Consider the following 72,089-nt stretch of genomic DNA (forward strand, 5'->3'; position numbering starts at 1 on the left):
TCCTTCCGTGTGGACACAGCAGGGGAAAAAAAAGAAGACTGAAACATATGTCTCACCCACCTTCCTCCATGCCTGACACGCCCCACCCTGGTCAGAGACCCACACGGGTATGCATCCCTCTCACCTATGTAAACAACATTAAATTTTCAAAATACAGCCTTCATGCAAAATATAAAATAGATAGATACACAGGTAAACATGCATATAAATATATTCATCAAAAGAAACTAGCATATTAAGAAAGGAAGATACAGTGCAGTATGCATTTCCACTCTTGAATAAAAGATGGATCGCCAATGAAATGGTTAAATGTATCTTGACAGTAGGGTGCTGGACTTTCTACCATTGTCTATACCTACAACCTCACACTTAAATAGCAGAATTATGGACTTACGACTGTTGCTGAAAGACTGTGCTATTGCAATAATGTGGAGGAAAACAGTGGGGGCATGTGTGGAGGTGGAAGGGGAAGTTCCTGTGCCTATGGAACTGTATCATGAAAAGCAAAAAAAAAAAAAAAATACTTGAAGATGAATGAAAATAAAGACAATGCATCACAATTCAGGTAGCTTCAAATGATTAAAATGACACATATTCTTATATTTTACCATAATAAGAAAATGGGTTAGACTGGCTAGAAAAACCTATTACCATTATCATCTTTTGCTGGACATCAGGCCCTTAATACCTAGTAAATCTGGATTGTGGAGGTTCATCTTCCCTCTTCTCAGCCTGCAAGCCTGCACGCTCCACTCTCTCCAAGAAGTCTGAACACAAGAAGACACCGTCTTTGCAGCAGGGATAACCAGGGCTTATTCAGTAGCTGTTCAGTATTACGTGTCACCCTTGCAGGACCCAAAAATGAATGGAGTGACCTGAATCTAAAACACAGAAGTGAGTGGTTGGGAAACAGGGTCAAGGGCTGCAATGATGACTTGGGTTCCTCTTCTTTTGACTTCCATTGCTGGAACGATAGGTATGAGCCATTAACTCACTGAGAGAGCAGTGGTCACGGGAACTGGAAAATAAGAAAAAAAAAATCAGCAAGAGACAGCTGAGCTGAATTCACGTGATTCCTGAGTGTGGCTAGGGGCTCTAAGAAGTTAGATATTCCTGGTTGCTACCTTGTGGCAGGTAACCGGCACCTTCTATCCAAACAGAATTCAAGCATCATATTAATAGCATGTTGGCTGAACCAAGGGCCCCATGATGGTTCTTGGGGATGGATTGATGCAGTGAGGCTGAAGTCATGAGAGTTACTTTGGTGTTCACTGCACTGGGAGACCTGAGCTGGGCTCAGAACAGACTGAAGCTGTGTCCCACACTTACTTAGGGCTGCTGGAATGGACCTGTGTAGTCTGGGAGGGGAGGGGCTGGCCAGCATCCACCTTCTCTCCCCCCAAACACCCCAATTCCCGTGCTTGGAATGATCTCAGATTGGCACACAGTCTACTACAGACATCATAACAAAGGGCCCTGCAGTGACCCACTCAAGGGATTGGCAACCATCACAACTGGGCCACGGCATGGTCCCTTCCTGGGGTTGAGGTCTTATGCAGACTTGAGCAGAAGGACAGTCATTTAAAACTAAAAGTAGGACTTTGCTCCTTTCCAGTAGTGTGTCCTGAGCAAGTCATTCTTGCTAATTGACTTTGCCCTTGGTCTGCTTTCTGTCTTCTTCACTAAGTTCAGTTTTTTTCTGACAAATCTAGACATTCATGGAATTTTTTTCTATAAATTTTTAAAAATATTAATTTATCTTTATTGAAAGGTAGACTTATACAAGGAAGGAGAGATAAAGATTTTTTGTCCACTGGCTAACTCCCCAAATGGCCGCAGTGGCTGGAGATGAGCCAATCAGAAGCCAGGAGCAAGGAGCTTCTTCCAGGGTTCCTGTGCAGGTGCAGGGCCCCAAGGCTTTGGGCCATCATCTACTGCTTTCCCAGCCCGTAAGCAGGGAGCTGAATGGGAAATGGATCAGCTGAAACATGAACCAATACCCATATTGGATCCTGGCTCATGCAGGCAGGCAAGGATTTAGCCACCTGGCCATCGTGCTGGGCCGGTTCATGGAATTCTTTCAGTAAATTTCTTCATGTTACTTTGCCTAGGTTTTAATATATATATATATATATATATATATATATATATATATATATATATATATATTGCAAATTCAGATATACAGAGAGGAGAGATAGAGAGTAAGATCTTCCATTCATTGATTCACTCCCCAAGTGGCTGCAATGGCTGGAGCTGCACCAATCTGAAACCAGGAGCCCGGAGCCTCCTCTGGGTCTCCCATGCCGATTCAGGGTCCCAAGAGTTTGGGTCATCCTCTACTGCTCTCCCAGGCCACAAGCAAGGAGCTGGACAGGAAGTAGGGCCACTGGGATATGAACTGGCATCCATATGGGATCCCACCACGTGCAAGGTGAGGACTTTAGCCACTAGGCTACTGCACCAGGCCCTAGGTTTGAATTCTATTATGTATGGTTAAACAACCCTAACTCCCCTAGCTTTGCACAAAGAGTTTCCATGGGAGGCTCAGCTTTCGGAACTGATCTGATTGAATTATTCCTTACTAATCAAATTCACTCAATTCAAATCCAGTAATTATTGGTCCTTGGTGGGGGGAGTAGTGAATTTCACTCATTTCTGAAAAAAATAAAAACTGCTTTTTAAAAAATACTAAAGGCAAAGAGACACAGGAAGACATGCAGAGACAGATATTTTTTCTACTGATTCATTCCTTGACTACCCACAGCAGCCAGGAATGCAGCTCTGTCCATTCAAATAAATAAGTAACTCTTAAAAAAAAAGAATGTGACTGCTGAGTACTCAGTCCTCCATTTGGACAGGCACAGGCATCTGTCCAAGAGGCACAGCATCTTTTAAAAAAAATTTTAAATGTATTTGAAAGAGGGAGAGAGATTGAATGAGAGAGAGAGAGAGAGAGAGAATGAGATCTTTTATCCATGGTTCACCCCCAAGTGACTGTAGCTGCCAGGGCTGAGCCAAGTTGAAACCAGGAGCCAGGAGCTTCATCTGGGTCTCCCATATGAATATCAGGGGCCCAGCACTCGGGCCATCCTCTGTAATTTTTCCCAATGTACATTAGTAGGAAGTTGAATCAGAAGTAAGACAGTGAGAGAGAGAAAGAGAGAGAGAGAGAGAATCCTCCACCACTGATTCACTCCCCAACTGGCCACAATGGCTGGAGCTAGATCAGTCTGAAGCCAGTATCTAGGAGCTTCCTCCTAGTCTCCTATGGGGGGGTGGCAAGGCAGGGTGCAGTAGGGGTGGCAGGGGTCCAAACCTTTGGATCATTTTCTGTACTTTCCCAGGGAGCTGGATCAGAAGTGGAGCAGGTCTTGAACCAGCATCCTCATGGTAAACAAATGTTGCAGATAGAAGTTTAGCCTACTACGCCACAAACCTGGCCCCCAGATGCCCAGTTCTGTTACTTGGAAAATAGCGCTGATGGATACTGTGCACAAGGTGCAGTCATAGGAGACTGTAGGTATGAACCCCTGCTCCTGACCCTCGGTATTCAACCTACACACTTAGTAGAGATCCTCAACTGTTCACTAGTTAAAATGACGCAAAGGGGAGAGACTTGGGGCGGAGGGTTTTTGCTGATGTTTCGTTACTCTGCTATACAGGGAGATTCAGTGCACTCCTAAGGACATTTCAAACCACCAATGCCCCTCCATCTATTGTAAATGCTTTTGAGCAGGCGTGGTGTGCAGTTTGATGCCTTCGTTCATGTAATCAACCTCTTGTTCTTTTTCCTGAATGAGGTTGAAACCAGGGGGACCCTGGAACCTCAGAAGCCATAGAGAGATTGGTGAAACTGCCTAAAACATAAGTGCCAGGAGTTGCACTGTTAGCTGTCTATAAAAATTCCCAGGCTGTAATTGTCTCTCTTGTTGTGTCATTTCTGATCACAGAACGGAGTTTACTAAAAAGGATTGTGCAACTGGATACAGATAAGAAAGGGAAGCAGAGTCCTGACATAGAGTTTGTAAGAGCTAGGTGGAAGGAAGCTGAAGTAATTGCATTTCCGGAAACTCACTCCCAGTATTGTAGATTGTATCAACTTGCTTCCCCAGGCAGGGGAAGCAACAGTTACATTCTAGTAGCTACCATTGAGCAAGCATGATTAGGCATTTATACAGGCATGATTTAGCATTTACACATTTATTCCTCCATAGCAGTCCACATTATGGTTCTTTCTTTTTTACAGGTTGAAAAAACTTAGACCCAGGGTTACCAAAAGGCACACATTCAAGGTCAAACAAGTAGGTATATCTGATCTCCAAGTTCTGAAAGCCACTGAACATTAAGAATGGCAGCTTCAATTATAAAAATAATCCACAAGGGCATTTTTAAAAGTTGCTGACAAAAGAAATTAAAAGGTAAGTTTATTTGGGGGCAAAGAAAATGTCTGAAACCCATCCATAGTTTTTTCATACTATAAATTTTCCACAAATGTTTTAAAGATTCCCCATATGTACGAGAGGGTTTCCGCTTGAGACAATGGGTTGAATCCTCCTTTGCAAGAAACACAAAGACCAGGGAGAGAGTGAATCCACAGCCTGACCATGGATTTTGTGACTTATCTTCAGGCTACGAAACATACGGGCTCCGCATTTGTGCAGTCAGTCAGCCCGGACTGAAATTTAAAAAAAAAAAAAGTTTTAACAATTGCATTGATCCTAAATACACACAGACTCCTTTGGCCATTATTCTCTAAATAGTGTAATATTTACTTAACATTTATATGGGATTAGTTGTTGTAAGCAGGCTAAGCTTGATTTTTCAAAATACAGGCGCATATGTACAAGTGGTGTGCAAATATGACACCCTTTTAAAAGAGGATGTTGAGCATCGAAGGGTATGTGTGGATATCCTGGAGCCAATCCTTCAAGGAGCCTGGAGAAGAACAGCCTAACAGCATAGTTCCAGACCTTCCTGTTTCAGGAACAACCACTTCGAACCTCTCCCAGATATTCCCCCATGGTTCCATGATAAGGTGTTTGTACTGTCATTTTAGATTTACTGATTCTGCAACATAGAACTTCCTATATGGAAGATGAGGCTGTAGCTTTCTTCTTTCCCTTTTCTCACAATCCTACTCTCCCAAAGTTAACTAATTATTTGTTAAATCTATAATCAACATTTAAATATCAATGCCAACGTACAACTAAGTCAAGTCATCCACTGTAATTGCCTTTCCTTTCTTGTCTGATGTTTTTTGTGGAATGAACACTGGGCTTTATTTTTCTCTTTGGCTCAATTTTTAATGACTCCACCTTAGCCTTTTCCAAATTGTCCATCAAATCTGTTTAATTTAAAAAAATGTCTTCAAGCAAACATATGAAATACTCTAATAATTCTGTTTTCCTCAAAGAACTGTCTGTTGAGTTTTCAATTAAGTAATAATGTGTACTGGAATTTTTTCCATGAGCATGCCTTAAAAATAAATAAGGGATTAAAGCAACTGTATTGCGATATAGCTGGCACCAGTAAGCTGTGTTTGTGTAAAGTGTACAGTTTGACCTACATGTACACCTGTCAAGCTGTCACAATCAAAATATCCATCTCCCAAAAAAAGGTTCTCTTAGACCCTTTTATAGTGGCTGCATTTTGTCTGTCTCCATAATCCCCTACCCAAACAACCACTGATTGAGTTGTATTTTCTAAATATATGTGTGCGTTATATTTTCCAGAGTTTCTATAAATGAAGTCATGCAATCTGTGTGTCTTCTTTCATTTAACACAAGTATTTTAAGACTCAGTTCGACTGCTGTGCAATCCGGATGAACACATCACAGTTTCGCCATGCTCCTCTCGTTTGTTTTCAGTTTGGGGCTATTACAAATGAAGCTGTTAGGAGTGAACAATTGTTTGAGAACCCATGTCTGTACACATATCACTTCCTTTTCTCTTGGGAAACTATCTAAGGATGTCATGGCTAGATCACAAGGCAGACACACCTTTAACCTTTTTTTCAACTCTTAGTTTTCCCAATAGCTATTTTACATGTATCAGCATGAGTTCCAGTTTTTTTACATCTTTACCTATATATTTGTCACATTTGCTCTTTTCAGTTTTACCTGTTCTAATGGTATTTTGCAGTTTAAGTTTGCATTCCCCTAGGGATGAACACATTGATTTTTTTTATGTATCATCCAAACAACTTCTTTGGGTAAGTAGCTCAAATTTACTTCAAAAGATTTTTTTTATCAATTTTTAAGTTAGGTGGTTTGTTTACATGTAATCGAGTTTTGAGTTAATTACTCCCGGTCCTTTATCAGGCACACAGTTTATTACCAGTCCTTCACAGTATTTGTGAAAATAGGCCTTCAGAGTTGCTTTATTTTTACACTCTCTCAAGAGTCTTAAAAAAGGGAAAATCATGAAAGGGAGGCAGGTATTTGTTCCAATGCAGAAAAAAAGCACTTGACACAGTAAAATATGAATTGCTAACATGACTATCAGCAAAAGTTTGAATTTACATTATTTCACCTGACCAAAGAAATCTGTGAAAATCATAAATCAAATACCATATTTCATGATCAAAGATGGAATATTTTCCTTCTAATATAAGGAAGAAAGTGGCACATCTGTTTTTGTCCCCTCCCACCATTGCAAACATACCATACAGGAAGGCAAGAAAAATAAACAGATGGAATCTCAATTGAAAAGAAAAAGTAATACTTTATTCACATACAACATGATTGTCGCTGTAGAAACAACAACAGTATCTATAAAATTGCAAACTAGAACTAAGAAGCAAGTTTCATAAGAATCCAGACAGAATAGAAGGTCAACAGAGAAGGGTCTGGCTTAATAGTGTAGCTGGCTGAGCCTCCACCTGGAGCGCCAGCATCCAACACGGGTGTCGGTTCATGTCCCAGATACTTCATTTCCAACCCAGCTCCTTGCTCATGACCTGGGAAGGCAGCAGAAGATGGCCCAAGTGCTCAGGCTCCTGTACTCACGTGAGAGACCCGGGAGAAGCTCCTGGCTCCCGTGTTGTAGCCACTTGGGGATTGAACCGTTAATTGAAAAATCCTGCTGCGGTACTCCTTTCTCTGTAACTCTGCCTTTCCAATTTAAAATACAAATACACCATTTAAGAAAAAAGAAATACAGAAATTTCAAATGGGGTTTTGTATGTTAACAGTAAATAATTCTTAGCTAAAATTTTAAGCTTGTACAATAGCATCCTAGGTGCAAAAATTCACAGGCAAGTCTGAAAATGATACACAGTCCCTATAGACTAAAACTGATAACATGTTTTTTGAGAGAAGAATCTAAATTAGGAAAGAGATATTGAATATGGGCATACCCAGATCATGGGCTAGAATAGTCAACATAGTTAAGATGTTATTTTTCTTCAAGTTGATCTACGGTGTCTTCTACAGCATCTTCTTATCAAAATTGATGAACTGTCTCTAAAATTGACAGGGAAAAACAGAACCTTAGGAGAGCCAAAATACACTTGAGAAGTATGAAGTTGGCGAACTTAAGCTATCTGACTTCAAGACTCATTTTAAAGCTGCAGTATTTGCAGTTGGCAAAGTGTTTATTCAAATCTTTTACTCATTGTAAATTGAGTTTTCACCCTATCACTGCTGAGTTTTGTGACTTGTTAATAGAATCTGGATACACTTTCTTTATCAGACATTCAATGCCCAGACTCTCTTTCAGCTATAGGTTATGTTTTCATTCTTTTAAGAGTATATCTTGATAAGCACATGTTCCTGATTTTGATGAAATCCAATTTTCTTTATTGGATGGAATATGCTTTTGATGTTGTATCTCAGAAATCTTTTAAACCCAGAGTCACACAGATTTTCTCCTATGAGTTCTTTCAGAAGTTTTACAGCTTTGGATTTTAACTTAAAATCTGTGACTGCTTTGTAGAGAATGAGAATCCCAAGTTCTTTTTCAGCAATCCTGATGTCACACCCAGGAGATCCTTTAAGGTCATTGAGCCCAAGTGGTTGTTAATGATGGTATGCAGTATGTTCTCTTGCAAGTATCGGAACAATCAACTTACACTGGCTTAAACCATAAGAGAATCATTGGCCCATTAACTGCAAGGTCGAAGTGACAGTGAGCTATTAGTGAGCTTCTTCTGCAGCTCAATCATATCATCAAACATCACTCTCTCTTTAATCAACTGTATTCTAATTTAGATTTTTCTTGGGATTATACCACCTCATAACCCAGAGAGGGAGGGACTTAATTCTTGAAGTCCAGTGACACCCCAAAGTGGACCACATACCTAAATCTGAGGGCAAGACCATGACCAGGGTGGGTGTAGGATCATCATGGCATGTGTAGGGGTCAGCTACTTGCCCAGAGGAGACAAGGGACCTCAGATTCCACCAGTGCACATGGACTGCACAGGAAAGGCAGAGATGCTGAAGTATAAACTGGGGTGGGAGTGGGTTGCTGTTGTGGGAGAGCAAGTTAAGCTGCCCCGTGCAACACTGGCATCCCATGTCAAAGCACTGATTCAAGTCTCAGCTGCTCTGCCTTTGATCAGCTCCCTGCTAATAAGCAGGGGAGAGCAATGGATGACAGGCCAAGTGCTTGTGCCCATGCCACCTATGTGGGAGACTCAAAAGGAGTTTTTGGATCCTGGCTTCGTTTTGGACCAGTCCTGGCTGTTGTGACCATTTGGAGAGTGAACCACAGACTAGAAGATCTCTGCATCTCTTTCATTTCTTTCACTCTGTCTTTCAAATAAGTTCATGGTTTTTTTTTAAAAGTTTAAATTGAGGTAGCCCCCAGGAGAGGAGGGAATTTGTGAGAATTTGCCTTTTATAGGAGGATTTGGGAGTAGAGGGAGGTCTAAGTTGACTGATGCCTCATATCTGCAATAATCAACATTTTTAAAGAAATTATAATTGTTTGCATTTATGTTTATCTTAATAGGAAAATCAAAAAATCAACTGGGCTAGAAGAAAATTACTAGGAAATAAATAGCAAAGACATTAAGAAAACATTAAAGAAAATTTTGGCTGGTAACAAAATTGAAGTCAAATCCCTACCCCTAAAGCCTTAAAAAAAAGTTTATTTATTTATTTGAATGTTACAGAGAAAGAGAGAGAGAGAGAGAGAGAGAGAGAGAGAGAGAGAGAGAGAGAGAGAATGTCTTCCATCTGCTGGTTCACTACCCAAATGGCTGCAATAGCCAGGAGCCAGGAGCTCCTGCCAAGTCTCCTATGTGGGTACAGGGCTATTTTCTGCTGCTTTTCCAGGCACCTTATTGGGGAACTGGATCATAAGCAGAGCAACTGGAACTTGAACTGGCATTCGTATGTGATGTCAGTACTGCAGATAGACTTAACCTACTGTGCTGCAATGCCAGCTTCTCCTCAGTGCCTTTAATGTAGACTTAGTCATGCCCTGGGATTTCTTCATTCAGCTGAGTTCTTCTGTGAATAGTAACTCTAAGTGGAGGGAGTGACACAGGCCTAAATCAGAGCCAAGACTGCATCATAAATTGCCCCTGTAGTGAACCCATCTCCATGCTGGCCTTAATTCTGAGAGCTTTGAAAGAACCCACAGATTCCGATCAAAGAAGACAATACTCAATCTACCCACAGACCCAGCTCGTTCAGGGCCCGCCTTTGCCATTCCAGGACCACTGGTCAGTCAAAGGAAGGCCACTTCACTGTGGTCCAACCAGAAGCCTGTACCCAAGCTGATGGTGCACTGCCTACCCTCCATTTGGATCTGTGAGATGGACTGCCTCTTATCTCCCAAGGAGTCCAGAAGTCATGCGGTAGCTACTTGCTTACTCGCCTTGCAAACTAACTACTTCCTTCCTCCAACCTGGTGCCAGTGATTGTCCTCCTGTGCATTGGGCAAGCAGACCGAGTTTTGGGGATTCAATGGCAATTCCTACACTCAGTTTTAGGGATGTTCTATAGCAAAAAAAACCTTGTTTTTCTTTACATAAACAGTTATCAACAAAAGTATACTAGTCTGGCTGCTTTAGCAGCCGGTGCTATCTTTGCTCAGGCTAGGCATGTGAAAGAGAACCTCTGCTCCATTGGCTGCTTTTAGCTGAATGGGAGAGGAGGGAGGCAGCCTGGCCTGACTGCTTTAACAGCCAGCGCCATCTTCACTTGGGCAGCCAGAGCATTTATCGGCACCAGGCTTCACACACTGGCCACCTGGGACGAGCTCTGGGGACTTGGGGGTGAGGAATTACTGCCTAGGTACATTCATGATAAGGCCACCAGGCATGTAGGTGAGGAATGAATCCTGAGGGACTCCCAATGACAGGGCCACTGTACTTTCAGGTTGTCCTCCATCCCAGGATATGGAGGCATTTGAGAGGCTGGGTGTGGCTTCTCCCCTTATCTCCCCCTTTGCCCCAGTTGCAGGAAGGAAAAAAAGAGAGAGAGAATGTGGAAATGGTGGTCTTACCCACTTTTCTGTAGCTCCTGACACTTTGCATCCTAATCAACTAAGCAAAAATCAGCAAAAATAAAAATAGTTAAGTATTTTTAAAAGGCAGAAATCATTCCCAAGGATCTGGGAAAAAAATATACGAAATACAAGCAAATATCTTGTTAGTGTAGCAAACAAAGGGATGAACTACTTAGGAATAAATGTAGTAAAAACATGAAATCTCCATGCAAAGAAAAAAATTAAGATTTATTTATGTTTATTGGAATGGTAGATTTTCAGAGAGGAGAGACAGAGAGAAAACTCTTCCATCTGCTGATTCACTCCAGTGGCTGCAACGGCAGGAGCTGTGCTGGTTCAAAGCCGGGAGCCAGAAACTTCTTTTGTGTTTCTCACATGGACGCAGGGTCTTACGACTTTAGGCCATCTTCCACTGCTTTCCCAGGCCACAAGCAGGCAGCCAGATTGGAAGTGAAGCAGCCGGGACATGAAACAGTGCCCATGTGGGATGCTGACAATTGGAGGTGGAGCATTAGCCATTTGAGTTACCACACCAGGCCTATAAGGTAGGTTTTAAGGTTGTACTGAAGCACATTTTCAAGACACTTGAATGAATGTCTTGGATAGTAAGATTTTCTGTATAACAATACCAATCATCTCTAAACAAATCTGCAAATCTCATAAAAATATAAGTAGTGGAATATATACTGTGACGCAGCAGATTAGTCTCCACTTAGAAAGCCTGTGTCTTACCGTGGGATACTGCCTGTCCCAGTTGCTCTGCTTCTGACACAGCCTCCTGCTAATATATTGTAGGAGGCGGAATGTGATGGTTTATGTACTTGAGCCTCTGCCACCCATGTGCCAGACCCTGAAGGAGTTCCTGGCCATAGCTGTTTTGCAGGTATTTGGGGAGCAAACAAATGGGTGGAAGAGTCTTCTCTCTCTCTCTCTTTTTCTCTCTTTTCCCTTCTGTCTGTATGTTTCTCTGCCTTTCAGGTAGATGAAAATAAGTGAAAAACATTAGAAAAAGCAGGATATTTTTGAGTAGAGAGAATTAAGCAAGCTGTTTTGAAAATTGGGGAAAATAAACTCACAAGAACAGTCAACAGCATAGCCACATGAGATTATGAGGAGCTATCCCTTCTGAATATTACAAAGTATTAAAAATTATGGAAATTGAATTTGTCCTTGCTTATCTATAATGATAACAAGTAACAAGGAAAGAGAGGAGAGAACCTACAAATAGTGAAAATTTACATTGAAATGCAGGGTATAAGGAAGGGTAGATTTCATATCAGAAAGATGGACTTTTTGATAAATTGTGTTGGGACAACTGGTTAATAACTCCTTACCAAGAAATTAAATGCTGATGAATCAAATATAAATGTAAGAATGGAAAACAGACAGTGAGTGTGTGAAATATGGATTCTTTTGATGCCATTTTAGTATTCCTGCAGTAGAGAAGAACTTTTCAAGCAAAAGCAAAACATAAAAGCTACAAGTTTGAATATATAAAATTTCAATCAACTTTATGGAGAGAAATTACTGTGAACAATACTTTATTTTTTAGAAAAAAATACTTATTTGTATTGGGAAGACAGATTTATAGAGAGGAGAGACACACAGAGAGAGAGAGAGAGAGGAAGAGAGAGAGACAGAGAGAGAGATCTTTCATCCTTTGGCTCACTGTCCAATGATTGCAACAGCTGGAGTTGGACTGATCTGAAGCCAGGACCCAGAAACTTTGTTCAGGTCTCTCATGTGGGTGCAAGGACTTGGGTGATTTGTTGCTTTCCCAGGTGATAAGCAGAGAGCTGCATCGGAGGAAAAGCAGCCTAGACATGAATTGCACCCCTGTGGGATGCTGGCTGCGAGTGGAAGCTTAACTTACCATGCCCTTAGCATCAGTTCATAAAGTTTTCTTTAAAAAATATGCTGTTCTGCACCTAAACTGTTGACATCTGTCTTGTCAGAGTTATAAGCCAGTCTAGACTACCCGAAAAAAAGCCAGGTTCAGCAAAATTATGCTTCAACGCTATAAAATGCTAAATACTGTAATTAAAATAGACTCAAGACAGCTGAATAGTAATCTATAGCCATTTTAAGGTATATAGAACCCGGTTATATATAAACTAAAATTGAAATGTCAATGAAGAAGTCACAGGATGTGGTTAAGAACTTGCATTTTTTTTTTTAACATATTGGCTACTCAATACTATGTCAATTAACTCCATAACAGTATAAATTGTTGCTGATGTTATGTTGGGATGATACTCTGCCGGCTCTACCTTCAGACCAGAGATGGTCTCCCCAAGAAGTCGCTGAACTTATCTGAACAATAAGATGCTGGACTCTATGCTTGGTATATGCTTGCAATGAAAGAATCTCAACTGAACTTGAACTGTGGTAATGCAACAAGGTGGAGGAATCCACCATGGGGGGAGTGTTTGGGGAGGGGTGGGGGGAATCACAGTACCTATGAAACTGTGTCACTTAATGCAATGTAATTAATAATAAAAAAAAAAGAACATTCACCAAAAAAAAAATATGCCAAGCAGGGCCAGGATTATGGCATGGTGTGACAAACTATTCTCTGTTTAATAATCCCATTTTTAAAAAAACACTTGTTTATTTATTTTTATTTGAAAGGCAGATTTTACAGAGAGTATGAGAGAGAGAGATCTTCCACCCACTGGGTCACTCACCAAATGGCTGCAATTGCCAGATCTTGACCTTGAACAGGTAGCCATATGGGATGTTGGCACTACAGAGACTTAACCTACTCCTCCATGGGAGTGACCCCAAGCCTATTCTTTTACTGCTCACATTCTACATCAGAGTGCTGGTTTGAAACCTGGATGTCCCACTTAAGATCCAGTTTCCTCATCATGAATCATTGGAAGGCAGCCAAAAATAACTCAAATGCTTGAACCTCTGCCACAGTGTGGAAGACTTGTATGGTAATCCTGGTTACTAGCTTTGGATTGGTCCAGCTTTGGCCATTTCAGGAGAGAGCCAGTGAATAGAAGATATTTCTTTCTCTCTCTCTTTCTCTCTGCCTTTTAACTACATAAATCTTCCCCAAAAGGGAGGGGGAACAAGAAAAATAGGTTAAAAATATTTCACAACAGGCTAATTTCCCTAATAACATATGAAAAATTTGGGGGCTGGTGTGGTAATGTAGTGAGTTAAGCTGCCCACCTAAAATGTTGTTCAAACCCTTGCTGCTCTACTTCTGATACAACTTTCTGCTAATGTGCCTGGGAAAGCAGTAGAAGATGGCAGAGTGGGTCCTTACAGCCACATGGAAGATCCTGAAGAAACTCCTGGGCCCTGACTTTGGTCTAATCCAGCTCCACTATTGTGGTGATGCGGAAAGTGAACCAACAGATGGAAGATCTCTGTGTATTTCTCCTTTTCGCATAAATATTTTTTGTTTTAAAAGTCTACAAATACAAAAATATTAATAGAATAATGGGCAAGATGCATAAATACGCAGTTTGCAAAGTGAGAAACAGATCATAAATACATGATAATCTGAGTCATATTTCCATTTTTAACATCTGCCAGATCAGAAAAAAATAAGAAGGAGAAAGCTTGACTACATATTGTTGGCAAAATCATAAGGAGAAGAGACATTCTTGTACAAAAGATGATGTGCATGCAAATCAGGGCATCTCCCTTGAAGAGCAATTTAGCCAGATCTATTCACATCGCAATCTTTTGAATCAAGCTTTCCACTTGCAGGCATTTATTTTATAGTTAGTTTTGCGCATGTATACATACGAGGATATTTTGGAAGTAGCTTTTATAAAGAGAAGAACTTGAAATAACCTCAATGTCTCTTTTAATAGGAAGCCAGCGACATGCGTTATAATCTTTCATACAATGGGGCTTTATTATAGCACAGTGACGCTTTCCAAATATCATTCAACATGCTTCCTTTCTTGATGATTCTCTTCTCTCCTCCCTCTTGCCTCCTTTCCTCCTGGGCCACGGAATCCACCCCCGCGGGTCAGATTTGTGGGGTGCTTTGTTTTGCCTCTTAGTGGAGGAGACCTAGAACCCAGAAGGCTGAACCTTATAAGACTCAGAGAGAAACCATAGTCAGTTCAAGAAACAGATCAGGAAACAGTCTTCAGAACTCAGGAGGCTTGGTTCACATATTCCAGAGAGAAAGTTCAGAGTCAACATCAAGAGTCAGTGACAGGGTCTGACGCAATGGCCTAACAGGTTAAGCCTCTGCCCGTAAGCACCAGAATCCTGTATGGGCACCAGTTCATGTCCTAGATGCTCCACTTCCCATTCAGCGCCCTGCTTGTGGCCTGGGAAAGCACATAGGATGACTCAAGGCTGTGGGACCCTGCATCCATGTTGGAGACCTGGAAGAAGTTCCTGGCTCCTGGCTTCGGATCCGCCCAGCTCTGGACATTGCTGCCATTGAGAAGTGAATCAGCAGATCGAAGATCTTTCTCTCTGTCTCTTCTTCTCTCTATAAATTTGCCTTTTTAATGACAATAAATAAATCTTTAAAATTTAAAAAAAAACCAATGATAAAATTGGACCCACTGAGAGGTAGCCTCTCCTCCAGCCCATGTCACCAAGAGGTGCTGGATGGGAGGGGGAGACACAGGCCTAACTCCCTGACCAGGACCCCAGAGGGGCAGCTTGAGCCAAGGGCATGCCTCAGAACCCACCCACACCTGTGTGATGCAAATAAATCAAAATTCTGGACAACAAGGATCTCTTTCCCCTTGTCCCTTGCTTAACTAACAACAACCTTCCTGAGCTGCCCACACACTAACAGCTCCTAACAGGCATGTGTTTGTTGCCTGGTCACTTGCTATCCCATAAGAGTTGCCTTTACTTAAAAAAAAAAAAATTCACTGAGTTGTTTTATTCTGGGTAGGTGGAGTCTCTGCTAAAGCTGTGTAGAACTGGCTGCAGACAGAATTGTGGCTGGAGCCTGAGTAGATCAGCTCAGACTAATCGGAGAGCTTACCTTAGGTTTGTTAAAAAAAAAAAAAAAAAAGCAATTATGCCTCTCCAGCACCACGCAGCAACAGTCTTTCAACACATGATGCATCAAAGACACGATTTGTTAATGCGCATGTCCCTGTCCACCTCACCTGGCTTGTATGAGCGCTTGGTTGTGTCTAATGATGCCCCATCTACCTAAACTCTATAAACTCCCAAGTCCCTTTCTAAACAGGGCAATGGATTTGCGTTTTGTACAGTTTTCTTCTTCTGGGTCCCTGAAGGCCTGTTACAAATCCTCTCTGTCTTGGAAGATGCTTGTAGTAGCCTTCTAATGGCACATGCCAGTGAGGCAGGCTGTTGATTGGCAGCACAAGCCTTGCAGAACTCTGGAGCCCTAAGAAGTTTTTGACAGCATAAGGGGATTGCATATGTGTGCTGGGAGAAATTGGGTTTAGGCTGAAAGGCCACAGAGAGCAAAATCTTGATTCTAGAGGCCATGGCAATGTTTGAGGTCACAACAGAGGGTCCCAGCCCCTTTGTGAGACCAGCCACATCCAGGGGACACCCATGCAGGAGGTCAGGACCAGCAGGGACCACACTGCTGTGGATGTCACTCACTTATCCAAGAGGTGTTTAACTGGCCTATTACACAACAAATTGATGCCCATGATTAATCCCGGGGTGGGGCATAAGGGACCGGGGGGTTGAGAGAGATCTCGGCAGGCTCAGGGCAGCATGTGAACTTCCTAAGGAAAAGTTTATGTTGTTCAAAAGTAGACTAAATGCTCACTGAGGTTAAGGTCATTGTCTCCCCTATCAGGCTGTGGACTTTGCAAAGGCAAGGAATATACTTTGCCAGCAGCTACAGGATCTGGGGGCGTCCTGAACATAACAGTAAAGATCTCAGTGATGGTAACCATGAGTCCTGCCCTTCTGGCCTCTCCAAACCTTAGCCAATTGGGCTGAAGACAAAGAATGAATCAAAGGAAAAGATAGCCCTAAGAGGTAGACTGCCCACATGCTTTGAAAAAAAAAAATAGCCCTAGTTTAAGACAGTTGTTTTGTTGGCTGTCCCAGTTTGGATGATAAAGTGCAGAATTACCACATTCAGATTAGCTGACACTAGAATGTCTCATTCAAATCCTGAAAGAAAGTCTATACTCCTCTTCATTGGACTCACAGGTGCCTCAGCTTGCCATCACCCAGCATTCATGGGAATGAATGAGGCAGGGTCCTGGGTTGTTGGAAACTCCTAGTCCAGAGAGGGAGGCAGGCAGCCACTCACAGAAGGGGTTTGCTGTGCACTTAGCTATTGCTGTATTTGTTCTAGTCAGCTTCCTCCTGACTTTTTCCTTGGGTGGAAATCAGAGGATTGCAAAAGGGATGACACTGGCTATCCATTGCCTGGGTTTCAAAATGTAGGCAACTCCCTCAGAATGTTCCCAGGCCAAGAGTGGGGAAGTGACTTGGACTTTGCCCTTGAAAGAACCCAGCATTGTTCCCACCCCTTGGCATCTTTTCAGGCTGACAAGAGATGCTAGCCTGGCACATGACCAGAAGAGGGGTGTAAATTCTTTGCCAAACCCTGCAAAGTCATTGTCTTGGTCCCCATTTCACAGCTGAAGAAGCTGGGGTTCAGAGAGGTGCTATAACTTACCAAAGTCACAAGCAACTTAGTGGCACAGGTGATCTTCAAGCTTCAAGTCACTTCATGTTGCAACAGACTGTGGCCACAGGGCTTCGTGGGATAATTATAACTTTTGAGCCTACCATTGGCTTCTATATTGATCATGGGCTCTAGTCTTAGGTGGAAAATAGTTGGGAAAAATTCTCTATGCCTAAAAATGTTGTTTCCTGAGCAATACAGGAAAACTGCTATTTGCATATAGCATTTGCATCATATTAAGTATTGTAAGTAATCTGGAGGGGATTTGCAGACCATGATAGATCCTATGCAGTCTGCCATTTTGTATACAGACATTGGGCATTTGGGGCATCCGATAGGCTCTGGCACCAGTGCTCCAGGGAGATCAAGAAAGGATGTCTTTTCCCCACAAATAGTCTGTGTTGCCCACAGTCTGAGCAAGCAGGGGCAGTTCAGCTGCTCTGACCCAAGTCTCACAGTGACAATTTTAACCATGCTATGACCTCCTTGTGAGATCATGGGGTGATTTCCTCCTTCTGTTTACTCTCTGAACGTCTCAAATTGTCCATGCTGCTCTGCTTAAAGCCTCATATGTTTTGTGGAACAAGTAGAAAGAACAAGACAAACAGATGGTAGGGAAGCTGGGTGGATGTGGAGGGACCCTAGATCATCCTGGGTCTACCTGCTTCTTGCATTTCCACCCCAGCATCTGAAAGGAGTGCTCTTGGCTCTACATCCATGTGATTAAGCACCCTGGGTCTCCAGGAGATTACAGCAAGGCTCCTGGTCCCCTCAGTGAGCTGGGACCTGAGGTTTCTGGCTGAGGTTGCTGCCCAAGCCCAGTTTGCCATGTTCTGGGAAGAAGCAGCTCTTTGTGATAGAGAAATGGCCTTCATTTGTTCTTCCTTTGATGTGTGTCACTTGGAGGGTTTCCAATCTTGGATCATTGTCTCTCTGGCCAAGCTGATAGGTTCCCTGCGGAGGTGTCCCATGGGAACTATGATGTTAGCTTTTCTGTTTAACCCCCTAGATGTGACAAGACTTGAGGATGAGTTCACCATTGGCCAAGGCAACATGACCACTAGTGGTGTGACGTCTGGATATTATGAGCAGGGGTGCCTGTCCGCGTGGCCTCATAACCCAAGGTGAACCAAGCCTCTGCTCCTTGAACAATAAGGACACAACCCCAGGTGGGGAGACCCTGGGTGTTGAGAAATGGCTGGACAGCAGGCTCAAGTAAATGGATCAGCTTTCCTTATTATAGCAGATGTTCCCAGGGGGCTAAAACTCGAACGGATGGACAAACATTGGAGAATGCAGAGCTCCCCAGACTTAATGAGTGCCAGATCCTTTCCTGGGCCAGGCCTCTCTGCTTTCTTCTGATTCTTTTCCTCCTCCTGGCCCATGGAGAGTGTACTCTCTAGTCACCATGACTCAGCTGGAGATGAGCCTTCTCTTGTTTTGCTATAGCAAATTGGAAAGTGTCAGAGACAGAGAGTAGAGCTGTTGGATAGGAAAAACATGACTCACTAGGTCATCAGGTGGAAGATGGCTGCCCACCCAAATTGTGTGACCAGGAGACAAACTTTGGTGGGTCTAAGCCGGAATCAGTTTGTTCCTGACTGGGTTGGGGATTGTGGTGTGATGTGGGACGTCATCTTTCCACACTGGAGTGCCTGCTTGAGTCCTTGGTACTCTCTTTCAATCTAGCTCCTTACCAATGTGTCTAGGAAACAGCAGGTGATGACCCAAGTCCTTGGGTTTCTGGCAACCAGTGTGGACGACTAGGATGAAATTCCTGGCTCTGGGCTTCAACCTGACCCAGCCCAAATTATTGCAGGTATTTGGGGAGTGAACCAGCAGATGGAAGATCTGTTTTTCTTTCTCTCTGTTGCTTTGCCTTTCACATAAAGCTTTTTCAAAAGAGCTTCCATCTCACAATAGGATTCCATTTAAGAGAAGAATTGCTCTTGCAGCATCCCCTAGCCCATGCTGACTTCTCACAGCATTGCACGGACCAGATTGGGAACAGGACTGGGATTAAGGAGAGCTCAGACTAGAAGCCTGGAGCTGGTGCTCATGCTGTTTGTGAGTTCAGAGACACCTTTCTTTTCTGGAGTCTGAACTTGAACAAGAAACTCTGAGGTGGGAACCTTGGGGACCAGGAGTGTCTGGAAGGGGTCGCTGGTCTTGTCTTCCTCAGAGACCCTTCCTCCACCTTTGCTCGGGGACATGCTACACTTCTGTTTCAGCGTTCCTAACACGGATTTTGCTCCATGAGAAAAGCTGTGACAGGCAAATTCCCTGGAAGCCTCCCACCCCAGCCAGTCCCAAGCCTGTTCTCTACCTACCTCAAGCAGCTGGTCTGTAATTCCACGCACTAGTCCCTCCCCCTGGCCCCATATCCTCCCCTAAATGGTACACCTCTGAGAGGCAGACGAGGGGGTCGAGGGGATGACTTCGCCTGTGCCTGCCACCTGAACTGTGACAGCCTGGACCCTGGAAAGCCTTCACCCTTCTAGGGGAGGCTTAGTGAAGGTGTTGGCTTTGAAGCTGGTGTCCTTCCATGTAGAGGTACCACCACGGCAAGCAAAACTTCCAAAGCAGAGCTTGTCAGCACGACCAAGCCCAACTTCCTGCAACAGAGCCGCGTCCTTCGCCCGTGCAGTGGCTTTGCTCGGGCAACAGGCAGCAGTCGGTTTTGCCTGTCTTGATTTATCCCTCACCGGCAGCAGCCCGCGGTATTTATCATTCAGCACAGGGCCCGGGAGGGGACGGAGCGGATCGGAAAGAAAGTAGCTGATTTATATTCAGAGCGGAGTTTAAATTAACTGCGCAGAAGTCAAATCTCCCATTGCTCGTGTTTACTCTTTCTGAGCAGTGCCGAGGACTTAAAGCTTTTGTCCATCCAAATTCCTAATGGGCCAAGTGCCCCAATTACAGACGCTTCAGCGAACCACCGGAGCTTCAGAGAGGCGCAGCGAGGATGAGTCAGGAGGCACCTCGGTGTCCTTCAGCTGGCCCTGGGGCAGGGGACACTGCAGGATGCAGGGTTGCTATGCATTGCTGTGGAGACCCCCCTGCCCCAGCAGGAACCCAGCAGGCCTGCAGAGGGCGCCGGTAGGGCAGTGAGTACCACTCCACGTCTCCGAGTGGGTGGCACTGCCGGACACTATTTTGTCCTTCGTGAAGCAGAGTTACCAGACGTTCTCTTGGTGGCTGTGTATGCTCTCACCTTCTAAGGACCTGTGGTCCATCTTTCTTTCTAGCCTCACTCCCTGCTAGCTTCTGTTCCCTCTCATTGCCTGACCTCATGCTTTCCTAGAATGTGTATACACCTGGCTGCCTCAGGCCCTTGGCATTGGCTGCCCCTGGCATCTGGGATGCTCTTCTTTCACATCATCTCTGCCTTACCTTCTGGGCTTAGTCCAAATGCTAGGTGCTGGGGGTGGGACGCTGGGGGGCACTTCTCACCCAACAGTTAAGACTCCAGCCAAAGTGCCTGCCCCTTGTGTTAGAATTCCCAGGGCATAACGCCTGTTGGTAGCTTCTAGCTGGTGCACACTCTGGGAGGCAGCAGTCACAGCTCAAGTACCTGGGTTCCTGCCACTACATAGTAGGCCTGGATTGAATCGGCAACTCTAGATCTTCCTGGCCAACACAGGCATTTGCGGAGTGAACGAGCAGATGGAAGATCTCTCTCTCTCTCTCTCTCTCTCTCTCTCTCTCTCTCTCTCTCAAATAAATAAATCTTCAAATGTGTTTTATTTGACAGGCAGAGTTACAGAGAAAAGGAGAGACAGAAAGATTTTCCATTGGTTGGCCCCCTCCACAAATAACTGCATTGGCCAGACAGAGCTGGGCCAATCTGAAGCCATGAACTTTTTCTGAGTCTCCCATGTGAATGCAAGGGCCCAAGGACATGAACTATCCCTGATGCTTTTCCACAGTGGCAGGGGAGAGTGTCCTTTGATCACATGTGCACCTGGAGGACCATGCCAATGCCCAGCGTATGAGAGGCACTCCATCGTTGTCTGGAGTGAGCAAATGGAAAAACGAATGAATACTTGGGTTCGTTGTAAGATGCCCAACTCCAGCAGACCCCTGGTATATGGAGCAGGAATGTCACAGCTGTCACAAGAGGGTGATGTGCCCACTTACTACTCCACAAGGAGCTGGTGCTCCTATTGATTAAAAATAGCCACTTGGCAGCTGGAGTGAGGAGACAGCCAAAGCCCTAACCCTGGGACCTGGCCCTGAGCAGTTGTTGACCTTTAGACCACAGAGGAGCCCTGTATGGCCCATGTTTCCCCTACCACTACCTGCCACTGCTTGGAGTGAGTCACCTGGTCCCCTGCAGCTGATTGGGCCATTCCTCTGGGAACACTGAGCAATGTCCTCCCAGGAGTCCAGCGAGGGTTCTCCTGTGCTGATCTGATTTGTGGAAACACACAGAAACATTCCCCAAATCAATGTGTTTAGGGAATCCCAAGGAGGCAGAGAATTGAAACCTGAACTTTGTATCTGGACTGTAGTTGGCAGAGTTGCAAAAATAAGTATTAGGGACCTGTGTGGTGGTACATCAGGCTGAATCTTCTCATGCAGTGCCAGCATCCCTGTGGGTGCCAGTTCAAGTCCCGGCTGCTTCACCTCTAATCCAACTCCCTGCATGTGGCCTGGGAAAACAGCTAAGTCTGGCCCAAGTCCCTGGGTCAGCTGCTTGTACCCATATGGGATGCCTGGAGGAGGCTCCTGGTTCCCAGCTTCAGAGTGACCCAGCTCCCACCATTGTACCCATTTGTGGAATGAACCAGCATATGAAGGAACTCCTTCTTTCTCTGCAACACTGCCTTTCCAATAAAAAATACATAAATATCTTTTTAAAATGGCAGAGCAATTGTCCTGAATGGTGGAGCCTTGGGTTCCAGGAGCCTGGGACCCACAACCTTTTCTACAAGATACCAAATTTCACCAGTAGAGCCATAGAAACAAGTAATACCTGAAGTCTCAACATATGGATAGTAACAGTGATGACAGATAAATACAGATGCTTGGAATTCAAATGCTAGGTGAAACACTTTTAAAATGAAAGGAGTTTAAAAGATTCTAGTATTCTCCATGGCTGGAAGCTGAGAGTCTGAAACCCTGATGTTTAAGCTCTATTCTAGATCATAGCTCCAACTCTTTCAGGATATAAGCAAGAGATAATATTTCCACAAGGATAGATCTTTGGTTATACAGGTTTCCCAAGGAGTGGATCATGATGAACGTAGTGTAGGAACTTGCCATAGTATGACTGCTTCCCAATCTACTTGTGTTACAATGTCAACAGTGGGGTTAAATGGCTTGGATGAATCTTTTTGTGGTAGAACCTTAAGGGATCATAGCATTGCTCACCCTGAAGAGATCTCTTTTCATTCTCAAGTACGGTCAAGATCATCACAGAGATCAGAGCCTGTATGAATTCAGAAAGGCAGCAACATTGGAAGAACTGCTGACTTCAAACACCCAAGTCTGCGGGAGTCATGGGTAAGCCCTAGCAAAACAGGACTGTCTGCTTCAGAAAACAGTAACTTAGAAAGGCAGGCCATAGAAAATCATGAGAGAAAGCAAACGGAACCTGTTTCACCAGTGTTTTAAAAAGAATGAAATGTTGTCTTAGATCTGAAGCACCAAACAGTTCAGAGGAAGATTCACCTACAAAATCAGACAAGGAGTTGGTGGAAGAGAGGGGTACAGTAGTGGACAATCATGCAGATTTGCAAGGAACTAAATGAGCTTGTTGATGTCTTATACTGGATGATTGTGAGAAGAGCAAAATTTAAAAGGTGAATGTAAGTGGACAGGGGCCGCCTAATTCTGCAATACTTGAAGAAATTACAGGCTATTTGACTGTCAATGGTGTCGATGACAGTGATTCAGCTGTTATAAACTGTGATGACTGTCAGCGTGATGGGAACACTAAGCAGACTAGTACTGGTTCTTATGTGTTGCAGGAAAGATCAGTAACCGATAATGGGGATTAGAATGCCCAAACTTCAATATTCCTTTATGGTAGACAGGAGGATAGTTATCTAGATAATAGCGTGCTTTGCACAAACTTGTAAGTGCAGATCAAGTTGAAGGACCACAAAATAGTAACTGCCCGGGCCCGGCATGGTGGTCTAGAGGCTAAAGTTCTCACCTTGCATGTGCTGGGATCCCATACGGGCACCGGGTTTAATCCCAGAAGCCCCATTTCCCATCCAGCTTCCTGCTTGTGGCCTGGGAAAGCAGTCAAGAATGGCCCAAAGTCTTGGAATCCTGCACTTCCAATGGAAAACCTAGAAGAAGTTCCTGGTTCCTGGCTTCGGATCAGCTCAGCTCTGACCATTGCAGTCACCTGAGGAGTGAATCAACCGATGGAAGATCCTCCTTTCTGTCTCTCCTCCTCTCTGTGTATCTAACTTTCCAGTAAAAATAAAATGAATCTTTAAAAATAAATAGCAATTATCTGTCTGTCTATGGAACATGTTTATCAGCTGACGACTGAGCCAGCTATAGGCCCTGTTTCTGAAATTCAGTCATCTTTAAGGGATTCTGAGGAAGAAGTAGATGTGGTGGCAGATAGCAATGCCCCATAGAGCCCTGCAATGAAAACACCAGCAACATCCTGGACACAGCTCTTGAAAGTATGCTGCTGTATAATTAAAAAAAAAAAAAGAAAGAAAGAAAGTATGCTGCTGTCTGGAGAACCGGAACCATCCTCTATTCCACACTGTGCTTCAGCCCAAATGATGTTTTTATCAGAACCTCAAGAGCATCGTTATACCCTGCGAACTTCACCAGGAAAGACGATACCCAGAGCCAGCCCCACTAATAGCAGTTCTCTTTACAGAGATAATGGACAATTTGAGGAAAATAATCTTAGCCCCAGTGAAACAAATCCAACTGTTCATGATACTGTACGCTAATCTCCTACAAATCTCGATGAAATTTCTGAAAACGGAAAGGATGAATGTGATTTTAATGACTATGGAAGTGATGGTCTGAGTCAGCCACCCTCAGAGGCAAGACTGTACACTGGACATCTGCCATTTGCCAAGGAAGAGTGCCAACCAGCACATTACAGAAGAGGAAGATTATGATGCTGATGTTTATGGCTTTGAATCAGATCATGTAGCACTGAAACACAGCAAAGATTACCAGAGACTGTTACAGATGATTGCTGTATTCAAGGGTCAGCACTCACAAGCAATCGAAGATCTTGAAAGTTTGAGCAAACACCAGAGAGAAGCACTAAAAAAATCCCATTGGATTTATGGAAAAACTCCAGAAGAAGGCTGATATAGGGCTTCCATATCCACAGAATTGTTCAGTTGCCTGAGACTGTATGGGACCAGTATACAAATAGCCTTGGGAATTTTGAAAGAAAATTTAAAACTTATAAAAGACATACTAGGAGAGTTAAGCTAGTTTTTGATAAAGGTTTACCTGCTAGGCCCTTTAAATCCCAAGAAGGATGAAGAATCTCTTTCATACTCTATGCTGCCTCTAAGTTATGGTCCAGAAGGCTCAAGAAGTTGTCCTCAGATAAGAGGCTGCCTGTGTGATGATACCAAACCAGAAAATTTAACCAATTGTGGAAGAACAGAAAAAACTTGAACAGCTTCTCCTGGCATACCCTCCTGAAGAAGTAGGATCTCAACACTGGCAGAAGATAGCAGATGAGCTGGGCAACAGGACAGCAAAATGGGTTGCAAGCTGAGTACAGAAATATTACATAAAGCTAATTCAAGTGGGCATTCCAGTCCCAGGCAGACTACCTACTATCCAAAAAGTCTTTTTTTTTTAAAGATGAGTCTTTTTTTTAAGATTTTTATTTTATTTTTATTACAAAGTCAGATATACTGAGAGGAGAAGAGATAGAGAGGAAGTGGAGCTGCCGGGATTAGAACCAGCGGCCATATGGGATCAAGGCGAGGACCTTAGCCACCAGGCCACGCTGCCGAGCCCCAAAAAGTCTTCAACAAGCAGAAGACAGCACCCCCTTAACAAGCATCTCTTCAAACCTTCCAACTTTATGACTTCACATGAAGTACCTATGTATATGGATCAAGATGATGACAGACCCTGTTTTCATGGTCACATGAACACTGCTATTGAAGAAGAATCATATGAAGAAAGTATTTCTATCACGTATAGGAATTTACCTAAATATAAAAAACGATCACAATTTAAAAAGTTAAAGAAGCAGAAACTTCAGCAAATGCAGGCTTAAAGCGAATTTGTGCAGCACGTTGGCTTCAAATGTGGTAACTGTGGCAAAGAGCCCATCCAGGGTGTTGGGTGGCACTGCCAGGATTGTCCTCCAGAAATGTCTCTGGATTTCTGTGATTCTTGTTCTGACTGCCTACACAAAACAGATATCTACCAGGAAGCTCACTAATGAGAACCTATTTATCCAACAGAGACATTCTTAGAAATGACTGTGTGTCCCAGGGCACCAGTTATAATTACTACGGCCCAAACTGCTTTCCAGCCAACAGATGACATGGAAGAGAACATTGTGTGCTAGTCCTCTTCAAACATAGCAATGATATCATTGTTCAGTATGTGCGCAGTTCGGGAAGATTCTCTGCTTTCCCTGAAATGACAGCCACAGCAGGAGAGCTTCCTAAGTGTTCTCCTCAAGTCAGTCTCTGCACGGCTGCGACTCTAGATCACTGTCCAGCAGCCGAACATGCCTGGTGAGCAAAGGGTTTCTGAGTTTCCCCCACCACCTTAGAAGCCTTTTCGGTGATGATCTTAAATAGGTAAGATGGAAACGAGAGCACACAGGAAAGCGAGAGTAAATTCCAAAGGGTTCAGAGAACTTGGTCATAAATACAAGCAGAAAACAAAGTATCTACATTAAAAACAGTTTAGTAGCCTTCAGTTCTGTGAAAATAGTTTTCAGCACAGGAACTGACTTCTTTAGACAAAGTTTTAACAAATGATGGTGTTTGCTTCTAGGATATCCACTTTAAAAGAACTGGTGGCCTTTAGTACATTGGAGCCGCTTCACCATATTGATATATAAGTTTTTTCACCACAATGAACTGTCCTTATTACAACAGTGAAGCACTACAGTAGGCAACTGTGACACCGCCTCCTTCACCAACTCATGGTGCGTGAATGTTATAAAATCGTCACTCAGATATATAGATATAGATATATATATATATATGTAATGCTAGATCAGAAGCACCAAACAGTTCAGAGGAAGATTCACCTATAAAGTCAGACAAAGAGTTGGTAGAACAGAGGAGTACAGTAGTGGACCATCATGCAGACTTTCAAGCAACTAAACGAGCTTGTACAAACTGTGGTAAAAAGTGTCAGTGGTAGTAACTGTGTAAAGTCTCTAATTCACAACATTAGGTCCTTTAAAATACACAGCCTTCTGTCTCTGTATTTGGAGTTGTCAGTGCAGCTCGTCAAAGAAAACTGAGTAATATAAAATCATCTATATAATAATAATTCCCCTCTTTGGTAGTATGGATGAGATCCCATAAAAGACTGTATTTTTATTGCTATTTAAATAAGCAATTAAATTTAGTCTGTGCAGTGAACAAGAGTTCACATGCATTCTTTTATATTGATGGATTTTGTTGTGTATCACTTAAAATGTGTTATATATTTCTTCTTATCTGTATGCAGTATGTTCTTGAATAATGTTCATTAGTCAGGAGAATTGTGAGAAAAAAGCTATGTGGATACTGTCCGTTTATTTAAAAACAAACAAAGGTAAGTATTAGGGTGACATCCGCCCCTTGCCCATGCCCATCCCTGTTAGGGAAGCCGGGTCACATTCAAACATGTGTGCAGAATAGACATTTGCGTTTATGTGGATGCCATCTTGAGGGGATTTGGAAAGTGCCATTCAAAGGGAAGTGCTGCATAGTTTTGAGATCCAAGTCTGCTTTTTTCACATTTTCTGTGATCTTTCTGAAGTTCCCTCATACCTATGAATTTCCAAAACTTTTTGTACCAGGATAAACTTACCTGACAACTTTGGTTTATTTGAAAGGTTCTGGTTCACTCCAAGGGCAGGCCAGGCTGAAGTGACAAGACTGGAACTGAACCTGGGTCTCCTACTTGAGGCGGGGACCCAGTTACTGAGCCATCATCACCTGCTGTGTCCCAGGAAGCTGTAACTGGGGGTAAAGGCAGGACTAGAACCCCAGGCACTCCAATACACAATGTGGTCATCTTCCGTGGTGACTTACCTCCTGGACTATTCATTTCATTTTTCGTGAGTTTTTATAAACACCCTTGTTTAGGTGTGTGCTTGTGACAGACATGTGTGTGAGCCCATTTTCATCACACACACAACACATATGCACACATGCTTGCCCAGAGACATCGTGCATACACACACGTGTATATACCACACACAAAAACAGTCACTCACACAAAAGGCATGTTTTTCCTCCCTTCAAAAAAATTTACTGCTTCAGGGAAAGTTATTCTGACTCAGAAACCCCCTGGCACCTCTTCTCACCATTTGGGGAGTCATAGCCACCCCCCTGGGCTGCCTTCTTGGCTTCCCTAGGTCCAGATCCTAGGGAAGTATCTGCTGGAGTTCCAGGCCAGTGGTGGATGGAAAGATGAGGCTATTTTTCCTGATATCCAGTCCTGAGTGTTGCTGATATGAATGTATTAGGCTTCCCTTAATATGCTCCAATCTGCCTCTGTCAGCCTTGTCTTAAATCTAGTTATAATTTCAGCTGTCAGTTTATTTCCCAGAGTGAACGCAGCAAACAGGACTTTAATGAATCAATCAGTAAGTGCTGTTGTGCAAACAGGAGCTGGAGGAAGTTGTGGCAAGGGTGGAAGAGAGCAGACACACTGCTCCCTGGGCCTCTCACACTGCCCTAAAGGCTGTGACCTTGGGGGGATCTCATGCTCCTGCAATGTACAACTGCACACATATTCAGACCTACAGGTTCCTCCAGGGGCTGTACTAGCAGCCTGACACCACCACCATCACTAAGAAGCACACAGAAGGCCCAGCTCATGCCTCAGGCTCATGCTCAATCTATCTAGCAAATTAGTGTTGGTTCCATTTTCCTGGGCAGTTTGGCGGACATGTGACACAGCCAAGCAGGCTTGAGGAATCTCCACTGGGGGACAGAAAGTTTGGGCTCATTCTTATCAAGGGATATGAGAAGAGCAAGTTCTTTCTCGGACATATGGATCTTAAGGTGTACAATGTGATGGTTGGAGCTACTGTTGCTGTTTTGCCCTACTGTGGAGGGGAGAAAACCAATGTTGAGAATGGTCATTAGAAGAATGCTTGAGTCTGGGAGGATGTGATGAAACCTCACAATGATCCCAACTGGGGAATAATCTAGTTTCTGACTTTTTTTTAAGATTTATTTATTTTACATGAAAGAGACACAGAGAGGGAGAAGAGAGAGACATAGAGAAGAGATCTTCCATCCACTGATTCACATTCATTCAAATGTTTGCAACAGCCAAAGCTGGGCTGGTGTAAAGGTGAGAACTAGGAGCTTCTTCAGGGTCTCCCACATGGGTGCAGGGTCCCAAGGCTCTGGGCCATCCTCCTCTGCTTTCCTAAACCTAAAGCAAGGAGCTGGAAGGGAAGTGGAGCAGCCAGGACTAGAACCGGTGCCCATATGGGATGCCAGCACTGTATTGTCAGAGGATTAGCCTGTTACATCACTGCACCAGACAGGAGGAGCAACAGAAAACTTGGGAGCCTTCTGAGTGCAAGCTTGTGGACCCCTGAGACAAGTGGGGCTGGAGGCAGAATGGATTAGCGGGTACCAGGGCATCACCCAACTCTGAGGATCTGCCCACTCGATCTTAGGGGCTGAATCTACCAGGGGACAGCGGAGATGACTTAAGCTGCCTCTGGCCTGTGAATGTTGCCAATGGGATTGGCAATTGGAATGAAAAGCCATCATGCCGCACCTACTTACAGAACTAGTCACCTAAGAACTCACGCGGAATGATGTTGATTGAGATGTTCACGAAAGTGTCACTATCATCCAAATTGTTGTTTCTGCCTTCAATTGTCTGCAAACAAAGACCTCATGTGGGGAACTCTAACTCTGGGTGAAGCCTGCTTTCACAGCCTCTACCCATTGGGCAAAAGATAGGGACTGTAAAGGACCATGCAGTTTCGAAACTACATGATGATACAGGCTTTTGTTTTAGAATCAGTGGTATGCTCTCACCAAAATATTCAGGGGTTAAAGTCCTCATCCCCAGAGTCTCATAACCAAACTACTTTGGAAAGAAAGAGGGTATGGGACATGTGACAGATCTGTTTTACCAATGGTCGAGTTCATTGACTGGGTGTTCGATTTTCTGTATGATGAACGACCGACCACGTGCAAATCTGTCATTGCAACCTTATTTGAGGACCATGACCAGCCCCATAAGAAAAGTTAAAAACCAAGCAAGTTTCAGTGTATGCAGCAGTCAATTCAGGTGCCTGACTGCATTGTTCTTGAGTTTAAAACTTCAGTTTGACTAGCTGCCTACAACTCAACTTCGAGTTTCCAGAGTCTGCTTATTTCTACTAACAACCTTTTCCTTTCAAAAGAGATTAGGAAGCCAGTGTCATGAAATTCCCTGCAACGCTGGCATGCAATATGAACGCCAGTTCAAGTCCAGCTGCTCCACTTCCTATTCTGTTCCCTTCTGAGGTATTTGGGAAAACAATGGAAGATGGCCCAGGAGACCTGGATAGAATTACAGGCTCCTAGATTTGGTCTGGCTCAGGCTAGGCTGTTGCAGCCATCTGAGTAATGGAAAAAGATGAAAGATCTTTTTCTCTCTGTCTCTCTCAGTGACTTTGCCTTCAGATAAATAAATAAATCCTTAAAAAAAAAAAAAGGAATGGGAAATGAGAATACAGACACACAGATTGGGGTGACCATGTGAGGGTGCAGGGAGCTGTCTAGCCATCTAGTAGCCAGGGAGAGAGGTCCCAGAAAAAGTACCCTGGACATGGCATCATGTTCTCAGACTGCTGGCCTCTGGTATTGTAAGACAGTGAATCACCCTCATTGAAGCCACCCAGTTAGGGGTACTTGTTCTGGCCATCCCAGCAAATTAACATGGTCCTTGGCACTCTGGGGCCTATAAGAACAAGTCAGCAGACAGCCAGAGGAATAGACAGAGAACAATGCAATGACTTTGTCCAGCATTTCAACTGGCCTTGGGCGAATCTGAAAGGTGACCTACTTAAGTACAAGTAGCACAGGCTTGGGCAAAAGTAAAATTATTTCAAAACCACTTGACTTTAAAAAAATTATTTCATTTATTTGAAAGGCAGAGGGAAGGAAGAGATCTTCCTTCTTCTGATTTACTCACTACATGACTGCAATGGCCAGGTCTCAGCCAGGCCAAAGTCAGGAACCTGCATCTCCATCCAGGTCTCTGCTGTGAGTGACAGAGGCCTACGTTATTGCGCCATCTTCTGCTGCTTTCCCAGATGAATCAGCCTTGGAAATGGAGCTGGGACTTGAACTAGCATCCAGATGAGACTCTGGCATCACAGGTGGCAGATTAACCCGCTGCACCATAATGTTGGCCCCCAAGCACTTGACTTTTTAAGCTTTCTCTGCAAAGCTGTTGAAGTAGCCGTGAAGAGTGGGGCAGAGGGTTTTCTTGGACTTGCTTGCATTATTTCACAGCTTAGTGATGGAATATGGCTTACAGAGAGTGAGCCACTTAAATAAGGCAGGAGAATCCATACTCACCCCATGGAGTGGGGCCTGGAAGGGAATACTACAAAATTTGGCCCATCTGTGCCAGCAGTTCCCTCTGCTTGACCTCTGAAGGCTGGGCTCAGCCTGAGGCTGCCCACAAAGAACTTGGTCTCAGACACAAAGTGAGGATGAAGCAATTTTTATTGTTATTGTCATCATTAATCCTTTAATTAAGGTCTCCTTTATTCATGTCAATATCCTGCTCCTGTCTCCCCTCCCTCTTTTTGCAATCTCGCTCATGGGTCTGGCTTCTCCAAGCTCTCCCAGCTCAGATTTTAATTAAAGTGAGTCACAAGCCTGGAATCTCTAATGAGCCCCCTCTTGCAGATTCCGTTAGAAATCAGAAGCACTGTACTCTCTGCGGTGTGGTTCATTAGCATGGGATTATTTTTTGAAGACAGAGAAACCCTGATCTGAACCTTTTTTCTTTTTTTTCTTTCTTTTTTTTTTTTTTTTTTGCCGCAGGTTGACGTTCAAATGTGGAACTGTGCCTCACATTTTGCAAAAAAGTATAAGTGACAGTGGCATTGAAGAGGCCCAAACAAAAACAGAAGAGAGAAAGAGAAGGGGGGAATCTACCCTTAGTCTTAAGAGAAGATCTCCTGTTTATGTCATATCACCAGAACCTGTGGCTTCAACACCCCTTTGGATGTTGAAGCAGGTAAGGATGAAAGTCTTCCTAAATGCGTTATTTTCTTAAACAGAAAAGCTGGAACCCCATGCCCCACAAAGAGTGAGCAGCCAGAACCCAGACGGTGACAGGTCAAGGAGCTCTTCAAAGGCGTGAAGGTTGCAGGCAAGCTGACGGTGCAGGCAAGTTTGCAGGATGGGGTGCTCAGTGAGGAGAAAGCGGATCACCATGCTGACTCTTCACCCTCCTGGAGGAGGTAGGAGCTGGAGACAAGCCCAACCATCTTGGAGTCCAAGGCCATGACCTCACAAGTTAGGGAGGGCAGGAGGTCACGATCACTGGGCGCTGTGGCAGAGGTGGGCAAAGACCCCACCCTGACCCAGAGTCTGTGCCTTTTCCTGCTTGGAGCAGGTGGCTCAGTGCCCAGGCAGCTCCACCACACAGTCTCCATGCCAAACCCATTTTCTGACAAAGTCCAAGGAAATGGACCCCTCCCTGAGCATGTGATAAGAGACAGGAACCTGGGCACCTGGCTCAGTGCTCACTGTAGCTGGAGAAGGGTATTGTCCTTCTGGAATCTTCAACTACCCTTCACACACTCACTCCTGCAATGACCAGTTAGGATTGTAGATGCTTATTGTCTATCCATATAACCCTTTCACCCAAGTTCACTTTCAAATTTCTTTAGCTTTTCAAAACACAAACCATTGAGCTCATTTATTATGTCCCCTCCGCCTAGGCTGAAATTTCACAGGAACTGTGACAGCTTTGAGAGGTAGAATCTTGGAGCAAGCCTTGTGGTGCAGTGGAGTAAGCCACTCACTGGTTGCAATGCCAGCTATCCCATATGAGTACCAGTTCAAGTCCTGACTGTTCCACTTAGCATTCCATGTGGGAGAACAGGATGAGGCTCCTGGCTCAGCGCCAGCCAGTGGGGCCATTTGGGGAAGTGAACAAGCAGAAGATATTTCTCACTCTGTCTGCCCCTCTCTTTCTGAAATACAACCTTGAAAATAAATAAAACAAATTGTTTAAAAAAAAAAGAGGCAGGGATCATTGGTGCAGTATGTCAGCTAAAGCCTCCACCTGCAGCACTGGCATCCCATACAGGCACCGGTTCAAAGCCCAGTTGCTCCAATTACAATCTAGCTTGCTGCTAATGATCCTGGGGAGGCAGTCAGAGATGCCCAAGTGCTCTCTGTGACTCTGCCTTTAAAAATACAATAATACGTAAGTTTAAAAAGTTTAAAGATAGACCCTTTAAGAATTGATTCTGTCCATGGAGTGGCATGATGATTCGACTGGCTAATCCTCCACCTGTAAGCACCAACATCTCATATGGGCACTGGTTCGTTTCCCTGCTGCTCCATTCCCCACCCAGCTCCCCGTTTGTGGCCTGGGAAAGCAGTAGAGGACGGCCCAAATCTTGGACCCTTGAACCTGCGTGGGAGACCAGGAAGAAGCTCCTGGCTCCTGGTTTTGGATTGGCTCAGCTCTGGCCACTGTGGCCATGTGAGGAGTAAACCAGAGGATGGAGGATCTTTCTCTGTGTATTCTCTCCATAAATCTGCCTTTCCAATAAAAATAAATCTTTGAAAAAAGTAGTGATTCTGTGCTGTGGATGCTGCTCTCACGAGAATACTAATGCTTTCATGGGGTGGGAGGAGGGAAGGGTGCTCCTGATGCAAGGGTGGCCTGCTCCCACATTCTCTTTCCAGCTCATACCATACCTGTCTTCTTCCCCTATGGGAGGACACACCATGAATACTCTCACCAAGTGCCAGCACCTTAGTGTTACAGTTCCCAGCCTCTAGAACTGTACCCTTAGGTTTCTTTGTAAGTTTACCCAGGTTGTGATAGCCACAGAGAGCAGAGCAAGACAACATGTACAGCTGAAGGAAGGGCAATACTACGAATGCAGGCGTACTGCTCCTTGATGCCAATCGTATCTCCTTTACATTCCCATCCACTGCCCTGTCCAGCCCAGACGTATCACTTCACAAGAAAATGTGTCAGTGGGCACCCCTAAGTTGCTTCTATTGCTAGTATTCTAACTTTGATTTTGTCCCGCCTTACCTTTTTTTTTTAAGTCTTCTGTTTGTTTATTTGAAAAGCAGATTTACAGAGAGAAGGAGACACACAAAGAGGATCTTCAATCCACTGGTTCACTGTCCAAATGGTCACAATGGCCAGAGCTTAGGTGATCCAAAGTCGGGAGCCAGGAGCTTTCTTTTTTTCCTTTTTTTTTTTAAAGGGGTTTATTTTATTTTTATTGGAAAGTCAGATATACAGAGAGGAGGAGAGATAAAGAGAAAGATCCTCCGTGCAATGATTCACTCCCCAAATGACCGCAACGGCCAGTGCTATGCTGATACGAAGCCAGGAGCCAGGAACTTCCTCCCAGTCTCCCACATGGATGCAGAGTCCCAAGGCCCAGGGCCGTCCTCGACTGCCTTCCCAGGCCACAAGCAGGGAGCTGGATGGGAAGTGGAGCTGCCCGAACCAGAACCGGTGCCCACATGGGATATCGGCGCATTCAAGGCAAGGACCTTAGCTGCTAGGCCATGCTGCAGGACCTGCCAGGAGCTTTCTTCTGGCCTCCTATATGGGTGTAGGAGCCTAAGGATTTGAGCCATCCTCTGCTGCCTTCCCAGGCTGCAGACAGAGAGCTGGATCAGAAGTGGAGCAGCTAGGACATGCACTAATCCCCATATGGGATCCTGGTGCTGCAAGATGGAGGATTAACTTGTTGAGCCACCATGCCAGTCCCATCGGTTCCACTTTTAAAGATAATACCTCACTCTGCTTTCTTTGGGCTTACATCATTTTTTCATTTCCTTAAATTTTTTAATCTTTCATTCAAAAACTTTCTTTTTTTTTTCAATTTTGTTTTCATTTCATTTTAAATTCACAAAGACAAACATAGATCTTCCACCAGCTGGTTCACTCCCCCAATTGCCCTTAACAGACCAGAATTCAGGAGCCCAGAGCATGATCCAGGTCTTTTACACAGGCAACAGAGACTTGAGTTGCATGCTACCCCCAGGATGTACATCAGCAGGAAGCCTACCTTGAAGCCAAGACTCCGATTCCAAGCAGTGACTTACCCACTGTGCCAAGCCCTGCCCCGGTGTTAACCTGCTCCCTAGTAGACATTTAACACTGCCAATTTCTTTGACAAATGCTTTACTCCATTCCATGGAATCCAGCCAATCACTTTTTTGTTATTATTGTATTAAATCAATCCTATGATTTTACTTTTGTGTTTCTCATTTGACCCAAAAAATATCAACAAGGGGCCAACGCTATGGCCTGGCTAGTAATGCTGCTGCCTGTATTGCCGGCATCCCATAGAGGTGCCAATTTGAATTCCAGCTTCCAATCCAGCTCCCTTCTAAGGTCTTGGGGAGACAACAGAAGAAGACATGAATACTTGGGCCTCTGTATCCACATGGGAGACCCAGAAGAAGCTCTGGGCTCCTAGCTTTGAGCTGGTCCAGTTCCAACCATTTGGGGAGTGAACCAGCAGATAACACATCGCTCATTCTCGCTCTCACTCCTGTTGTGTCTTTCAAGCAAGCAAAAATAAACCAAAAGATTATTGTGAAAGCTATACAAATATTCTTTATAACTAAGCTCCAGAACTGAGGTATAGCTTCAGATTTATTGTATTAATTATGTTGTATAGGTCTTCTGTTTTTCCATAATCTTGATCTTCCTTAACCTGAGAGCCATGTGGCAAACCCACCCTTATATTCTGTGCTTATGTACCTCTCCTTTTATGCCCAATAACAGATTCATGGAGAACAGCTGTTGTTGCATAATTGAGTGTGTGGATATTAATAATTTTATCAACACTGTACATTTTACCATTGTGAACAGTTCTTGCATGTTTCTTTTAAAGGTTTTTGGTATGAATTCTATTTCATCAGATGTCAAAATTGTGATTCTTAGGTTTTTTATTATTATTTTCAGCTGTTACACTTTTGTTGTAATGTTCATTTTTAACTTTACTGAACCTTGTGTTTTAGTTCATTAGTCTGTTCATCTGAGAGGCAGACCACAGCATGGACTGGGGCAGGTGCCAGGAAGCCAAGGCAGGTCTCCCAATCACCAGAGGCATTCATAGCAGCATCTCCTGAGGTCTGCATTTGCAGGAGTGGGAGTCAGCAGTTGGAATCAGGGATCAGACCCAAGGCCCCGGAATGAGTCTCTGGCTCTTCATTGAAGTCTTCACACACCCACGTTGACTCTTTTTCTTTACAATGCACAAAATTGGTTTTCTTAATATTAGCCACACTGAAATTTCATGACTCACATAGTTAATTTCAGTTTGTGTGTTTTTAAGAACATGATCTGGGCCCAGTGTGATGGTTCAGTGACTGGATCCTTGCTTTGGGGGCACCGGGATCCCATATGGGCACAGGTTCATGTCCCAGCTGTTCCACTTCCCATCCAGCTCCCTGGTTCCTAACTTCGGATCAGCTCAGCTCTGGCCTTTGTGGCCACTTTGGGAGTAAATCAGTGGATGGAAGATCTTTCCCTCTGTCCCTTCTTCTCTCCGTATGTCTGACTTTTCAATAAAAATAGATAAATCTTAAAAAAAAAAAGAAGATATTGCTCAGCATTGACCTAAAATAAATCACTTTACTCTCAGTTATTACTTCTAAAGAAGTGTGTTTCTTTTTTATGTATCCTTCCCCATTTTACTCTTTACACTTTATTTGCATGGTCAAAGCATTTGGCTATAATATACTGAAATGTCTCCCTCCTAGGGATTGTTTGTTTGAGATCCACAGTAAGGAAAGATTTGAAATTGTCGTCTGACACGTTCTAAGAAGAAGCCCGTGGAACAGTATTGCTTCTGTCCCTACATAATAAAAAATACTGGTATGGAAGGGCATTGTGGTTCAACAGGTTAGGGGCACATGCTTAGAATCAAGGCCAATCTGGTTCCGATCCAGACTCCCGCTATTGCCCCTGGGAGACAGCAGGTAGTTCAAGTACTTGGGCCCCTGCCACCCACATAGGAGACCCAGATGGAGCTCCTGGCTGCTGGCTGAACCCTAGCCTATTCCTGGTTGTTGAGGCCATTTGGAAAGTGACTAAGTGAGAGAAAGATATCTCTCTCTGTAGACTGTACCAAAGTTCTGTTTGGCTACTATAGAAATCCGTAAGGAGAAGGTAAAGATAACTTGATCTTCCTATGAATGGGATCAGTTTTTCTCCTGGATTCCTATTGGATTTATTTTTCTCATTAGAAGTCCAGTGACTTCATTTGCTTTCTTTTAGACTGTGACCCAACATCACCACAACATCAGTCTTCCTGGGTATATTGTGCTTTTCCAATATGTGCTTGCAAATATTTTTGCTTGCTTGATTTCAGAAATGTTATCTGATCTGCAAATCTTGGTACAGTCATTCTCTCTTGCCCAAGAGTTTGCGTTCTGCAGTTTCATGTGTTCACAGTCAGTTGCAAGCTGAATATATTAACGGGCCAGGCATTGTGGTGCAGTGGTTCACTTGCTACTTGGGATGCCCATATCCCATAGTGAAGTGCAGGACTGAGTCTCAGCTGTTCCACTCCCAACCCAGCTCCCTGCCAATGCACCTGGAAAGGCAGCCGTTAAACTGCCACCCACATAGGAGACCAGGGTGGGCTTCCTGACCCCTGGCTTTGACCAGGGCCAATCCTGGCTTTTGCCAACAGATGGGAGGTCTTCGTTTTTCTCTCTCTTGCTCTGTGTCACTCTCTCAAATACATAAGAGGAAAATCAGTCAAGGGGGAGTGAGAAAATCGGAGAATTAAAGAATTCTAACTAGCGTGAGGAAAACTTGCGCTAGGCTTTTCTGCTCTCTACTTTCTGCCTCTTCAGGTATTATCCCCTGCTGTTTTTCACCCCTGTGTTCAAACTAGTTTTGTTTTCATTTACACTTTTTAAAATCTACGACTCCTCTCTGAATGTTAACCCTTCTTTACAAATCTCCCATTTGTTTTAAGATTTATTTATTTTTTATTACAAAGTCAGATATACAGAGAGGAGGAGAGACAGAGAGGAAGATCTTCCGTCCAATGATTCACTCCCCAAGTGACCACAACGTCCATTGCTGACCCAATCCGAAGCCGGAAACCATGAACCTCCTCCAAGTCTCCCACATGGCTGCAGGGTCCCAATGCATTGGGCCGTCCTCAACTGCTTTCCCAGGCCACAAGCAGGGAGCTGGATGGGAAGTGGAGCTGCCGGGATTAGAACCGGTGCCTATATGGGATCCCGGCGCATTCAAGGCAAGAACTTTAGCCGTTTGGCCACTCCGCCGGGCCTCAGATCTCCCATTTCTTTCATGACTTTATTTTGGAGCTTTGCCAATCCAGTCCAAGGAGGCATTTTAAAAAAAATTATTTAACTTTATAAAAACAATTCTTGTTCTCATTTAGAATATGGGGTTGCAGCTGTACATGGTGGGTGCGTCTTTGGAGTTTGCTGGCATCACTTGCGCCAGGACATTGGTCTGTGTCTAGTGTGTTTTTCCTTATAATGACTTTGGAGCTACTGTTTTCAAAAAGTTAAAAAAAATAAAAACAACAGTACTGTTTATTTGGGAGAGACAGAGAGAGAAAGCATTCATTCCTTGTTCCCTCCTCACATGCCTGCGATGGATGAGACTGGCAGGTCTCATACCCGGGTGGCAGGAATCCAGTGACCTGAGCCACCACCAGCTGCCTCTCAGCATCTGTATTGGCAAGAAGCTGCACCGAGAGCTAGAGTATTGAACCCAGGTACTGGGATATGGGAGATGGGTCTGTTGGCCACAAGGCCAAATGCTCACACTGGATACACTCTTTTAAAATCCTCTACTTCCCATTGATCTATTATTTTTGCATATTTGAAGACTGCTCCCAAACACTGCTTTAGCTTCCAAATGCCCTCAACACCATTTAGAACTTGCTGCTGCCTTTGGGTATACATTGGTTGGGAGCTGGAACGGGGTGCAAAGCCAGCAGTCAAACCCAGGCACTCTGCTACGCAATGCGGTGATGTAAGTGTGTCGTTACCACTTGGCCCACAACATCCCCTCTGTCACTCACTTTTTTTTTTTAAGACTTATTTATTCTTATTTATTTTTATTGGAAAGGCAGATTTATAGAAAGAAGGAGAAACAGAGGGAAAGATATTCCATACAAGTGGCTGCAATGGCTGGAGCTGAGCCGATCTGAAGCCAGGAACCAGGAGCTTCTTTCAGGTCTCCCACACGAGTGCAGGGTTCCAAGACTTTAAGCCATTGTTTTACTGTTTTTCAAGGCCACAAGCAGGGAGCTGGATTGGAAGTGGAGCAGCCAGGAGATGAACCAGTGCCTATATGGGATACCAGCACTTGCAGGGGGAGGATCAGCCAATTGGGCCACAGTGTCAGGCCTTGTTGTTCATTTTGTAAGAGTAAGTTTCTCAACTCTGGGAGGGAGCATGAGGCAGTGCCTCCCAGCCTGGGTCTCCATCTTGTGTCATGAAGCAATGCCAAGCACAGATTTCCTCTAGGTGCTGTCTGCTGCCTCTGCCTCCGTTCACATGGTTTTTCCTTCCCTTGGCTTCCATTGTCCCCTGTCTTGCAGCAGCATCTCAATTCCAGGCCCTTCAGCCACTCCTTGGTGCAGGGCTTGGTACTGGAAGCCACGTCCTGTCTGCGTGTTGCCCTTTTGCACTCACACCTTCAAAGCCTTTTGCCAAGGCGTCTGTGCTGGGTTCTAACACATTGGGTGATGTTGTGGGGATCTTTGTTCTGGATTCAGCCACTGGTCTCAGACTCTGCTGTGGTTTGGGCATCCTCATGTTCTCAGTGGCTCCCTGACATCATTCTGCATCAACAAGCCTAAAAGCAGCTGTTACAGTTGTCTCTGATTTATCACCATTCACTTACATCTGGGGTTTCCTGGGGCCAGCATGGTGGCATAGAAAGCCAATCCTCAGCCTATAGCACCAGCATCCTATATGGGCACCAGTTCATGTCCCACTGCTCCACTTCTAACTCAGTTCTCTGTTTACAGCTTGGGAAAGCAGTTGAGGATGGCTCAAGTCCTTGGATCACAGAACACATCTGGGAGATCCAAAAAAGTTCCTGGCTCCAGATTGGCTCAGCTCCTGCTAGTGAGGCAATTTTAGGGGGTATGGAAGACTGTTTGTCTCTCCTTATCTCTCTGTAAAATCTGCCTTTCTAATAAAAATAAACAAATCACACACACACACACATATATATGTATTTGTGGTTTCTCTCTCTCTCTGTATATTTTGCTCCATCTGGTGAGGACATGAACAATAGGTTTTTAATCCGCTAATTGAGATTGTCACAGGTGCTGTAATGGGGACTTTACAGAAATACCAGGACTACCTTGCTACGCCTGTTTGGCCAGAGTCCATCTGGGATCCTGTTGCTGGGATTGAGCCGCTATGTTGTTGTTGTTGTTGTTGTTGTTAATGCAAACTCTTCAAAGATAAGAAGACTCATCATGTGTACCCTGGACCAGAGCAGAAAGTGCTATATATGGCCAGCTTTAGATTTCTGTTTATTGTTGATGAAAGCAGTACAAAATTATTTGTCCACATTGGAAAATACAGAATACCATAGTAGAATAAAATAAATCTTACCAGGTTGCACCACCACCACCTAAGAATCGCCCTTCTCTGGTGTTTTGCTTTCCAAGGAAATTTTTTTATGAAAGATTTATTTTATTTTATTTTATTTTAAAGGCAGAGTTATGGAGCAAAGGAGAGACAGAGAATCTTCCATCTGCTGATTCATTACCCAAATGGCCACAACAGCCAGAGCTGAGCTGTCTGCAAGCCAGGAGCCAGGAGCCTCTTCCAGGTCTGTCACAGGAGTGCAGGTTCCCAAGAACTTGGATCATCCTCTGGTGCTTTCCCAGGCCATAACAGGCAGATGCATCGAAAGTGGAGCAGCCGAGATACAAACTGGCATCCACACTGGCTGCCAGTGTCGCAGGTGGAGTCCTAGCCCACGAACTCATGGCACCAGCTCCTGCGAAGAAAAGTCCAGTTGCCACCATCCTGTGCATGGAATCGTTTTTATCACTACAATCCATCCTAGGGAGAGGGAGAGTATTACAGAGAGACATAGAACCCGGCCATAGAAATGCTGACAGAACTGCACCAGTGGCTGTGGCTGCACGGGGGACTGGAGACTCCCACAGCTTCTCTCCTGGGCTTCAGCTCTGCTGACCAGCTTCTCCCTCTCTCTTTATCTCTGTTAGGGGTACTGCACTGTAATGGTGAATTTACGTAGCTCATCTGCGTTAGTCTTTCAGCCTTCACTTTGCCTAGTGATGGGTTCATTTTCTCTGCATTTTGTAGTCCATCTTCTTCAGAAAAGGGCTATGATTGTCCCGCCTGATCTTCCTGTGCCTTTCAGAGGCTCATTTGGGCCAGTCAGCTGCCACTTAGAGGAGGCGGGGCCACGGGAAGGACAACACAGATCCTTGTGAGAGTTTGCTCAACCTGAGAATAATGTGCACATCTGGACAGATGACAAAGCACACAGACACATATCTCTCTATATAGCTCTACATATAGAGAGATACATGCAGATAGATAGTTAGATAAATGCTTAGTATATATATAAATGTTTATATATTTATTTATATGTAAATATATAAATAAAATGTGTAGTATATGTATTATATCTATATAAATGTTTAGTATGAAGTTGCTTAGTAACTGTACTTTCTTAAGGATTTAATTATTTTTATTTGAAAGACAGACCTACCAAGAGAAGTAGAGAGACCTTCCACTCTCTGATTCCCTCCCTAAATGGCCACAACAGCCGAGCTGAGCTGAGCCAAAGCAAGCAGATTCTTCTGGGTCCTCCATGTGGATGCAGAGGCTTCATGTTTTGGGTCGTCCTCCATTGCTTTCCCAGGCCATAAGCAGAGAGCTGGATGGGAAGTAGAGCAGCCCTGACACCCATGAGGAGATCAGCACTTGCAAGCAGAATACTAGCTGTTGAGCCCCCGTGCCAGCTCCATTAACTGCACTTTCAACACACACACGTAGACAGCAGTGTGCGCTTTGTCAGAGGACCAACTTCTGTGTTTGCTGCTCTGCTTCTGATCTAGCTTCCTGATAATGCAACCTGGGAAGCTGTTGCTGATGACTTAAGCAGCTGGGCCCCTGCCATCCATATGAGAGAACAGGACGGAGTTCCTGGATTCTGGCTTCAGCCTGGCTCAGCCCTGGTCAATGTGAAATTTGAAGAATGACCCAAAATGGCAGAAGTCTTTCTCTCAAATAAATAACTAAACAGGGGGCAGGGCCATGTTATACTAGACTGGGTTTCCATCTGTAATGCCAACATCCCAGAAGTGCACTGGTTCATGTCCCAGCTCTTCCATGTTTGATCCATCTCCATGCTTGTGGCCTGGGAAGGCAGCAAAGGTTGGCCCAAGTCCTTGGACCCCTGCACCCACATGGAAGACCCAAAAGAAGTTCCTGACTTTGGATCAGCTCACTTCTGGCCATTGCAGTAAGTCCTGGAGTGAACTGATGAATGGAAGATCTTTCTCTGTACAATTCTTCCTCTCAAATAAGATAAATCTAAAAAAAAAAAAAAAAAAAAACTAAACATTGTTTTAAAAAATAAGTTATTTGGGGCCCAGCAGTTAGCCTAGTGACTAAAGTCTTCACCTTGTAAGCGCCAGGATCCCATATGGACACTGGTTCTAATCCTGGCAGCCCTGCTTCCCATCCAGCTTCCTGCTTGTCACCTAGGAAAGCAGTAGAGAACATTCCAAAGCCTTGGGACCCTGCACCTGCATGGGAGACCCGGAAGAGGTTCTGGGCTCCTGGCTTCAGATTGGCTCAGCTCCAGCCATTGCAGTTGCTTGGGGAGTGAACCATCAGATGGAAGATTTTTCTCTCTGTCTCTCCTCCTCTCTGTATATCTGACTTTTTAATAGAAATAAAACAAAATTTTTTTTAAAAAGATATTTGTGGAAAAAAATACTAAATCTACATCTAGCTTTTCCACAAACTTGTTGAGGATTCCCTGGGGCATGTAGACATCAACCTCTCTACACCAACCAAGGCTTATTTCCCGGTTCCACCGTCAGGATCTTTCTGAACCTTCTCGATCTCACACCCTCATATACTCTCAGGCCCAGCAGAGGCAGCGCCTGGCGTGCAGTCAGAATCGGCACAGACCCTCCCAACCTTCGCTGGCTGAGCTGGTTGACGTCTTTCGCCTCCTCCTGGGGGACACTTGGATCTAAGGCCAAGGCCAAAGTGACACCTGTGCCAAGCCACCTAATTTGCATGTCTAGACAGAAAGTTCTGGTGCTTCCGTAGCCACACACTATACCAGGTAAGCCATGTGATGAAGGGCCCTCTGGCCCCCCAGCATACACACACTCCAAAGCAGATCTCTCGCTGTATCCAGAGACAAACTTGGTCTCCTTGCTCAGCTGGCATGAGCAACAGCTCACACCCCAGTGGCCCATAACATTCATAGGTTAAGATTTACACTAACACAGCACGGGGAGATGTTCTGCACCATTGCAGCTTGGTCATGTGGGTGCCTCAGAAAACAACCTTGCCTGCATGGAGGAGTTGGAAGGCAATCTTGTTAGCACAAGATTCTTGGTGAGGTCGTAAAAACAAGAGCATCCCTAGCTGTGGGAACTCAGGAAGTAACGAGGTTGGTAGTCATTCTCCAGGAAACTCCAGGGCTCGGAGGTCCCTGGTCCTCTCCAAGAGGTTCAGAGGGAAGCTGGCTAGCGGAGGGTGGGGACACAGTGGGTTCTGTCATTGCTTGGGGTTCCTGCATTCCCCTTCACAGCTCCTGGTTCCAGTCCCAGCAGCTGCGCTTCTGACCCAGCTTCCCGCTAATGCACCTGGAAGGCAGCAGTGATGTTCCAGGCACTTAGCTCCCTTAGATCTAGAGGGAGCTCCTGGCTCCTAGCTGTAGCCTGACCCCACTATGGCTGTTGTGGCCATTTAGGGTAGTGAATCAGCACATGAAAGATTCTCTCTCGCTCGCTCTCTACCTCTCATGTCCTTCTGCCTTACAGATAAATAAATACACCTTGCAAACTAACAGCTTCAGGCTGACCACTGAGCAGAGCCAGGAAGGAGTGGCTGGGCTGGGTGCCTCTGCTCAGCCTTGGGATTCTCCCATTTTATACCATACACATGGTTTTAGGTCACAGTCTCTCAGCCTCAGCTGCTGATGTGGGGGTCGGGTAATTCTTTGTTGCTTTGCACATTTAGGGGTATAGGTGTTGGTGTCCCTTGGGAAATTCCAGCAGGCTCTTGTTGCATTGTGGCCATCAAAGATGGGTCTGGACATGATCCCATGTCCCTTAGAGAAGGGGACAAGATCTGGACATGATCCCGTGTCCCTTCGGGAAAGGGACAAGGTCTGGACATGATTCCGTGTCCCTTCGGGAAGGGGACAAGGTCTGGACATGATCCCGTGTCCCTTAGAGAAGGGACAAGGTCTGGACATGATCCCGTGTCCCTTAGGGAAGGGGACAAGGATGCTCTTAGCTGAAGATCATGGAGCTGTTTCCTCTACGGAGTGCGGAAGAGACTTGGTCTTTAGAGAAAGCCTACTTAGGATGTTTTTGTTGAAGAAAATGCACAGTGCTATTTTGCATTCACCTCAGCAAGAGGAAAAATTTGTCTTCTGAATTCTTTTTAGAATCTCCTTGTATTTTTCTCCTACAAATGACAAGCACCCCTCCTCCGCCCCAGGAATTCAGCAGCTCCTCTTCCTCTTGCCATTCAAATACCATCCTCAAAAGAAGAGAATTGACAGGGAGCTTAATTGACTCCGATTCAGTGTGGTACAAGGAACTGAGCAGGGACCACGGAACAGTCCCAATCCTGCCTTTGTCATCGCCAACCCCATCGTTCCAGGCACTGCAGCTCCTCATTCCGGGAGGCCCATTGTCTCACCCACAGAGATGACAGTTGCATCAGACGTTCTTTCTTGGGTTGTTTCTCACTAAAAGGTGCATGACTAACACAGTGAGCCATGTCGCTCTCCCCAGAGGTGGCTGCCCATGTGTTAGAGATGACTCGGTCCCTGGGCCATGAGACAGCTAGTCTTAGATGTCGGTGTGAGGATTTGTTGTCCCTGGATAAGAAGAAAGTGGAGGCAGTTCCGGCACACAGAGTTCGTTGGGGAATTCAAGGCTATTCCACCTGGGAGGTGGCCTAAGATCACCTCATTTCACTCTCTGGCATAGACAGGGAACTGATTTGGCCACTTCTTCTTGCCGAAGTCAATATGATGCTTTGCCAACTGGGAGCTTGGAGGCTGGCATTGTGGCATTGTGGGTAAAGCTGCCACTCGTAATGCTGGTATTCCACAAGGGTGCAGGTTCAAGTTCTAGTTGCTCCATCTCCTATCCACTTCCCGGCCAATGGCCTGGTAAAAGCAGTGGAAGATGTCCCATGCGCTTGGGCCCCACAGGCGAGATCTGGAGAAAGCTCCTGGCTCCGGGCTTTGGTGTGGCTCTGCCTTAGCCATTGGGCCGCCTGGTAGTGAACCAGTGGATGGAAGATGTGTGTGTATCCATCTCTCTGTGTGTAGCCCTGAATTGCAAATAAATACATCTTTTGAAAGAGAGAGAAGAGAAGAGAAGAGAAGAGAAGAGAAGAGAAGAGAAGAGAAGAGAAGAGGAGAGGAGGGGAGGGGAGGGGAGGGGAGGAAAGGGGAGGGGAGGGGAGGGAAGGGAAGGTGAAGGGGAGGGATACAGGGGAGGCTGAGAACATGAGAAATACAATTTCAGGATGCCTGGCACCTCCAGCAGCTGAGACCCTGCCTTGTCGGAGAGAGCGGGCTAGTGGTTCCCAGGTGATAGAGACATCTGCTAAAGGGAACAGAAGTGGAGGAACCATGCAGGACGCTGGGGTAACTGGGGACCTTCCAGGACCCTGCCTGTAGGGACTGCCATTAAACTTTCTGGAAAGCTGTTTGGAACACTTGTTTGTTTATTTATTTATTTGTTTGTTTTAGAGATCAATATTGTCATACCTAGCATTTTATTTTTGATCAGTTCTACTAAAGACATAAATGTTGGACAATTGTAAAGATTCACCAGGTAGCTTCCGGCCAGCTGCACTGAAGGGGTCTGGAACTCAGCAGAAAAGTACGCACAGGGGACATCCGGGCGAACAAGCGAACCAGCAGCTCAGGCAGGGCTCCTACGGTGGACCTGCTGTGTCCTCTAGTGGCAAGGTTGAGCATCACGCCAGGCGATCCTGGGCAACGGATTTGCAAGATTCAGGGCACTGGAGGGGACACACACACACTAACACGCGCACGCTTCTCATCCCATCCCGTCCCTGGCAGCACCTGTGGGACTCAGGCGTCAAGTTTCCCAGCGCCCCTTCCTCGCTGGATCCTCCTTTGGGGCTGCAGTGTGTGAGGCCATCAGCGTCGTGGAACTGGAGCCAAGTCCTGCTTGGATCTCCGAAGCTCGAGGTGCTAGGAATGGCGGCCCGAGTCTGGGCTTGCACCCAGTTGCTACCCCCGCAGTGTCCGCCTACACTCTCCAAAGCATCCTGCCTCAGGTGTCACCTGCCTGGCCCTTCACTGCAGCCGATGGCCCGCCCCTCCCCGGGGTTGGCAATGCTCCCACAGTGAAGGATGTGACTCCCAAGGCTGTCCCCAGGTTGGAACTCAGGATGACCACTTGAGATTACATATGCAGGCACAAGGTGCAAATTTGTCTGAGGGATGCGCCAGCGCCTGCCTCCTGGCTCACTATCCCACCCCCCCCCCACAACCCCCGCCACTTCCTCACTTTCCTGGTCCTCTCACACTCAGATGGCAGTAGTCGTTCATTTTCTTTCTCTTTCTTTTCTCTCTCTCTCTCTCTCTCTCTCTCTCTCTCTCTCTCTCCTCTCTTTCTTTCATCAGAAAGTCAGATATATAGAGAAGAGGAGAGACAGAGAGGAAGATCTTCCATCTGCTGGTTCACTCCCCAAGTAGCCACAATGGCTGGAGCTGCGCCGATCCGAAGCCAGAAACCAGGAGTTTCCTCCAGGTCTCCCACGCGGGTACAGGGTCCCAAGGCTTTGGGTCATCCCTCGACTGCTTTCCCAGGTCACAAGCAGGGCGCTGGATGGACAGCGGGGCCGCCGGGATTAGAATCGGAGCCCATATGGGATCCCAGCGCGTGCAAGGCAAGGGCTTTAGCTGCTAGGCCACAGCAGTGGGCCCAGTCGTTCATTTTCTTAAAGCACAAACATGCTTCAGTATAGTTAGGACAGGGCTGCTCAAGGCTTCCAGTTTCAACTGGGAAAGGAGGAAGTGCTCAGTAATTGCTTCCTTCCTCCCGCAAGTCCCTTATTCCCAGACATGATCAGAAGCAAATGGCACCCTGGGGAAGGCAGGTGGGGAGTGTCCAGGGGCGCGCTCAGCAGGTGCAAGGATTCCTCAGGAAAGAGCGTCCTAAGATCGCCATCTGGTGGCCAAGGCGTACAACTCACTCACACTGCAGGCTAATATGTTGAGAAGTGACCTGGACATAAGATGTTTCGCAGCGTCCTGACCACTCTCCTATCCAGCTAATGCAGTGGCAACAACCGCCCTCCAGCGATGACCACCAGAGATGCTTCCAGGTGCTACCCATGACCTCAAGTGAAGCAAAGTTGGAGGGACACTGGCCTGCTGGAGTTAAAGGTCCTCTTAGCACCCCTGTTCCCCAGTTAACCCGAATGGCCAGGAGGGTTGGGGTGAATCTGTCCACGTTGGATCAACAGGACCAGCAGAATGCTCCTGCCTCCCAGACTCTATCCTCCCCAGGGTTTACTGCAGGCACAGGTTCTAGTGATGATGCATTTCAGCTCATAGCCAGGGGGCCTGGTCTCTGTGCAAAGGAGGGTCAGGAGAGTTTGCGGCTGTGGCCATCTCAGAAGGGACTCAAGGTGGCTCCTGTGCTTCCACAGCCAAGTCCACATCCCAGCCCCAACGCTGAAGGCCTTTCTGACTTCAGTCCTCACAGCACTTCTGCACAGACACGAACCCGGATGCAGTAATTCACCCAAGCTCTCAGGGCTCGCCTGGCAAAGCCCAGAGGGCAACCTGAGTCCCCAGCGGTCCCCGGCTTGCCCCTGCTTGCCCCTGCAGTTCCGCTGAGCTACATTCTTGGGCATCTTGCAAACTGATCATCAGTGGGTTTGGCCTTCGGACTCGGCCTCCTTTGGCTCTAGCTCGGGCTGCAGGTTGTGTCCCCTTGAGCAAACTGGAGACTTCTGGAGGGAAGAGACTGCGGCTTGGCCCTGCTTTTGCATGCTGCTTGTCCCACAAAACCATCTGGGGGTTCCCAAAGGCTGGCAGAAGGTCATGGTCAGCGGTGTTAGCTTGATCTGCCCAGAAGCCCTCGGAATTCCATGACCCTGCCCGGTGCCAACAAAGAGAACCCCTCCCATCTCCCTCTTCACCTCCCAACAGTGGTGATCTAATTAGGCTCGTTGTACAATTAACGCTGCATAATTACAGTGGAGCAAGGCCCCTGAGGTCGCCCTTAAACTTCATCTGTGCGACAACAATGTCCAATGTTGAAATCCCTCATCAGGCGAGGAGGCATAGTACCTGCACGGATTTCACAGCTTCACTGGCTGGGCTCCCCCAGAGTTAATTATGCCAGGAGAACTGGAGGTTTAGCTTCACTCTCCCACGAAGTGCCCTAATTAAAGCTCAATTAGTAACAGCCCCAGCCAACATCATAATTCCGGTGTCATCCTACTGAGGAGACACAGGACTCAGTACCACCTGCTCTAGAACCAGCTCAGAGCCTTCACAAAGGTGGGGATTGACGGAGGTGTTCCCTACCCCCCACGGCCATCTGCAAGCTGCTGCTTAACTGCTTTCTCTTCAATAATCCCTTTGGAAATGTCTCTGGGCTGGTGGTTGCAGTGAGATGCGGTAAACCCTCTCACGAGTGCCGGGTTCAAGTTCTGCCTCCTTCAGGCAGATTCCTGCTAATGTACCTGGAAGGCAGCAAGTGTCACCAAGCTGGGTGATTCCAGCTCCTGGTTTCAGCCTGGGCCAGCCCTGGCGATTGTGGGCTTGGAGGGGGGTGAGCAAGCAGAGGAAGAGCTCTTTTCCTCTGCCACTCTGCCTTTCAGATAGATGATAGATAGATGATAGCTAGATAGATGATAGATGATAGCTAGATAGATAGATAGATGAGAGATAGATAGATAGATAGATGATAGATGAGAGATAGATAGATAGATAGATGATAGATGAGAGATAGATAGATGATAGATAGATAGATAGATAGATGATAGATAGATGATAGATAGATAGATGATAGATAATAGATAATAGATAGATAGATAGATAGATAGATAGATAGATAGATAGATAATTTTAAGAAAGCGGGTATCAGGCTGGAGCCATAGCATAGTAGGTTAAGCTTTCACCTGTGCTTCCGGCATCCCATATGGGCACCAGTTCGAGTTCCAGCTGTTTCACTTCCAGTTCAGCTCCCTGCTAAAGGCCTGGGACTGCAGAAGATGGTCCAAGTGTTTGGGCCCCTGAACTCACGTGGGCAACCCAGAAAAAGCTCCTGGCTTCAGACCATGAACTTATCATTAAGGTTCAGCTCTGATCACCATGATTGTCTGGGTAGTGAATCAGCAGCTAGATCTCTCCTTGTCTTTCCTTTTCTCAGTAATTCTGCCTTAAAAAAAAAAAAAAGATTTGGTTGATTTGTGTGTTTCAAAAGGCAGAGTTGCAGAGAGAAGAGATAGAAAGATCTTCCATCTACTGGTTCACTCCCCAAATGCCTGCAACAGTCACAGCTGAGCTGATCCAAAGCCAAGAGCCAGGTGCTTCCTCCGAATCTGCCGCATGGAGGGAGGTCCCAAGGACTTGGGTCATCTTCTGCTACTCTCCCAGGCCATGGCAGCGAGTCGAATCAGAAGCGGAGCAGTGGGGACACAAACCAGTGCCTGGATGGGATGTTGGCACTGCACACAGAGACTTAGCCAGCTTCGCCATGGCACCAACCCCTCAAAGAATACATCAGATGCCATCCTGAGGTAAAGGCAGAGGGCAGTTCAGAAGCCTGCTGCTGGCATGCTGTGAAATGGTGAGGCCAGGATTTAGACTCATTAATCTGCCTCTGGAATCTATGATCCTAGCTATGACATTCTGTGAGTGTTCTGAAATAAGTTTTCCAATTGTCTGATTTTTTTAAACTTTTTCAATTTTATTTTTAATATTGTCCACATAGTGAGAGGGATGTATGCCCATGTGGGTCTCTGACTAGGTTGGGCAGAGTCAGATATAGACATATGAGTGGGTAGGATATATGCATTTCAGGTTTTTTTTCTTCTGTGTTCATGTTGAAGGAGGAGGAGGGGGCAACTCCCTGCTAGCAAACTACATCAGCACCTGGGGATGGTCCCTTGACCATGACTTGGAAACCCCAATTTGTGGCCTAGTCCAGCCTGGCCCACCCCCAGCCCTCATGTAAACTGCTGGGAATTGTGGTTCAATCCAGCTTTGCCTGCACCCTGTCCTGGCTCTCCCTCATGCCAGTGTGTGCTATGGACTGACTCTGCCAGACCCACCGCCAGACCCAGCTCACACATGTGTCGATGGGCACTACAGCCCAGTCTGGTCTAGTTTGCTCCCAGCCCTGGCTCTTGCGTTTTTCAGCAGGAGCTGTGACCTAGCAGGGAGTTTTCCAAGTTCTTTTACCAGTCTCATCCACAGGCTGGTCCACCCACAGCCCAGATCTCACATTCATCAGTGAGAGTGGCAGCCCAATAGGGGAGTCCCTAGAGTTCCCCTACCAGGCCCGTCCCCAACCCCATGTCTTGTGTGTGCTGGTGGTTATATTTCAGCTCAGCCTGGCATGGCCCATCTGCAGCCTCAGCTGTCACTGGCAGGTGTTACAGCCTAGCTCGCCAGGTGTGTCCCACACCCTCTGGTTTCCCTCCTCTAAACCACTCATCTCATTTCCCTTGCCTGTCTGCAAGTGCAGTGACCCAGTTGTGGAAGACCCCAGAAGTCATTCCTCCCCTGTCAAACATGCCTTTAGCTATTCCCACCCTGATACAATCCAGATCCCTTTCCTGGGAAATTTACAGCTCTCCTCCACCCCATCTGCGTGCCAGGGTGGTGTGTCCTGTCCTGCCTTTCCCACATATCTTAAAAAAGAAGAAGATGATGATGATGATGAAAAAGAAGCAGCAGCAACTACGCTGGCACACTGGTATAGTTAACATGAATTTGGAATTAACCAGGCCCCAAATGCCTGCCAGCTACCAGCTGCTTTTCTCCCTGCAGTGTGACACTTGTCTAGGTACAAGGAAACCTAGGCAGTTGTCTACAGCTGAAGGACGTATAGTCTTACTCAAATAAGCTTTTTTAAAAAAAAAAATTTGTGTATTTGAAATGTGTAAGTGATGGAGAGTGACAGAGAGAAATTTTCCACCTACTGTTTCACCCCCCACATGGCTGCTGGGATTGGACAAGGCTGAAGCCAGGAGCCTGGAACTCCATCGAGGTCTTCCATATGGGGGCAGGATCTCTTGAGCCATCTTCTGCTGCTTTCCCAGGAACAACAGCAAGGAACTGGATCCAAAGCAGAGGAGCAGGGATGTGGAGTAGCACTCTGAGATGGGGTGCCGGTGTCACAAGCAACAGTACCCCCCGACTCAACCTTTGATCTGAGCCCTCACATCGGTTTGAAATACTCTTGTTCAGCCTTCCTGTGGCTGCAAGTAGACTTCTTCTCCCAGGGAAAGACCCAGAAATGAAAATGCTGTGCCAAGGGCAGGTGCATGGTACTTGACAGGGGTCAGTCAGGCTGTCTCTAATTTCACCTTCAGGGCTGGCTGTGGAGGGGGTGGAATCAGCCGCTCACACTTTCTGGAAGCAGGTAAAGGTTTTCCATGAGCGAGTGGAGAGCTGGTTGTGAGATCTCCCAAACCACTCACCCTCTAACCCAGTGTGTGGTCCAGATAGAGCCCCCTCTGCTCATCCTGCTGCCTGCTGCCTGCTGCCAGCTCAGGGCTGTTCCATGGGCAGCAAGCCACCTATGAGCCCCTCAGCCTCCAGGTTCACTCTGTCTGGAGGTTCCACCGCATTCCTGCTGCAGAAGCCTGGTGGGCAATAAAGCCAGGCTCACCCTGAGCCGCAGTCAGGGGAGCCTGTGGCACCTAAATGAATGAGTGAATGAATGAATGAATGAATGACACCATCTACCACACCCTGTCCTGCCCTACCAAGAGACCCACATGGAGCCACCAAGTTCATTGGTTTTCTTACCCAAAGAGTGGTGGGGGAAGAGTTCGAAGTCTGTGTGTGCACGTGTGTGTGCCACGAGTTGCTACTTTGTATACAAGGTCAAGCATTTCCAGTGCATACTCAACCACGTGGATGAATTGTATGGAGGCAGATATGAAGGTATGTGTGTTTATGAGCTTACTTTTGTGACGGCCAACGAACAGCAGAATTTGGGCCTGCTGTTGCAGCATAGCAAGCTAAATTACCACTTGCAATGCTGGCATCCCATATCAGAGCACCGGTTTGAGTCCTGGCTGCTCCACTTCCAATGCAGCTCTGTTAATGCTCTTGGGCAAACAGCAGAGAATGGAAGTACTTTGACCCCTGTATCTAAGTGGGAAACCCAGAAGAAGCTCCTGGTTCCTGGTTTCAGTCTGGCGCTGCTCTGGTTATTGTAGCCATGTGGGGAATGGACCAGCAGATGATAGAGCATCTGTCTCTCTTTCCCTTCCAAAAAAGGACAAGCAAATTCTTAAAAACAAGCAAACCGAAGAAACAGCAAAAGCAATCTATGGGAACAGCATGCAGAACCGTGGCTATCTTGGGGTCACGGGGAGCTGAAGGAAACAGAATGCTGGGGACATGCAGCGACCTTCTGGGCTAATGGCAGGGTTGTACATGGGTCTTCAAAATCTTCTTGGAAAATGCATATTATAGAAGAAAACTATGCATGGACTTACAAATTTTGTGGCACCAAAATGCATTTACCCTGTAATTCCATTTCTCTCCAAACTTTTGGAAGTCCCAGTGTGTATCTTGTGTTAGGCATGAACTAGAGCAATAGTGATATTTGTTAAACCTCTTCAAGCCTTCCACTTAAGGTCTATGCCTTTGGGGCTGGCATTGTGGTGTAGTGGGTAAAGCTGAGGTTGCCTGAGATGCCAGCATCCCATACGAGCGCCAGTTCTTGTCCCAGCTGCTCCACTTCTGATCCAGCTGCCTGCTACCTTCCTGGGAAGAGCGGTGAGAGATGGCGCAAAGTCTTGGACCTCTGCAATTCTCGTAGGAGACCTGGATGAAGCTCCTGAATCTTGACTTTGACCTGACCCAGACTATGGCAGTCATTTAGAGCGAACCGGGAGATGGAAGAGCATCTCTATCTTTCTTTCATCCCCGCCAACTTGCTCTGTAACTCTGATTTTCAAACAAATTTATCAATCTCTTTTTTTTTCTCAGAAAAGAAATCTGCTTTTAATCATATGTAAGATACACAGTGGTCCCTTGAGAAGTTCAAGCCTCTACTACTAAACAGATGTACTGTTGGCATGTTGCACATGGCTTCCCATAAACGTGTCCCTAGATGACTTATCTGGAGCCCAATCAATGTAAATACTATGTCCATAGTTGTTACATGAGGTTGTTCAAGGGAAAGTAACTGGCAAAAATGTCCCCAACACTCAATGCAAATGTGATTGTTTTTATTTTCCATCCACGGTTCATGGATATTCTGACTACAGAATGTTGACTGTGCCTGACACAGACTAGAACAGGCACAATGACCACAAAAGCTCAGTGATGTGCTTCAGAAGTAAATCAACAAGAAATGGTTTATAGCCAAGTGAGCTGGATTCATTTTCTTTCTTCATTTGAAAGGCAGAATGATAGAAAGGGAGACAAAGAGATGTAGAGAGACACAAAACGCTTTCATTGCCTGGTTCACTGCTTCAACACCTATAGGCGCTAGGCCAGGTCGCACTTGGTGGATGGTAAGATATCCATGCTGCTTGACAGGAATAGTAAGCACTTGGGATGCCACGAATTGAAGGCTTCCAATGAGGCTTCAGCAAGAGATTCATGAACCTCTTGAAAATACAAAGTGGGACTAGCACCATGACATAGCAAGCTAAGCCTCAGCCTGAGGCGCCAACATCCTGGAGGCTCCACTTCCTACCCAGCTCCATGCTTATGGTCAGGGAGAGCAGTGGAGGATGGCGCAAATGACCCAAGCAGAAGATCTGGAGGAAGCTCTTGGCTTTAGATTGGCCCAGCTTCAGTTATTGAGGCCATTGAGGGAGTGAAAAACTGGATGAAGATTCTTTCTCTCTTTCTCTCTCTCTCTCTCTCTCTCTCTCTCTCTCTCTCTCTCTCTCTCTCTCTCTCTCTCTGTAACTCTGCCTTTCAATTACAAATAATAGTGTTTTAAACTTGAGGTGGCCCCTATTGGAGCACCTTGTGTTAATCTGTCACTTGTGATGCCCGTACCCCCTATGAGTGCTAACTGGAGCCCGGCTGCTCCGCTTCCCATTCAGCTCCCTGCTAATGTGCCCGGGAAGGTAGTGGAAGATGGCCTGGGTCCCTGCCACTTGCATGCGAGACCCAGTTGGAGTCCCAGCCTCCTGGTTTCATCCCAATTTAGCCCTGGTTGTTGCATCCATTTAGCCCATTGGGGAGTGAACCCAGCAGATGGAAATTTCTCTCTCTCTCTCTCTCTCTGTGTGTGTGTGTGTGTGTGTGTGTGTGTGTGTGTGTGTAACCCTGCTCTTGATAGGAGAAGCACTGAGGATTCACTTTGTTGAACGTGTGTGTTTGTGTTGGGAGTGGGTCTGTAGCTGTAGGACAATGGTCCTGGGGGAGTGGGTGGCAAGTCCCATCCCCTACTTGCCAGAAACCACATAGCAAAGCCAAGATCTGGGAAGCTGCACAATAATCGGAAGCGGGCCAGAGACTGGTCCAAGCTGGTTGGATCCAACATGACATCCAGATCAGCTGCTTCTTAACCTCCAGCCTCATTGTAGAACATCACCCATGTGGAACTCACTGCCCTGGTCCCTGTTGGTAAACCATATCCAGAGAGAACTGCAGAGCCCAAGTGATTTTCAGGTAGCATTGAAAACAACTGCTCTGATACCTTTCTCATATTTACCAGGAAGGGTAAATAATTTTGCCAAAGTGATTGACATGAAATCTGGCATAGAGTAGATGCCAGATAGAAGACACTGTGTTTAAAATATTGGCACGTTTGACCCTTGCCATGGATATTTCTGTGTCTCCTGCTCTTTCTGTAACTCTACCTTTTAAACAAAAATAAAGCTTTAAAGAAAGACAGAATAATGCTGAGTGTGAGGGTTTTGATGCACATTGTCAGTTTGCTGAGCAGGTGCTGACCTGGGGAGGAACTCACAGCAACCTGTGTGCTCATGTAGCTCAGGATGGGGCTGACCCAGGCACAAGCTCCCCCTGCCACAGCACATGACTGCTTGCTTCCTTGTACTTGCTAATGACTTATTCCCTACTTGCTTATTTGCATTTTATTTGTGAGGCAAAAACAGATTTTTCATCTGTCAGAGCATCAAGGACTGGGCCAGTCCAAAGCCAGGAGCTCAGGATTCAACCTGGGTCTCCCATGCGGGTGACAGAAACTTAAGTACTTGAGTTAAGCTGTATCACAATGTGGGCAACCACCCCCCAAAGAGACACTTTAAAAGATGATGTTGTTCTTCGTTTCATTTCAGATTAATTCTTCTTTGCTTGAAAAGCAGAATGACAGCAAGATGCAGGAGAGACAGAGAAAAAAGATGCTCCACCCCATTCAGTTACTCCCTAAGTGTCTGCAACAGCTGAGTCTGGGCTGGGCTTGAATCAAAGTGACAGCAACTCCATCTGGGTCTCCAGTGACGATGCAGGGACCCCAGTGCTTGAGCCATCCTCCACTGCTTTCCCAGGCACATTAGCGGGGAGCTGGATCAGAAGTGGAGCAGCTGGATCGGAACCTGAACTCTGATATGATATACCTCCATTACACATTTTGGCACCACAACACAATGTCACCCCCTAGACAGACTCTTAATGCTGGCCCTTGATTGTTTTTTAAGATTTTGTTTTATTTATTTATTTATTTTTATTGGAAAGTCCGATATACAGAGAGGAGGAGAGACAGAAAGGAAGATTTTCCCTGTGTTGACTCACTCCCCAAATAGCCGCAACAGCTGGAGCTGAGCCATTCCGAAGCCAGGAGCCCAGAGCCTTTTCTGGGTCTCCCATGCAGGTGCAGGGTCCCAAGGCTTTGGGCTGTCCTCAACTGCTTTCCCAGGCCACAAGCAGGGAGCTGGATGGGAAGCGGGGACGCCGGGATTAGAACCAGTGTCCATATGGGATCCTGGTGCATGAAAGGTGAGGACTTTAGACACTAGGCCACCACGTTGGGCCCCCCCCCCTCGATTCTTTTTCTTATTCTGCTGGCCAGCACAGTGCCCATCACTTGGATGTATGAAATCATCAGGCTCATAAACCTGGAACACCTGTTTGAGACAGTGCTGTCCAGGACTCTGGAGCAACTGGAGAGCAAGACAGACATGGGCCTGTCTTTCCAGGGTCCAGAGGCATCTGAACTCAGTCCCAGGAAAAGTAGACCCTGCTTCTGTACCAAAGACCCTCACGCGGAGACTCCAGCTCTGCCTCTTCCTTCCCTGTTCAACCTGATTGACAGTGGGAGTGGCAGCAGGCGGGCCGCTCACGGGCTGCAGCAGGTCCCCGAACCCCTTTGATGGTGCTGCCAGTGGTAATGGCCTTGTGATCTGATTTCATTTCAGCTGGTGTTGACAGGTATGCTGGCACCCTCCTCATCTCTGCCTAGGGCTTAGAGTCCCAGCTCACTTGCAAGCTGATGGGAAACGTCACCACCACAAGCCCTTGAGCTGGGAAAGCAGGCACCATTTTACGAGCTGCATCTTGGAGGAAAATTTGTCCCGCCCACAGCTTTAGGGGTTGTGGGGGAAGGAGATACAGCTCACAGGAGGCTGGAGAGACCTTGCCTGCAAGGCCAGGCAGCCGCAGCATCCCAGGAATAACGCAGGTGCCTTAGAGCGCCCTCACCTTCATCATCCCTGGAGGACATTAGTGATTTGGATGACGCTGAGGTCCCTAACCCCTCATCCACCAAAACCCCGGTGGCCAGATGCATTTGGAAATGCAGAGGTGGGCCTGGCGGCGTGGCCTAGCAGCTAAAGTCCTCGCCTTGAATGCCCCAGGATCCCATATGGGTGCTGGTTCTAGTCCCGGCAGCTCCACTTCCCATCCAGCTCCCTGCTTGTGGCCTGGGAAAGCAGTCAAGGACGGCCCAAAGCTTTGGGACCCTGCACCCATGTGGGAGACCTGGAAGAGGTTCCTGGTTCCTGGCTTTGGATCGGCACAGCACCGGCCGTTGCGCTCACTTGGGAAGTGAAGCATCGGACAGAAGATCTTCCTCTCTGTCTCTCCTCCTCTCTGTATATCTGACTTTGTAATGAAAATAAGTAAATCTTTTAAAAAAAAAAAAAGGAAATGCAGAGGCTACATTTGTGGAAAATGATGGTTTGACAGAAGCACTGCTCAGAACCTGCCAGCCCCAGAGGGCCCGAGCGGTCTCCTGCCATCCAGCTCCCCACATGCAAGCCACATCAGAGAGGCAAATGGAAAATGATTTCCCGCCCATGATGGAAAAACCCAGCTGATCCGTTGCAGAAGCGGTATTGTGGGGGAAGGAACGGTCTTCCCAATAGTTGAACACTTGTGTTAGGGTCTCCTCTCCAGATCGTATTCAAGGGAGGACAAAAACATCCCAGAGAACCCCATTTTTACAGATCTGTATATAACACAGGAGAGTGTTTTTTTTTTTTTTCTTAATAAAAGCTCAAACAAATATCAAATTAAAGAGAATGTAAGTGGGTCCGGCAGAGTAGCCTAGTGGCTAAATGGACCACGATCCCATATTGGCACCTATTTGTGTCCCGGATGCTCCACTTCCCATACAGCTCCCTGGATGGTCCAAAGCCTTGGGACTGTGTACCCACAAGGGAGACCTGGAGGAAGCTTCTAGCTTCTGGCTTTGGATTGGCTCAGCTCTGGCCATTGCGGCCACTTGGGGAGCGAACCAGCAAATGGAAGATCTTTCTCTCTGTGTATCTTCCTTTCCAATAAAAGTAAAATAATCTTTTAAAATGTGGACCAGCCAGGATTTGAAGCAGCACTCATATAGGATGCCAGTGCTATCAGTGGGGTCTTAGCCTGCTACGCCATGGGGCTGGCTCCTGATGCCAACTGCTGAAATTCAGTCTCAGGGCAAGTCAGTTAGGATGATACCAGTCTTCAGGTTCTTGGACTCTGAAGGGGTAAACCCTGACTGAGTTAGGTAGACTGACTGTGTCAAGGAGCCTGGGAAGAAATTTCAAAGAAGAAGGAGGACTCTGGAATTTGCATTCTTGTTGCTTCTGCCTGTTAAGTGAGGGAGGCGTGAGTCTTACGATGGTCCGTTTCCAAACTCCTCAAACGGAGGTCTTAGCAAATCTCTCCAGATGTTGCTTTTCCTTAGGGATACCAAAATGGAGAGACTGAATGGAGAAAGACTTTGTAAACTGTGAAGTTATTTACAAGCATTTGGATGGTGCTAGCTTGGATGTCCCAGACCTTGGATTGACATGGAGGAGGTAAGGGGTGGGCATTGCGGCACAGTGTTAAACCAGCACTTGACATGTCCATACTCCATATTCCAATGTCTAAGATGAACTCCAGCTCTGTCCCACATTCCAGCTTCCTGCAAATGAGTATTGTTGGAGGGAGCAGGTGATGACTCAAGTAATTGGGTTCATGTTACCCACATTTCAGGGGTGACCCCTCACCTCCCTTGTGGATGCACTCTGAGCTGTTTTCATTTTTCTGTCTCCTGGCTTTAATGCTGCTCAAAGCCTACCATGTTTGTTACTTTGGCTACATGCCATGTCAGAGGGCCAGTCCAACTTGACATACTGGAGATCTCAGAAGGCGCTTTCAGCTCTGAGTCCAGGAGCTCAGTAGGGTTGACTGCCTTCCGTGGAGGACGGAAGACATCACCCTAGGATCTTATTTGGCTCTCAGCCTGCAGATGTCAGGTTGAAGGACTTCTCACCATGTCACCCTCCCCAGCCATGGTGGTGAGAGCCAATTCTTTATCATAATCTCCACCACACTGCGACCGCTGTGCTGGTGCAATGGGTGAAGCATGGTTCGTAACTCTGGAGTTTCACGTGGCAGCACCAGCTCGAACCCCAGCTTCTCTGCTTCTGATCCAGCTTCCACTATTGTGCCTGGGACGGCAGTGGAAGATGGCCCAAGTGAGCCAAACCCTGCCAACCATGTCAGGAGACCAGGATGGGAGTCCTGGGCTCCTGGCTTCAGACAGGCCCAGCCCCTGATGGAGCGTGAATCAGCAGGTGGGAGATTCTCTCTCTCTCTCTTTCTCTTTCTCTCTTTTTTCTCTCTCTTTACCCATTAAAGCAATTTAATTTTAAAAACCCTCCATGCATGTAGCCATTCTTTGAGGTCCTGGGGCATGGGCGCTAGAAGCCCTCTAGGTACCAGTCTCATGGATGTCTAAGTTCATGCATGAAGTGGTGTTTTTCATGCACAACATCTGCACCTTCCCTATGGACTTAGTTAGCTCCAGGGTTCTGGCACTATGGCTTCACAGGCTATGCCTTCACCTGCAGTGCTGGCAACCCGTTTGGGCACCGGTTTCAGTCCTGGTTGCTCCATTTCTGATCCAGCTCCCCAGGAATGCACCTGGAAAAACACCTGAGGTTGTCCCAACGCCTTGGGCCTCTGCATCCATGTGGGAGACGTGGAAGAAACTTTTGGCTCCCCACTTTAGATCAACCCAGCTCTGACTATTGCAACCATTTGGGGAGTGAACCACTCCCCTAAATGCCTACAGTAATTAGAATGGAACTTGGGTCTCCCATGAGGCTGGCGGGAAGCCAACCACTTGACCCATCACCCACTACCTCCTATACTGTACATCAGCGGGAAATGGGGCTGGAGCCTGAACCCAGGTGTAAAATTCATCTCCTAAATAGTGTTCGTTATCCAAGATGCATTAACATATTTAAAAGGCACAGTAACAGAGAGAGGGAAAGACAGATAGAGATCTGTCATCTGTTGATTCACATCCCCAAATACCTATAAGAGGCTGAAGCTAAGAACCAATAACCCTTTCTGAGTCTCCCACATTGGTGCAGGGGTCAAGGACTTGGAACAACTTCTACTGCTTTCTCAGGTGGATTAGCAGGGAGCTGAATCGGAAGCAGGGCAGGCAGGACTCTAAGCACTGCTCATATGGGATGCTGGTGTCACAGTGAGTTAACCCACTGCCCCTCTCACATTCAAGTGATGGCTTAGCCCCTGTGCCAACTTCATCCTGCTCTGGTGTTTTTCTTTTTCTTCTATTTCCTTCCTCCCTCTCTTCCTTCCTTCTATTTGAAAAGCAAATGTTATATAGAGAGGAGATACTCCATTCACTGGTTCACTCTGCAAATGGCCACAAAACCCAGAGCTGAGCTGATGCAAAGCAGGGAGCCAGGAGCTTCCTCTCACTCTTGCATGTGGGTGCAGGAGCCAAAGGGTCCCCCTTTACTGCTTTCCCAGGCACATTAGCAGAGGGATGGATTGGAAGCGGAGCAGCCATGACATGAACTAGTGCCCACATGGGATGCTGATTCTAGCAGGTGGAAGATTTACCTGATACGCCACCACCCTGGCCCCTGGCTTTACTCTTTCCAAGGACATATTTTTATGTATGTACCAAGAGGCACAGATTTAAAAAAAAAAAAAAATACAGAAGCCAAGAACCAGGATTAACTCAGTTGCCATCAACAGGCAAACTGCGATGGACTCCGACAACAACATCATATCCTATTGTAAACATGACCCGGGCCCAGTCACCTGCAACACTGGTGGATAACTTAGAAGACAACACTCAGGACTGAGCTGTCCCAACGGCCCATATCATATTGTGTTTGTGGCCCTCGGATACAGGGAAAATGAGGCAACAGAATAAAATTGTCTTTGAAAAGGCAAAGAAATCAAAACCACACGTGCATACATACACAAAATTTAGGAAAGTGATGAGTTTGGGTGGAGGAGAAGGAGCGAGATGGAGAAGGAGTTTGTAAATGACAGCAAATCAGCATGGCTCTTCTGGGTTTTGGAAGTCACTCACAGGTACTCACCTGTAATTACCGTTTCAACTTACTCAGGCCTAAGTGATGTGTTTGTGGAAGTCAATCGAATCTTGAACCTGTCAAGTATGTGGAATATTTCTAAAAGATGGATTGATTAGAAGCCTGGCATGGTAGCCTAGTGGTTAAAACCCTCGCCTTGCATGTGCCGGGATCCCTTGTGGGTGCCGGTTCATGCCCAGCTGCTCCACTTCCTGTCCAGCTCTCTGCTCGTGGCCTGGGAAAGCAGCTGAGGATGGCCTAAAGTCTTGGGACCCTGCACCCACGTGGGAGACCCAGAGGAGGCTCCTGGCTCCTGGCTTTGGTTGAGCTCAGCTCCAGCTGTTGTGGACGCTTGGGGAGTGAGTCCACGGATGGAAGATCTTTATCACTGTATCTGTAAATCTAACTTTCTGATAAAATAAATAAATCTTTTTAAAATTTTTTATCTTAAAAATAAATCTTCATTTTTTTTTTTATCTTTTTAGGAAAGATTGATTGACCTATTTCAGTGACTGATGGAAGAGAGAGAGGGAGTCAGAGAGAGCTCGGGTATCCACTGGTTCACTCCCTCAGTTGGTTGTAGTAGCCAGGATGGGGCCAGCTAGAAACCAGGAGCTCCATCCAGGGCTTCTGCTTGGGTGCAGGGCCCTTAGCACTTGGGCCACCTTCTGTTGCTTTCCCAGGAGCATCGGCAGGGAGCTGGATCAGAAGTAGGGGAGTTGGGATTCAAACGGATACTCAGCTATGGGAAGCCAGCTAACTAAGTGGCAGCTTAACGCACTGAGCCACAATACTGGCTCCATGTTGTTCTAAATTGACCTAAGAACGCGTCATTTCTGGGACTGTGGTGGGGATTCAGTGAGGTTGTGGCTGCACTCAGCTCTGTGTTTGGGACACTTCCCTGTGACTTCAGCCCCAGTCTGAGCCTTACTTACAGATCCTCAGCAGCCAAGCACTGCCTGGCAGCCTTCCCGTCCTAGGCTCTTACGTTCAGACTTGGGGAGCTGGAGGCGAATGCAGAAGTTCCCACATCGCCTTTGGCTTTGCATTCAGTGAAAGGGGCTTTAAGGGCCGAGGGACTCCCCCATCCTTGGGCAGAGTTGTCAGGCTCGCGTAACATCGCCGGGCCCGAGTTCCATGACGTCTCTTCCCAAAAGAGTCTCCCAAAGGCTTTGTTGGTGGCAGATGTGGCAGTGGAAGTGAGGAAGAACAGGAATTAAGCTTGGAGAAACATTCTGTAAGGATGTCTGATGCACCTGCTCCTTCGGTGATACTGACGTGGTACCCCAACATGGCCACACGGTGGCGCCAAAAGCCAGTATTTGGGAATTCCTCCCTTCCCAGCCACTGCCCTTCACCTCCATCTTAGCAGAAAAGGAATTTCTCAGAAATTGGGGAACTTTCCCCAAAATCGACTTCCTGGACCCCATGCTGGAAGGCCTATGCCAGTCCAGTCCAGTCCGCCATCCCACCACCTGGCACCTAGCTCTTCTGTGCACACGGGACGGAGAGCAGCTACCACTGAACAACCGTGGGGACCTGATTGTTCTCTTGCCTGTGGGTTTGGAGAAATTTCTGGGTGGTGGTTTCCCTAGACCTTTGCTCCATTTTGCTCTGCTGATTTCCACCCAGGGCAAGGGCGGAGAGCAGAGGGGAGGTGGGAGATAGGCTATTGTGGGAGCCTCCAGAGTGTGGCTTCAGACACCACAGCAGGACCAAAGAAGCTAAAACATGCGAAGCTTGGCTTTGACAGAGACAGAGGTGGTTGCTGTCGGGAGTTGCGTTGGCAGCCCCGGGGGGTGGGACGGGTGGGGTGGGGGGGCAAGGGACGGTGGGATGTGGCAAAGTAGTGGCCATATTGCAACAGAAATCTCCCTTCCTGGGCAGCCTGCAAGGCAGACCGTGGTCTTTTTAGAGAATTAACTAGAATGCAAAGGTGAAGTATTTCATGTCTACAGTCCATGGCAGATGCCCCGGGGAGCTGCTCCAAGCAGGGATGAGGACAGAAGGCTGGGAATATGCTGAGTACCTGGGGGGTGAAAGGTCACCTATGGAGCCTGGGACAGCCTGGGACACGCTTCCCCGGTCCTGCTGCACTCCCTGGGACTAAGCACCTGCCCTCCCACCCACCTCGCCTCCACCCCTCTACTAGCAAACAAAAAGAACCAAAACACCAACAACTAAAAAGAAATTCTCTGACATTCCTGGGGAGGGGACTCCTTGGGGTGTTCCAGATCCTCCCCCCCACACACACACACCAAAAGGCTGACTCAGCAGGAGTCCCTGGTCAACACCAGCAAGTGACTTGGAAATTCTTGAGCAGCAGGAAACTGGGGTGAAGCTGGCAGAAGCCACAGTCACAGCAGAGCAGTCACATCCTGGCCTTTAGGACACAGCTGTCCACTCCGACATGCCCATCTAAGTGGCTGGGTTCTACGTCCATCTCTGCCTCCTGGCTCCAGTTCCCTGCTAACACACCCTGGGAGGCAGAAGGGATGGTTCAAGTGGTTGTGCACCTGCCATGCATATGGGACCCCCAGATGAAGTTCCAGACTCCTGGCTTTGGTCTGACCTAGTTCTGGCTATTATAGTTGTCTCTCCTCTCTTTCTCACTCTGTCTTTCAAACGCATTAAATAAATCTTTATTTTTTTAAGATGTATTTCTTTTTAAATGGAAAGGCAGATTAGGTTTACAGAGAGAAGGGGAGACAGAGAAAAACATCTTCCGTCTGCTGGGTCACTCCACAAATGGCCACTACACAGGGCGCCAGAGAGGTGTTTCTTAGCCATGCGAGGAAGAATAAGAGGCTCTGGGCTTGTGGCGGTCAGACCAGGAGGTGAACGCGGCTGATGGTGTTGGACGCACCATGCAGCCTACCAGAGCCTCCGAGGAGGTCAAATTCAAGGCAAGGGGCAGCAGTGGTCAGCGGTAAGCACAAGGAGGCTCGGCTAGATCGCTCGCCACAAAGGATTCTCTCTGTTCCCTCTCTGCTCACACTTCTCCAGTGATGGGCAGCTAACTCCTCTAGGGACAGGTGTGTTCTAGAGTTCATGGTCATGGTGTCGCAGAAGGCCCCCTCACACTACTCTGCACAGAGAAAGGACTGAAACTTGGAGTGTGCTCAAGGGCTCAGGGCTCCCACAGTCGTGCATTCATGCTGCTCACTCAATAGCCCACAAGCAACTTGAAAATGACCCTTGGAAATGAATGCATCCTGGGAGCCCCATGACCTGTCAAGGTTGCGGAGTGTGACCCCTGGAGGGATGGAAAAGCCCATGTTGACAGAGCAGGATCCGGGTAGCTGCTCCTCTGTTTCTCTCGCTGGCAAGGGCAGTGCTGGCCACTTGCCCCCAGTGCTTCACCCCGTCTCAGGGAACCCTCGCCTCCAGGATGTGCTGCAAATCCTTACTAGGACTTCATAGCAGGTGGCTGGGCTCCAGTATGCGAGGCTTAAGGATCCCAAGCCAGAATGTGCCCTATGCTGTCGCCAGCCACCTAGCCACGCCCTGCTGGGCTCCTCCCCTAACGTCCCCAGCTCCAACTGAGCACTGGGCTGTTAGGAATGTACTTTCCAGAACATTATCCCCACCATCGTGATCATTATTAGGCATTACGTGACATGTAAGGCACTGTGCTGCCGTTCCCTTAGTTGCCCTTTGTAATGTTTCTGTAAAGGCTACACTCCACGACTGGGGAGGCAGACAGGGCAGGGCTGGATGGACAGGAGGGCACGCCAGCACCAGCACCAGACAGGGCAGGGCTGGATGGACAGGAGGGCACGCCAGCTCCAGCTCCTGACTTACATTCCCTTTGGTGACCTGGACAATATTAACTAGCAGCCCAACCACTGCAAACTTGTCACCCCTAATCACCCCTGCCCAGGACCCCATTGTTGAAGTACCTCAAGAATTGGCCAGAGGGCAATCTCCTCCTTGATGCAATTTGGTTTAAAGTCAAATATCTTTAAAAAGAAGAAGAAGAACAAAGAAAAAAAAAGAAAGAAAGAAAAAAGAGAGAGAGAGCCCATCTCAAGTTCAATTTCACATTCACTCAGCATCACAGACAGCCTGGGTCTTTTTCCAAGCCTCTGCATTCCAGCTACCCGTGAAATCCCTGGTGACGATCAAACCCAAGGCACTTTGTGCCAGGGAGGGTTCAGCACTGGACAGATTCTAACCCACCCTGTAAAAGCGGAAAGGGGAGTGGCTGGCAAGGGGACACCAGATTAGGTGCGTGTGGGGGAAGGGGGCAGCTTCCCTCTCTTATCCTGAGAGCAGGGGTGGATGATGCCCTTTGAAGTCACAAGATCCCCCCTAGAGACAGCCGCACAACCCCGCTCTGCTCTTCTTACAGGTCAACCCGAGGGGAAGGGAGGAGGTGGATGGGAGTGAGGACGAGAGGCTGAAGGGCTTGCCCGTGGGGCCCACATGCAGGGGACCAACACACTGCCCTCCTGCCCTTCAGCAGAGCCTTCTGTCTTTTTCCTCCCTGGTCAGAAAGCCCTCCCACTAGCTCCCCCCCACACACCCCACTCTGCAACTAGGCTGCCCACGCAGGCTCTGGCTGAGTTCCCTGATGCCCAATGGGTGACTTGGACTGTGTCTCAAGGCCATCTGCCTCTTGGGGTCTCCAACCCTCGAGCAAGTCAGTCTCTTGCTCTTGGAAGTGATCTGGAGCCCAACTTCAAGGACGCTCAGTGGAGGCAAGGCAGGTGCCCCAGTGGGGGGCGGGGTCGGAGGCCTCTAGTCAGGAATTTCGGCCTGGGGAAGCTGCACAAAGAGTATCTCGGACCCCTGGATTTGGAGAGGAGGCTAAGAGACTCAGTCTCTGCCAAGCACGCTTCCACGACTGCTCCGCGGCTGCTCCCCGCAGCACAGGGGCGCAGCACAGGGGCGCAGCACAGGGGCGGCGAGGAAGAAGGCGCAGCTTCAGCATCCCCAGGCCCAGGTGCTCGGGAAAGTCTGGGAGCGCCTAGTTTGTGACATCTGGACACTCGCAAACATTTCCCCACTGGTCCCCAGCTGGCTGTACTGGAGTTGGGGGGGAGATCTGGTCCCTCAGTTCGTACTGGCCACGACCATAGCCTTGGGGTCAGGTGTTGCGTCTCTGAGCTTCATTTTCCTTTTTGGTGACACAGAGAAGATGAGAGTGTGTGCCTGCTTCGGTTCCCTCAAAGATGTACTGCGCTAGCCCGCGCTAGTCCAGGCGCGCTCGCTCCCGGGCTACTTCTCGGCATTCAGCGGAGACTTGTGGAGGAGCTGAACCCTAAACTTCGTCTCCTCTTTCCATTTCCTCCCTCCTTCCCTCCCTTCCTCGCTTTTCATTTTTGTGGGCCAGCAACAGCCTTGGGACAGGCCAAACTAAAGTGAAAACAAGCCTGTAGGCTTTCTCCCCGCAGTGAGCCCAGAGCGGCCCCTCACCAGTGTTGGGGAACCAGGAAGGTTCCGGGCTTCGGACGTGTCTCCTCCGCAAACTTTGTATTCAACTCCCTTGGACTTGGGTTCCAAGTCCCGCTAAGATGGTTGTGGGTCCCTGGCCCCTGTCTGGCGGCCGCGGGAGTCCTTGCCATCACCCCGGCTCAGCCTACAGCTCCCAGTGACAGGCACTCCGAGGTGCAGTCGGTCAGTCAGAGCAAGGACACGGCCTGGAGCTTCTGATTCTTGGCTCAGCCCAGAGCAGATTGCTGACCACAGCGCTAGGAGCTCAGAGTTGCTCAAGGCATAGGACTGGGATTGGGCTGGAGAGAGTTTCAGGCAAGGTGTAGACACAACATTCATGGGTACCAGGACGAGGCTGGCCTTGGGGTGCCCACTTATGATCACTAAGGTCCTAATCTCATCTCATCTATAAACAGGAACGAAGCCCACCTGTGTGGTCCTCAGGGCGCTGGACCACTACAACTGCTTCAGGACTGCCAAGCGGAAAGGCCAGAGCCGTGTCCTCTATCCAGAAAGCCAGAGAGTGCCGCTTTCCTGAGCATCCACAGGACAGACCCGGGAGATTGCGGCACCCTCCAGCTGCAGGAGCTGTTGGACCCGGCAGGGCATTGCCAAGACTGAGGCCTTGGCCAGGACAGTCGCCTCCTGCTCATGCTCCCGAAGGCATGCCTATTGAGGGCTCCTGGACCCTGACCTATGCGCCAGCGGCCCAAACATCCAAGCTTAGTGTTGTGCTCAGGAACTCCAAATTCGCTATTCTCTCGGCCGTCTGGATCCCAATGGGACCCGCGGCCCGGCCTCAGGATTCCCCGTGGTCCCCTCTGACCTTGACCCTCATGCGGGGTCCCCTCCTGGCAGCCGCCCTAGGGCCTGGGTATTGTGGTACGAGGCTCCCTTCCGCCAGTGTCCCCATTGCTTCTTCCCCGGCCCGACGGCGGCGCGGCTCCACACCGCACAGCAAACCAATTTTTGCCGACCTGGTTTTCAAAAAAAAAGTGTAAATTGGTGGGTTATGTAGAAGCGCGACCGAGCTTCCCCAAACGACATCCGCAGACAGCCCAAGCCACTGCATGCCCATTGCGTGCGCAAAAACCAGGATGGGAACAGCTTGCACAGGTGCGGAGTCAGCCGAGGGAGAGGCCACACAGGTATTTGCCGGGCAGCTCAGATGTAGGTGTATGCAGAGGCCCAGGGCGGGTGGCGTCCCTAGTCTCACAGCCCCACAGCCCGCGACAGGCAGACGCGGTTCGGGGCGTCCCCTGCGCCCCGGGACGTTTCGCCTCGGTGACGTCCTTGAGGGACTTTTCAGCCTCCGTTCTCTGCACTTCGTGAGGGGATCCCCGAGAAGGGGCTTTCCAGGAATCCTGCGGTCTATTCTGGTTCAGGCTCGCGGTCGGGAGCAAGGCGAGATGCTTTCGGGTTCAACCCGCGAGAGGGAAAGAACTTGGAACACCGCGCGCAGCTTCGCCCACCCGCGGGTGGGCGCCTCCCGGTGCAGCTCCGCAGCGGCGCTGACAGGTGGCGCTCTCCCACAGGCAGCCGCCCACGGAAACCCGCGCCGGGGTCCTGAACCCGGGACCTCGGGAGGAGGACACCGGTCCAGGTGCTGCGCAGTGGCTTCTGAACCAGCTCTTCCCGCGCCACAGGCTGGGCTGGAAAACACGGAGGGAGTCCCCGAGGGTCACCGCCAGGGAGCGCCCTCCACCTGCACGGACGCGTCGAGTCCAGGCCCCCCTCATCTTGCTTTACAGATCAGGAGGGTGTGTGTGTGTGTGTGTGTGTGTGTGTGTCCCTTTCCATCGTGGCGATGACTGTGGGCCAGATGAATTTCTTAATTTCATCCATTACTGACTTCTGCACTAGTTGGCTTTGCTGCTGCGGTCGCACATGCCCGACTCCTCTGAAAGTCCACTTGAGAGTGGTGACTGGCCCAGGAGCCTGGGGACTTGCCTGGAATGGTTCCGCCCGCCTCCTACCCTCCAGTGCCAGTTGTACCCTCCACCTCAGGCCCGGAGAGTTCCAGCGAGGGCGGCGGTGGAGGAGGGTTGAGGAGTGGAGAGGACTGTCGGGGCCCTGAGTGGCAGCTCACACCAGAAGGGGTCCTGTCTCCCCGCAGCCCAACGAGGGGGTCACCTCCACGCCCCCCGCCACCCTCTTCCCCGGTCCCAAGTCCCCACCTGGAGCGGGCTTGCGCCTGCCTCAGGGATGGATGAAGCGCGCTGCTGTCCTTGCTCAGCAGCCCGCTCAGGTACCCCAGTAAAACGTGCTTGAGTCCCAGGACCTATGCGACAACCTCTCCCCCATCTCCCCCTCTCCCTTTTCCAGTCGGTCACAGTGGCCGAGCCCTCCTGTAGAGCGGGCTTTGGGTCCAAGCGCTTCCCGAGGTCCCTTTGAACTTGACCTTGGCACGCGTTGCCACTCCCGCCCCTTCCCTTCAGTGGAGGCTCAGAGTCGAAGAGGGTCTTTCTTGCAGAGAAACAAAATCATGGTGGCGGCTTTCACCCGCGTTTGAACAACCGCTTTCTCTGCAGGTGCAAGGCAGAAGGGCAAGGGTGAGGGTGTGTGTGAGGGCGCGTTGGGAGCACCAGAGGAGCGGTCAGTTTGAGGTCGAGTACCGGGCGTCCGGGCAACTTTAAAGCCTATGGCTTTTGGAAAAGCTTGATCAGCCAGGAGCAGTTCCTCCCTGCCCATTGGTACAGGAGCGCACGTGCGGAAGCCGCTCCCGCTGGACACGCACAGTCGCGCACACACTTTCACGCGGACTCCACGCGGTCGCACGAGCACCACAGGCGAACATCCCGCTCCTTTCTCCCGCGCAGGCCGGAGCACACGCTTCTCGCGTGTACACGCGTCGGCGCCTCCACCGCAGACACGCACGCGCGGGCTGCATCTTCGACCCCGACCCCCAGCTCCGCTCTTTCCAGGGACGCGCGGACTCGAATGGGGGCCCTGGAAGGTCTCGGCGCGCCAGAGACCCCCATCCCCTCCTCCTCCAGTCCCAGGAAGAAACCGGGGCCAGCGGCGGAGACGCTCGGCTTCTCGCCCCGAGGGGCCTTTGGCATTCCCAGGCTCCTAGGGCTTTCTCAGTCCCCCGCCCGCCCCATCTTCCGGACAAAACTTTTTCCCCTTTCTTCTCTGCGCCAACGCCCCGGCCATTTCCCCCTTCACCCCCCTCCCCGTCCCCTGCAGCGCTGACCTTGGCTGGGACCTGCAACTATTTTCCTGAACTCTCCTAGGGAAGCGAGGCCCAAGGATGCAGCCCCCAAGGGCGAAAGGGAGGCGCGGCCTGGATCACACTCCGGGGCCGGCCGAGGCGGAGGCTGTAAGGCGCGAGCTGCGAGCCGGGACGCCGAGAGCTGGGTGCCTAGACCTCTGTCTCCTTCCCCAAGGTCAATGGAAGAAGCACCCTGGGACAACCCCCAACCCTGCAGAGAAGGCGAACACAGAGGGTTCATTTTGGGGAGAATCGGAAAAAAAAAGACACGATTTGGAGCTGCGGGAGCATTTCTGTGCACAAGACTTGGCTGTTGGTTTTGTGGCTGTTGTTCTTTTCTCCAGTTACCTTTTTTTTTTTAACCATCACTGTGGAGTGGGGTCTGGACTTGCCAAGGATCTGAACTGAGGGGGACATGCCTGGGGCGGTTGGGCAGGGGACGCAGAATCCGGAAGCCGCGCCGGCCCCTCCGCACTCGCACCAAGAGGCGCGCACACGCCCAGAGCCAGGCGGTGTGGACGCCGAATCGTCCCGAGCCGGATCCACGCGAGAGCTGCCACCGCTCGGACAGGTGGGGACTGGAAGGGTGGGGGAATAATCCTTTTCAGCCTGGGAACACCAACCTCAGGGAACTTCAGGAAATCTCTGGGGGAGGAGGAGGAGAGAGGAAGAAAGGGCAAAATAAAGAAGAGAAAAAAAATATTCGAGCTTGTACGCTGGCTTTTTCTTTTTTTCTCTCCTTTCTTTTCTGGGCAGAGAGAAAGAGCTGAACCAAATTAAGGTTTGGGTCGGAGATAGTGCCTGGAGGAAAACGGGAAAGAGTGTAATTTCAAGGAAGAAAAATACATGAGGTCGCGTACGTGTGCGTAGTGGCCCGGCTTTCGCGAGCCGCGAGTGCTAAAAATACTCAGGTCGCGGGGCCTGGGAGTCTGCGCGGTTTGGCTCTAGGGCTGTTCAGGGTTACCAAGGGGTTTGTGGGGGCGGGGGAGGGGGTGGACTAGGCTTTGGGATTATGACCGAGGCCCGTGGCTGGGAGGGGGAACCCTGCATCCTGCTCCCGCCATCCCTGCGCAGAGTGCGGCTAGTGAACCCGCACGCTGCGACGGGCGAGGAGTTAGCGTCCGGGTAACCTTGATGCTCTGGGCAGGCGGGCCTCCGGCCGGGGCCTGGGAGCCTCCCCTGAAATCCTGCCGACTGGCAACGATGGCTAGAAATCGTGGTCATCTTTTACCACCACCATCACCACACCCCCATCTTCCTCTTGGCAGTTAGGAGGAGAAAGGTCTCAGAGGATGCCAGCTTGAGACGGAAACACAAAGGTGTGTGGCGCCAGCCCCGACACTAGGCGAGAAGGTGGGGACACTACCCGGAGTATTGAAATTCCCGAAGGTGCTTATTTCCAACAAGCTGATTCTTCCTCCAGCTTTCTAGGAAGTGGGACTTTGGGGGCTATATTTTCTATACATATGGAAGGGAAAAAATCTTAACACAATTCTTCCCTCATCCCCCAGTTTCCTGGGCCGCCCACAAAGTTACATTCCGGATTTGGGGGAATCTATAGAGCGCTTCGTCCTCCGTGGTTTGTATCCCATGCACCCCCTTATGCGCGCGGACAGACACACACACACACACACACACACACACACACACGCTTTTACCATTGCTCAGCCTCCCCCAGCCCCACTTTTAGCGTCAGGCAGAACTGCTGAGGATCCCACCAATACCCAAGAAATCCCCCAACACCCCCTTCCCATTATTACGGCCTCCCAATGTAGACCGAAACCGCGAGCACTAATTGAATTAGTCTATTGAAGGGGCTGTCAGGTACAATGACGTGGCTCGAGGCTTTGGGGACCTAGGATGTAGAGTCTGACCTTCCGGCTCATAATAATACCGCACACTCGCAGTAGAAATCTCCTCGCATTCACTCCCAACAAAACCGCTGGTCACCCAGTCCCCGTAGGAAGGCTGCACGCTATTGTGTGGCGACAACTCATTCATGTCCCGCACCGCGAGGCCCCGGCGCCATCTGATCTCCGCTGGAAATGCGATTACCACCGTGCGCAGGCAACACGCTCCTGCGGCCGGCCCGAAGCGCGCTGCGGCCGTGCCACCGCTAGACCGTCCCTGGCTCTCCTCGCGCTCCTCCTTCTGAGAAAGAGAGGAAGACGAGAGAGGAGAGAGGAAGAGAAGAGAGGAGACAGGAGAGAGAAGAGAGAAGAGAGAAGAAAACACGTTTGTCTCCACTTAAAGGAAAATCCAGAGTTTGCCAGAAGCACAGGCTAGTAAAGAATCCTTCCCCAAACTCGCAACAAACACTTTTCTCCCCTCCAGAGGGTGGAGCTGGCTGGGGACCCCCACAGGAACTTCCTGCCCTCTGTAGATTCATACCAGCCTCACTGGATGTACTGGTTTTCTCTCTCTGGGTGTGACCCTCAGGAGCAGACACAAATACAAGCCTTAGCCCCCACTAGCCATCCCGGGACACTGACTAAGTCATCCCAGCGAGATTGGGAGACTGGGAATCGGGAGAAGCAAAGGCGCCCCCCTTACTACTGTATCCCTCCAAACTTTTCTAGTATCCCCTGGCTCTGCAGTCCAATTCCACCCAGACTGCTAGAAACACTTATTGTCCTCCCAGAATTGGGATGGGCTAGGGATGGGAGAGTGGTCGGAGTATGGCAGGTGGGGG

At 47.7% G+C, this 72,089-nt stretch overlaps 1 pseudogene; it reads left to right on the forward strand.

The window, feature by feature from the left end:
• The first annotated feature begins 22,297 nt into the window (after positions 1 to 22,297).
• On the forward strand, positions 22,298 to 25,603 carry LOC101526819 (ZZ-type zinc finger-containing protein 3-like; annotated as a pseudogene).
• Positions 25,604 to 72,089: the final 46,486 nt, after the last annotated feature.

This window comes from Ochotona princeps, chromosome 5, assembly GCF_030435755.1.
Source record: "Ochotona princeps isolate mOchPri1 chromosome 5, mOchPri1.hap1, whole genome shotgun sequence".
Taxonomy (NCBI): domain Eukaryota; kingdom Metazoa; phylum Chordata; class Mammalia; order Lagomorpha; family Ochotonidae; genus Ochotona; species Ochotona princeps.